The sequence below is a fragment of the Silurus aristotelis genome, assembly GCF_946808225.1.
Source record: "Silurus aristotelis genome assembly, chromosome: 16".
In the NCBI taxonomy this organism is placed as follows: Eukaryota; Metazoa; Chordata; class Actinopteri; order Siluriformes; family Siluridae; genus Silurus; species Silurus aristotelis.
The window spans coordinates 23642908-23714747 of NC_139589.1; the positions used below are offsets into that span (position 1 = coordinate 23642908).

Consider the following 71840-nt stretch of genomic DNA (forward strand, 5'->3'; position numbering starts at 1 on the left):
AAACAGGAGATTTCATAGTTTTGAAACTGGAGTTCTGAAAAGCATTGGCTTTCACTTGTAGATGATATTTGATACTTGTGGTGGCGAGCAACAAGACCTTTAATAGCAAGATCACCAGGAAGTTACAGCTGATGATATTTGAAATTGAATGGGTCTAAGAGATTCACTTGTTGAGTGGAGATCTAAGAGTTTGAAAGACCTGATCTATCACGGCACATCTAATGTAGAAAACGCCTTCGTTCTTTGTGTTATGGTGCCGCACTAACATACATTACCAAAATTATTCTAGGGTGAATTATGAGCATGTTTAATGAAGGCAAATTAATGCAAAGAAATTATTTTAATAATTTGATTGCACTTTATTGCACAACCACATTTACTGTCTTATTATCGTGTTGTGTGCAAATATTTGCATCTTGGTCCTCGAAGGAATGTCATTTTGTTATACGGTACACTTTTCCAAGCGTAAAGAGTGAAAATGACAATAAAATCCACTTGACTTCATGAGGCCAACATTGATGCAGCCAATATAGCGATCTAAACCACTGAAGGTTTACTGATACAAAATGTTGGACAAATTTTGACATTTTGTATTACAGCAAATCTCAAGTGGTTTAGATTATTATATTGGCTGCATAAATAAATGTGTGATGCAAGTGATATTTTTTGATACCACCTCGTAAAACATGGAAGACGATGCACGTGCAAAGTCTCCCGAAAGCAGATAATGTGTTATCCATGTTGGTCTTTGTACTGTAAAGTGCTGTGTGTGTGTGTGTGTGTGTGTGTGTGTGTGTGTGTGTGTGTGTGTGTGTGTGTGTGTGTGTGTTTGTGTGTGTAGTTTCCAGAAGCAGCTAGATGAGGGGTCACCAACCTTTTTGAAACTGACAGCTACTTCTTGGGTAGTGATTAATGTGAAGGGCTACCAGTTTGACACACACAGTTTTCAGTTTGATCTGAAATAACAAATTTGCTCAATTTACCTTTTATTATGTTATTATTAATAATTAATGATATTCATCCATGTGAAGACACTGATCATGTTAATGATTTCTCATAATAATTAATCAACAATGATTTAACAAAGTAGGAAACATTAGAAAAAAGAAAACTTCTATTTTAGAAAAGGCTTGCGGGCTACTCGTGTGGTCCTTGCGGGCTCCATGTTGGTGACCCGTGAGCTAGATGGTTAAGTGGTAGCTCTGTGGATAGGATGCTGACCTTCAATTGCACAGTGGAACGATGATAATAGTTATAATTGTAAGTTGCTCTGAATAATGGTGTCTGCCAATGGAAATGTAAGGTAGCTTGTGTGGTCTAGTTGCATTGTGTGTGTGTGTGTGTGTGTGTGTGTGTGTGTGTGTGAAGTATGGGGTAGTAGATGACACCTCTCACGACCAGAGAATATATTTCAATACTTTGGTGACATATTTCTGTGCTTCGTATCGTTTCTGTCCCGTTATTATATAATAGAGATGAAGTGTAACCTGTCAATCAATCAATCAATCAATAAATCAATCAATCAATCACGCCTTTAAGACGAGCTACGTCACAACTAAAATGGCGGCGTCTGTTTAGCTCCGTGCGCTTCGTCTTCTTCTGCAGACAGGACTGGATTCGGGAAAAAACGATCTGCGTGGTTTATTTTCGGAGCGTCTGAGCAAACAGTAGATTATCGATTCCCAAACAATTAGAGAAACGTGTTGACGGCTCTTTAAAAAAAAATACATAACATACATATAAAAAGAGAACTGGGCGTGGTTTGTGCTCAGGCTCCTCCTTCCCTTAACGCTTCCTACTTCGAGCTGCACCGCAGCAAACCTCCCATCATTTGGTCTGAAGCTCCACTGAAAGGCTGGCCAGGTACGCTAGCGCTCTCTCCGGCTCCACTCTCATGAAATCAACACGGGTGGTCTCCGGGTGGATTTTTAGATGCGAAGCCGAACGTCTCCGAACGCAGCCGAACGCCTCCGAACGCCTCTTCGGACTCTTCTGGGCTGATCCCTCCGCCGTCCGACCATGAGCTCCAGCCCGCTCTCCAACGGCAAGCAGATGTCGGACAACCAGAGCTGGAACTCGTCGGGCTCTGACGAGGACTTGGAGACGGACCCCGGGCCTCACGGCGGCGGGGTGGCCGAGTTCAGCGGCGTGCTCAGCAAGGTACCGCCAAGTCGGGGGTGGAGGGGGGGGGGTCTCATGTTTACTACACCTGGTCTGGAGGAGGGGCCGCATCTCAAATCTAATCCTAGTTTACTAAATAGGATCTCAAAATAGCTCACAACATCCCTTACGTAGGCGCCCTACTTAGTACCGTTGTACCCGTTGAGGACGTTACCCACTCAACCAAATACCCAACACAACACTGCTCTTCGGATCTAAACACGCTGACAGCGCAGACTTCTACGTGGATTTCTCGGAAAAATAAATCAAATCTACACGTTATATCAGTTAAATCAGCTTGGCATCATTGTAATGTCCATAAAACTTGCTTTATAACGCGGTGACAGCCGAATAATATGGATTTTCTTTGCTGACACTATTTGTTTACCCATTCATTGTTGTTTGTCAGATATATAACAGTAGTATTTGGGGGGGTTGTAATGTCTAGATCGAGTATAAATCGTGTTTTTTGGATTTTAATGGACACGCATTTACATACCGGGGTTACTAGAGGTCACTGCGACGCGGCTAAGCTTGAACAGCTAACAACAACCGCGATGAGCGGCTCGGGTTGATGACGTCACGCGGCGATCGATGGTAATGTTTTTTTTTTTCGCTCCCCCCCCCCCCATAAAATACGTTTTCCGAATGTCTCATGTTTTTCCATTACCACCACTAAAATTACATTTCTATTGATTTATTTTTATATCACTAATAAATAGTTCATAAATAATAATTACATTCTATTAAAACCCTATAAACGTTCCTTTTCTCAGCACTGTGTTTAATTTTCAGAAAAATAAAATACACAAACGTCTCCTGTCCTGTGATAGAAAAAAGCAGACAAAAACCCCCGAAACTGGAGACTCATTCCACTGCAGAAACCTGACCCACCTTCCGACCAATCAGAATCGAGCATTCAAATGCTGATTATTCACCATTATAGGATAAAATTGATCAATAATCTGGAGTAGAGAACGTTAATACTAAATCTGGTGCTTAATATTCTGGGATGAGATTTAAATTTGCACGTATTCAGCGTTGTGGTGTTTTTAGTTGATGATAATTTTCGCGGTTGTCGCATGAACTCGAGCGCATTGTGTGTAACAAGACATTTATTCATGTGTTATAACATGCAGTGGATTATTAGGACGTATGTGAGAGAGAGGTGGTTGCTCAGTGGTTGAGGCATTGGACTCTGGATTAGACGGTCGCAAGTTTAAATTACAGCACTATCAAGCTTCACTGCGGGGCCCTTGAGCAAGGGCCTTAACCCTTAACTGCTCGGCGTCTGCCAAATGCTGTAAATGTAAAACTTCTCAAATAAGAGTAAACAAAAGGATTGCATGAAAAACCAGACCTTTTATGGTAAGTTTGACCTTCAAAAAGTACAGAGAGTAGTACCGCTAAAAATAGTCTTTAAAAATGTATATACAATTTTAGAACTCCCACAAATAAAAATAGTCAAATCTCAGCATTGCAGTGAAAGCAGAAAAACTCCCAGGGTGTACAGCTGTGACCTTTGCCCTCTTGGCTGGCCTGATGTGAAAAATGCAACGGTAGCATCTGATTCCGCAAAATATATATATAATCTGTGAAGATGTCGCTTTGAGTCTGATGTTAACGCCGTCCCACTGTCTGATTGCATCCACAGTGGACGAATTACATCCACGGCTGGCAGGATCGCTGGGTCGTGCTGAAGAACAACACTTTGAGTTATTACAAGTCTCAAGATGAGAGGGAGTACGGCTGCAGGGGCTCGCTCTGCCTCAGCAAGGCCGTCATCACGGTAAGAACACGGACACTTGAGGTCTTGCTCATATAAGGATGTAACGTTGGTGCCGTTTCGGTTGTAAATTTCTTGCTGTAAAACTTTTTTCAACGTTGTTTCCATGGTAACCTGTAGCTATGTTGCTAGTCCGTTACAATACCAGATGTTGCATTAACCAGGTTAAGTAACTAACACGACTGATTGTCTTCTCGTCCTTGTGGTTGGACTTAAATTAAATCCCCCCACCCCCAATAACTATTCGGTGTAGTTCGCATGACCCCATGACCCCATGTCTCGTATAGATTCTCTTTCTGCGGTTTTATGCTCTTCCATTCTGTAAAAAAAAAATAACGACAACAACTCGATTTGTGAAGTAGAATTCAAATCCCAGATGTTCTCCAGTGAAATGATTGCATCCGTGCACCGCCTGGAAAAAACAAAACAACTAATCCTGTCTGAATAGGGTTTTCAGCATAACATGAGTGAGAGCTGGTTATGTTTTGACTAGAGCCACAGACGCTGAATAGATGATTCGAAGCTGAAAGCAGAGAACAAATACACACATCTGGTTCTGTTTATTCTTTTTTTTTTTTTTTTGTGACACGGTCTAGCCAAAAGTAATAGGACATCCGATTTTTTCACCAGTAAGCAGTTCCTCTCCAAGCTGTTTCTTTTGATGTGGTGGCATGACATTTTTCCTTCACCTGAACTAGGAGACCAAAACCTGTTCCAGCATGACGATACCCCTGTGCACAAAGCCAGAAACATGAAGATCTGCATTACATGGGTTGGAAGATGTAGAGCTCCTAATATTGAGCTCCAACCCTTTTGAACACCCAATGATAACATCACCCCAAGCTTCCTCGCCTGCATAAATACTGGACTTTACTAACACCCCTATGGCTGAATGGGAACAGTTCTCCACAAAATCTAGTGAAACATCTCAGAACAGTGGAGGTATTATGATCACAGGAAACAGAGACTAAATGTAGAAGCAAAGAACAATCTTGTGGTCAGGTGTCCACAAACTTTTGTTCATATATTTTGTCCATATATTCGAAAGAAAATTCTGGCTCCGACTTTGTTTTGATGGTTGGCAGTGAATTCTTGATGTAATAATGTGTTTATTATTATTATAAATATTAAATTCACCAGAGAACTTGCTCCAAAAGCTAATAAAGAACAGCAGGATGATGTTATGAGGGTCGAACCACAGCAGGACGATTGTTTATGATGCTGTGTGCCGTATTAAGATCCTTGGCTCAAGTCTTTACTCGGGTGTTTAATGTGTTGTTTTTCTTTTCTTTTTTTATACAAAAAAATCTATTTGATTTGTCAATTCAAAACAGAAAAATGAATTAGTTTATGGAAATAATCTGGGAATATACAAAATTGCAGGATCATTTTGGTTAAAATATTCAGATTTAATGCAATTTCAGTTGAGCTTCTACTCTGCACATCCATCAATCACACCGCACACTCACTGCAGGGTTACTGAGGCCACGCCCCCTACATGCACTTAGCATTCCTCAATCACGTAACGCACACCATTTCTCGAATCCTGCGCGCAAAATAACGTCAAAATAATTGTTTGAATAATTGGAATAATTTGTTCCACTTTCTTTATAAAATGTTCTCCTTTTGCTTTTTAAATTTTAAAGAAGAGATGTTTCATTGTTTGCTTTGGCCCCTCTTATGATCCTGGATCACACGCAGCCACCTCACGTGTAACTACAGTCGCTGCGGCCGGCGTGAAGTTCTCATTATACGGCGGTTTAAGTTACGAGCTGTTTAGTGCGCGAGACAGTGTAGCGGGGACGCTGTCATCAGCACTGGGCATCCTGCCAGAACAAGACAGAGTGTTGCTTATTTCCTCCCGTTTGTTCTCGAGCACACACACACACACACACACTTTGCTAGCGAGGAGCCTCCGTGACCCTCGCGTTATCACACGTACTTGGCGCTCGGCTTCTTATCGCTGCCGACAAATATTGATGGAGCCGTGTGGTGGCCAAACACACGTGCTTCTGCGATTAAAAAAGGACGAGAAGTTGTCGAAAAGAGCCTCTCGTCGAAGACCGAAGTCCGGACACTCCCAGGTCATGCAGGCCGCACTTCTCAGTTCCACAAAAACAAAAGAAGGAAGGTGAAAGTAGGACCAAAGGCTCCGTCACCATAGAAACCGACTGAGCGAAAGGTACAAGCCTGCAGCCTTTCGCTCCACCTTTTTAATGATTAAACCCCGAATCGTAAACCGCAGCAGCGATTTCTCAACCCCGAGAGCACGCGGGCGCTGAAACGGGACACCAGATACAAGTAAGACATGATCGATTTAAAAAAAAAAATACAAGCACCTGAGCTTTTAGAGTGAGACGACATGACTCTTACACTGGGAACAGCACGCCATGGCCACGGGTGCTTATCTTTTCTAAAATTGCGCCTGCTTGCTGCTTTTCTCCTCCTCACGATCCAAAGAACGAATCAAGGACGAACGTATTCACCAAACAAGGTTAAACCTGTACTCGTTTAACCGCCCGAGTGTGTTTAACCCCCACCGGTCTCAAACGTGTGGACGTTGAATCTGTTTGGTAAAATTTTTTTCTTCTCATTGCGCCGTTTTTAGCCCATCAACCTGTTTCTTGTCATTTCGCGGCTTTTTCAATCTACCGCTGGTGTATCGTTTCCCGTCTCTCACAAACCACAGACGTAGACTAGGTTTACGAGCTCGCAATGAGCACGGCGAAATGGTAACATGAAGTCTGAGGGTTAACGTGGATGAGACAGAGGGAGTCAGTGATGCAAACATGAATGAGAACAGACACATTCCTGATCATCATCATCTTTTCTCTGCTTGTGTTCGAATACATTCATTAGGCAAGATAGCCGAATCTGATCAGCGGTTCACGTCGCGGACGTGTCAGACGAGTCGGTAAAGTTTTTTTCTGTCACGGTGAGGTGGAGGTGTGGTACATTTCCACCTCTCATGCTGTTTCTGTGAAGAACAAGAACGAGTAGAAGAGGGCCTGAGGAGAACGATGAGCCATATTTGGAGGCTCTGTTTACTTTCCCATTGTGTAAAAAAAAAAAAATTGAACACACACACACACAGTGTGCGGCTGCTACTCTTGGCTTCTTTTCCCGTTGTTTGTTCTCTGTCCCATTTTTCCGAGGTCGTGTTTTGCATTTCGGAGTATGAAAATGGAGTCTGTTCGTCTCGGGGCCTGTTCGCTCTTTCACAGCTGTTAAGCGACGTAGCAGGGAGGCATTCCTGACTGAACCCGGCTCTCTCCTGGCATGCACGGGGCAAATTCAGGCTTTTCAGGTTAACGCTTTGCCCAACACACGCCTGGATGTGAGTGGGCGATTCAGAATGTCCGTACATGCCTGCGTGTATTACTTTATTAATTCCGGCTGTACCGGTTTCTCGTCTGGGAACAAATCCACATGCATGTCATCATCTACAACACACACACACCAAGTCCGGCTTTATTGGGACACCTGACTTTTCCACCCATCACCCATACGTGGTTCTTTTTCAAACCGTTACCGCAAAGTCAGAATTGCACAATTGTATCAGCCGTCTTTGGATGTGTAGCATGAAATCTTCCTGTAACTCGATCTACGAGACCCAAATCTGTTCCAGCATGACGATGCCTCTCTTCTCAAAGATGTGATTTCCACAGGTTTAAGTGGAAGATCTTCTACTGTAAAGCTTCAAGCCTATTGAAGATATAAATATGACCGTTGACTGCACTCCAGACCTCCTCAACTCACCTACATCACTACCTGACTTTACTAACACCATTGAAACTCAATGAATCTCCACAAAATCTAGTGGAACATCTTCCAAGAAGAGTGGAGGTTATCATCAGTGCAAATGGAGACTAAATGTGGAGTTTAAATGGAAGCAATATTATGGTCAGGTGTCAACAAACACTATTTCTCAAACATGCAGTGGTGCATGATGTCCTGGAAAACAGGATTCCTGTCAGCAGATTGGTATTTATTTTTGTGGGCGTGGCTCTGGAGAACATTATATTCGCCCTAGCTTTTCCAAAATGGAAGCCTGACTCCATATTAAGTCTACATATCTAGTTAACATTCCTAGCAAGGCATCTTTAGCATGGAATCGATGCTAAGTGAGTGTATGTTTTTCTGTCCAACCAAATAATTCATTTTTTTCCATATCAATGTGCAGAACTATTAAAAACTCCCAGCGGTCGTGCATGTGGGCTTTTTGTTGCAAAACAACACTTGTTTGTCATTTATTTGTTGTAAACTAGCCAGGCGTGATGCGCTACAGTGGTGCAGTGTAGCTCAGACTGAACGTCTCTACATAAACCTCTCAGACCGTCTGCTTCTCGTTAATGAGGCGAGCGGCAGAAGCGCTGGCGCTGATCATCATTACAACGATGCGGCGGAGGAACTGAGCGGGACGTGATTGCATTTCGTGTCATTGATGTCCATCTTCGGAGGACACGTAGACGAACCTGCTGGGGGAAAAAAGGTCGCCCCGGTTGATGTGTCCTGACGATGATTCGAAATAATTTAACAAGTAAAATGGCTGATTTTTGGGGACTGCAGGTTGTTTTTCAGAGTTGGACAAGTCACAGGTTTGTTAGGTGGACATCCAGGCATGGCAGGTCTCCAGCGTTTTGTGTTTTGGTTGCTTAGAGATGAGTGTGTGTTCTTAAAAAATATTGTTCATGTAATTAGCATCTTTATATTCTCTCACCTTGTGCTGGATTTATTTATTTATTTTTTCATGTTCTTGAAGATCACGTGTAGGAATGTTAATACACCTCAATCTCAGCACGGATGATGCTTGTAGTGCTTTGGGTGGGCAAATTGTGTAGCTTGTTGAAATCTGCTTCTCATGAGACCCAGGTGTTGTAATGACTGTTCACACAAACTTGCTTATTATAAATGTTACGAGCGTTTTTTCACGTTCTTGCAAGATCTAATGAGAGTTTTATTCTTCACCAACTTATCGTTCGAGTCGCTGCCGGGAGAGAAAAGTCTCAAAGTTCAGCGAATCCAAAGTACACAGGTGAAGCATTTGTTACGAGCAGGAGAGACCTTCTGCTGCGTGATTTGTTAAACTCGAGTTATCAGCTTGGCGGTGATCGAGGCGTTTCCTATAACGTGATAAAGACACTAATCGGACGAAAATGTTTAACTTTGGGTTTCAGTGCACTCCATCGTAAACGGCGAGAAAAATCGAGCTCAGTAGGAAGTAACGGAAAATTTCGATAATTGTAAATGCGAGAACGTAGCGGTGTCCTAGCAACCGAGTGTGAGTCCCTGCCCCTTTTGTCCTGAATGAATATTGAAAGGACGTTCAAACAAAACTATAATGTGTTTAGAGCTTGAATCGGACGGATGGATGGGGTAGAGGGCTGTGGGGGGAAAAATATTGCTTTCCCAATCGCGAGCTTGCTCCACTTTTGTCTCAACAGCGTTGTGGCGTATGTGGAAAGCCCTCAAGGCTCACGTGACACGGCTTTACGGAAAAAAGGCCTTCGAAGTCAAAGGTGTTTTTCCCCTCAACATATCGGTATGTGACGGGAATCTTTTCTGTGCTTTTTGAGCATCGGACGCATCTTGGACAGACACGGACGTCTTTAGGATACCCTTACTTAACACACACACACACACACACAGGGGCACATAGCGGTAGGTAGAGATTGCTCCGAGATCAGGCAGGGCAACATAAACACTCCGGCGCTGTTTAAAGCTGTCGCTTATCACGTGTTTGGACAGGAGGGGTGTGTGTGTGTGTGTGTGAGTTTTTTTTGGAGGAAAAAATGAGAGGAAGGGTCAAGGGGAGGGAAAGAAGTCTGAGGCAGGATGAGGAAAAAGAAGGTTACAAAGAGGTTAGATAAAAAAAACCCCCAAAAAACAGCGAAACATGAAAAGGAAACGTTCATCTTTAAACATCAAGTATCAAATCACACACACGCACGCACACACACTGAGTTCTCAAAGTGAAGTGAATCACGACACAGCAGACACCCATGAATCCCTGCTGTGTGGGTGTGTGTAGGTGTGTTTGCATTTCGAAAGCCCAGGGGTGTGTGTGTGTATATGGAATGCTGCAGTAGCTCTGTTCCATGGCTAATCCCTCGCTCCGAACTCGTTCGTGCCGCTCCGGCGCTCTACTTCCTGCACTGTTAGCAGTGGTGAACAATAACGAAGTTACTGTAATTAATTTGCTTTTTCACGTGTCTGTACTTTACTGAAGTGTTTCTATTCGGGGAGATTTTTACTGTAACTTCACTCATTTCAAAGTCAAATATTTACTCAACTACATTTAATGAAATCAGTCGTTCCCATTTTTATTTACGAGGATAAAAACGTAACTGGTAAAACACGCAGCGAGTCACCAATCAGGATCGAGCGCACGCTCTGTTTTACACGTGTTCTGATCGGCGCTCGGTGTATCTACTGATCACCAACATACAGTTCAGCATCAGTTTAACATCAAGCAGAACATTTAGAGAAGAATAAATGATGAAGAAACTCCAGACTCGAACTCACCACCACACACGTGACCTCATTTACACGTTTTTTTTTTTTTTTAAGTAGTTGAAAATAAGGTTTTGGGCTCATGATCATTGTAGTAGGAATCAATTAGTGTTTGAGTCATTAATATCATTCTAATAATAGATCAGTGTGCTGAGAGTCACATTCGAGTCTTTACACAGAAACTGAGGTGATTAAGTAAAGAATCTTGTGATAAAAATGATTATAGGAGCATTATAGTTATAATAAATCACTACTTTGGATACTGAAGTACATTTGAAGGCAAAAACGTTTTGTATTTTTACTCAAGTGAAAGTTTAAAAGGACACTTTTATGTGGAGTCATATTTTAATGTGGAGCTCTACTTTGACTCTACATGCTTTGCGTCCACCACTGGCTGTTTAAGATGCAGTGGGTTGTTTTTGAAGAACATCTCTACAGTATCTAATTAGCTTTTCATCCCACAGCTTTTTTATTTCCATCACCTACAAGGGTGTTGGTAAAGTCAGGTACTGATTGTAGGTGAGATGAAGAGGCCCTGGGGTGCAGTCAGCAGTCACATCCATTCCAAAAGTGCTGAATATGGTTGGAGCTCTATATCAGGAGAACTTCCACACACTTCCAATCCGTGGAAAGCATATGTTAATGAGCTGGCTTTGTGCACAGGAGCATTGTCATGATGGAACAGGTTTGTATCCTATAATGCTCATTGAAACGCTTCTGCTGCATTTCAGGATGGTTTTGTTTGTTAGTTTCTGTGGTGTTTTTTTTTTATTTACTAGTTCAAATATAATTCTCTGTGTTACAATTACAAATGAAACCCACATGCAATCAGCCAATCAGCTTTCTGCTATTGGTGTGTATTTCGATCGGATTGTACCACAGACGTAAAAACGGATTGTATTGTTCGGCTATGAGGAAGTGCGAGTTTAGGGAAACTCGACTTAAAAAAAAAAAAGATTTCAGGGCTCAGTTAGGGCCAGTCGCTAGCAAGGTATTTGTGTGTGTGTTTTTGTTGTTGTTATATAGGTGTTAAATATCATTCGGTTTTAAATTTGACTTGGTGAAACCTGTAGAAACCCCGTACAAGCATTTCACTGCGTCGTACCGAATACCGTATGAATGTGTATGTGACCAATTCATTTTGAAACATTAACCAAAACTCCAACTCTGATGAACGTGTGTGTGTGTGTGTGTGTGTGTGTGTGTGTGTGTGTGTGTGTGTGTGTGTGTGTGTGTGTGTGTGTGTGTGTGTGTGTGTGTGTGTGTGTGTGTGTGTGTGTGTGTGTTTTAAACCACGGTCCAGTCCACTGTTTTGTGTATTGTTTGGCTTATACTGATGCGAACCTGCGATAAGATGAAACACCGCTCAATTCAGCAACCTGAGATTGTATTCACAGATTAGCAAACTATGTTCCTCTGGAACAGGAAGTAGCGCGAGGATGCGAACCGCTTTGTATTTTCAAACTCGTATCGCACATTAAATGCTCGCCGAGATGTTTACCGCCCGGTCCGGAGACTCCTTGGGGATCGTTTTCTTAACATCTACATGACATCACTGACGTAAACCATATGCTGACCTGGGAACTTAATGGGAGGGGCTTCAAGAACATTTTAGTGTTGTTTTTTTTTTTCCGGGATAAACAATCGGGCATGGGAGAAAAACAGCCTGCTATAAGCTGGGGTTGATTATGAGCAGATGAGGTCGTACGTCCAAATTTATTTTGGTCACGTTCATGTTATATAACAAGTTTCCCAGAAGTGGTGTAAAGATTTCTGGGGGGGAGGGGGCGTGGCCTATGCATGTCAGTTTCAGTGAGGGTTTGTTTCTTTTTTGTACATGTCTGTACATGTAACCTTTATGTGTGTTTCTGAGAGGAAGGCGTAGCTTCTGTACTTGTTAGTTACAGTAAAGGAGGTTTGGTGTTGGTTCTCAATTCCAGTGAAGGTGGTATGGCTTTGGTTTTTGTCTGGACCAAATGATGGTGGTGTGGCTTCCAGTGGGTTCCATTGAAGGAGGTGTGGCCTCAGTTGCACTGCTGCATCTCAAATTGCAACATTTCACTTCAAAAGGCTGCATTTTATTTCGAACACACCCCAAACATCTCTGTGCTTTTTAATCCACTGGCCCTGACATGCATCTGCTGCCTCGTTGCAGAGCTTTTATCTTGTTAATGCTCCGTCTTCCAATTACCAAGCAGCTACGAGTTCCTCATTTCCCATTCCAATCTCATCTGAGTGAAATCCTGCTTTTTTTTCGGCACCAGTCCCGGTCCTGGCTAACCTCGAGCTTCTGCAGCTGCACCGCTCTTATCGCCGAGGTTCCACTCGTTTATTTAGCGCAGAGATAATAAGGGTGTGAGAGTCTACAGCTGGCTGCTTGAAAGTGAGGTGTAGGAGTAGAACCACAGCCAGGGGGAGAAACAGCTTTAGGAGGGTAGGTAGGGGTGGGAGTTTTGGGGAGAAGATAAAGTGTCTCCAAAATCGAGAGGCCATTTCTTTGATGCCTTGCTGTCTTAAGTACTTTGGTGTACTGAATTCTTCTCTAATTTATCCAGAGCGATGCTCCTGTGCACACATTCAGCTCCATGAAGATCTACTTTACATGGGTTGAAGTGGAAGATCTGATTTATAGAGCTCTTGATCTCGTAGAATTTACTTTTAGTTGGATTTGATGTTTTTTTTTCTTTTTTATGTATTTTTTTCACTTCAGCTCACTGAGCTGGAGGAAATCCGAGTGTTTAAGTGCAGCATGGTCGAGTTCAACTCAGGAGGGAAGCGGAAGCCAGGAACACACATTGTCCGTATTGACGCCCTAAATATTTAATAAAGGCACGGCTGTTTGTAGGCAGGGCTGCTTAACTACGAGTTTGAGGGTCAGGAGCATTTTAAAGTGTGTGTGTGTGTGTGTGTGTGTGTGTGTGTGTGTGTGTGTGTGTGTGTGTGTGTGTGTGTGTGTGTGTGTGTGTGTGTGTGTGTTTGTGTGTGTGTGTGTGTGTGTGGTGTCGTGTGTGTGTGTGTGTGTGTGTGTGTGTGTGGTGTCGCGTGTTAAATCCTGGGCCTGCTCCAGAACTGAGCTCGCTGTTGCCATTCGTTTAGGGCTTTTGGCTTCACTCCAGCACAGACATACACATCTCAGCTCACATCTGCACACCAGCACACACTCTCGCGCGCACACACTCACGCGCGCACACACACGCGCCCTGCCTCTGAGCGACCTTTATCCTATTTACACGTCGCACTTGTAGCTTACTAACTGATTACAAAGCGCTCGATCAGCTGATCTGCGTGAGTCAGAGCGAGTTCCTGTACTTGTGACCTTTTTTTGGGAGTATACACTTAAGTATGAATTATTTACATTTTGTCTACACACGTGCGCAACATGGAGCTGTGATTTCGGCAACAATGGATTCCTGGCCAATTGCGTGGTCCGACTTCTCTTTAATTTCCCACTCGTAGCGTGTACGTTGCAAGTAAAGCTAGCTTGCCTCGCCTAACGATAACAGATTTTCACAACGTTACTCTGTTATTAAATTAAGTTGGATTTATATATATATATATATATATAGCTACTAGTGGTGCAATTGATCACAAAACTCACGCTTTGGATCACATTACGTTTTTTGAGGAAATTTTCCGGATCAACAAAAAAAAGGGGAATAGAGTATAATTTGCTCTCCATTTATTACAAGAAAAGTTAGAGCAAGGAAATCTTAAAATATTAATTATTTCGCAAGTTTAAAAAAAAAATGCAGGTTGCGCGTGTCAACTGCGATTTGTTGACACCCCCCTGGAAGAACAGGCCACGCCCAAAAGACAAATTTAAAAGTTGTGACTGTAGTTTGTGTCAATATACTAAGCAACCTTTTTATATACAGTACATATTTTTTCTAGTTTCACGTAATTGTCAGGACGCTGAATCAGTGGACTTGTTAAGTTTTTGTCATATCGATGTAGCCGTAGATGAGTGTTGTTTTCTTGGCAATCGGTAATTAGAACGCTTGTGAACTTTATCGACCCGTTTAAAATGGTTGGACCAGGCGTGTCCCATGTTGTGGAAAAATTGTGTGTGTGAGATTGAGAGCATGTGTGCGCACAGCTGTGGTTATCTAGTAAACCCAGAGTTCTCAAGCAGATCCGTGCGAAACCTTTGCGGATGCTCTTCGAATTGCTCAAAACCGGGAAACCGGAAAATGCTCGCAACATGTGAAAGTTCTGGTCAAACGCGACGTCGTGATGAAACGAATTGCTCAACGATTTGAAGCTGGTGATGAAATTCAGGACTCTCTTTAGTATATAAAGCAGGAAATGTCTCTCCTTTTCCTGTGTTGCACTTTCCTGTGTGTCCTGATGTGTTTGAGGTCACATCCTGCACTTCTCAGCCAGCAGGTCCGGTTCTCTTCGCTTCGGCTCCCTCGAGATGCATTTTATTAATATCTCAAAAGATTTAAATATCAATGAGAGAAATTAGTTAAAACTACATTGAGAGACTTCTGACGTTTTCAGAAAACTGTGACCCCAAATTTGGAGGCAAAGTGAACGATATCCTTTTCTTTCTAAAGTCTTTTCTGTCCTTCGGACTTTGTTACTCCTTACACACGTGCTCTCTGAGAGGAGAAAAAATATATATACACAGTGGAACCTTGATACTAACGACCTTGACACTCGCGACCTCGATAGTTGGCGACTCTTCATTTGGAGCCGGACTGAGAGTAACGTGAAAAACCTGATCGTTCACAAGAAGTCGCTCGCGGCTCGAAATAGGAATAAAATGAAGGGGGAAGAAGAATTTAGGGGGAAAAACAGATATTGGGAAGGCAAGAGAAAGAATTGAGAAGAAGAAGAGAGAGAGAGAGAGAGAGAATTCCCCCCCCCTTTTCACAGCCTTTCTTCCTTTTTTCAGTCGTCCTTTTATTTTCGCTTTCCATTTCTTCTCTGCGTCATCCCTCACTCTCCCCTCCCTCAGAGCTACATCTGTTTTCCGGAAATGCAAATCCTTACGTTTGTTTTCTCATCGGGTTCCTCGAGTGGATCAGCATGTGTACTTCTAGCTGGTTTTAATTCATCAGCTGCTTTACACACACACACACACACACACACACACACACACACACACATTACCGATCCAGCGAGCTTTGAGTCATCAGTTTTCCCGGAAGCTGACTGGTTACTACTGACCGACATGTTACACTGAACTCTCCTCATCTCCTCGTTTCTCAGACTCCAGATATGTTCGAGTTTTGTCACACCTCTACTTTTAATAGCTATAAACAAAACCAGTGAGCGCTTCAACTGCTGACTCGTGGACTTTTGTGATGAGTGCACATTTCACTAGCTGCAAAGACGATCTCTAGTTTATTTTTATTCTCGCTCAGAAATCCAATCAATTTTTCCTGTGGCGTATTTAATACATTTACAGTTTACTGGTTCGATGCTGATGATGAAAGCTCCTGCATCACTGAGTAGCAGGCGTGTAACGGTACACAAATTTCACGGTTCGGTACATACCTCGTTTTTTTTTTATGTATCGGGAACGTTGGGGTGGGGGGAGAAATGCAAAACCAAAAAAAACCCAAGCAATTTTATCATTTAAATTTGTGACCATCAAACAGTTTTTGGAAAAAAATTTTTTATAAAATGCTTGCTTGGTTAAATAATATATATAAAAGAATATTTGATAATATTCAACGCTGACTCCACCCCAGGCCTCCTCACATCCACTAACACCCTTGTGTCTGATTATACACAAATCTCTACAAAATCTAGTGAAGCATCTTCCCAGAAGAGTGGAGACTAGATGTAGACACGTTTGAGTTTTATGGTCTGGTCGACAAACTTGGTTGAAAATATGAAATTCAAATCAACAAAATAAAAAAATAAAAGTGTTTATGCTGCTGAGGTAGAAGCTCCAGCTCAACTCAAACCCGCTCTGTAGTGATGATGGACGATGCATTAGCTGCGTTCAGCTCGTCCCCACCGATCGCGGAAGCTTCTAGAGTGGCGTCCGGGCTGAAAATAACCCCCCGCCAAGGTATAAAAATAATTTAAAAGGGAACTCAAGCGTCCAGCTGTGCTTTACAGGGTTTTCTCCTCTCGCTGATGGAACCAGTGAGGCTCCTCTCTCTCTATCTCTCTCGTCTTCTCACGTCTCATTGTTCGAAATTGATCCGTTCTCTGGAGAACGATGCGCTGAAAGTGTTACACACGGGTTTTACATGCAAGTCACACTGATGGGTTTTCTGATGTTCATAATGTGCTCACAACAGAAGAGCGTCCTATACCATTAGTGCTCTGTGAAATCGACCACCAGATCACCCACAGACTCGGGCATTAAGTGGCATGGAATCATGGGAGTGCGCTTAGCTCAGCACTTTCTTTGTATACTTACACTGCTAGGCCTTCGATTGAGACCATAACCGTCAGACGCGGGTAGGGGCGTGGCCTAAAGTTTAACGGTGGAAATGTATGGGAAGTATAATGTAGTTTAAATAATTAATAATAATAGTTGTAGACGTAGAATTAGTAATAATACACATTTTAATAATATTTTAAAGTACGTTTGTAAGACACACGCGCACACACGTGAACAGTTTGACTTTTTTACTTAAAATATTACAACTTTATTCTTGTATTGCTACAATCTCAAGATTTGTCAATTTTTTTTAATGCGACACAAACGCCGTTATAAAATCCAACTGTATTTTTGCCTTTGAATCATTTAAATTATTGGACTATTTTGTTTGGGATTCACATTTTCTTTACTTATTATTAAAATTCTACATTTGTGTGTCTCTCTGACTTTACAGCCTCACGAGTTCGATGAGTGCAGGTTGGATATCAGTGTTAACGACAGCGTGTGGTACCTGAGGGCTCTGGACCCGGAGCACCGTCACCAGTGGATCGACTCCATTGAGCAGCACAGGGTGAGTCTGACATCACTACATCCACACTTCCCATAACCTCTTACCGTGCAACATCGAAGGACTTTAGTGCTAGCTTATACGTGTACAGAAATCTCCAAAAGTACACAGAAACCTCTTCTGCATTTTGTACCATCCTGATTTCAGCATGTGCTTTGACACAATGCAGTCTAATGGGTCACTACTTAATGGTGCAACCCTTCTCCTTTTGCCTCAAGAAATTCTTACCCGCGTTCCCTTTTGCAACTTTTTGATTAGATTTTTTATGCTGCTTCATGTCATGACAAAAGTTGTGCTCACATTTTGTAAAAAAAACAAAAAACAAACATATAATAAGTAATAAGATTTGGGGTAATAAGATTAGATTTCCGAAATGTTCCTAAATATACATATATATTATTTATATTATTTAAAATTGTACCTAGTGTATCTGCAGCGTTTTTTCTTCTTTCTTCCGATACCTAGCTAGACTGGATCGTACTTGACTATAACCATTGAATCAACCGTTTAAAATGGATATTGGATTAAAAAAAAAAAAAACATAAAAGTCCATGTAAAATAGTACTGAACTTTATTACAAAAATACAAAAACAGTACTGAATCATAAATGTTTTACATAAAATAAATTTGAATATATGCATTATATTATTAAATATTGAGGTAATTACAAAAACATGCATTCAAACTGAAACGAAAAGTACCACCAAAAAATTATAAAATAACTCCACATCCAAAATGAATAGAAAAAGACGATTCAGATAAACAGCACGTTACATCTGTGATTCACCTCTAGAGGCTGCTCTCGTTCTATAACGCAACCTGGAAAAACTATCTATAGATTTTTGCAGATTTTTCCAACAATCAACTATCGGTGACGATTAATCGGCAAAACCGATGAATCGGTCGACCTCCAGTATACATAGTGAACATGCAACACATTTGGGTTTCATTAGGGAGATGCTGTTTTCCCACAGTAAACTTTTTGAATCGTGAATCTCTGGAAACTTGGGCAGATGCCAAAGATGCAGAGCGCTGAAGGCTGTAAATGACAAATCAGACGCCATTGTAGGAATTCTGCATGTTGGTTAAATACAAGTAACGGGAATTAAATCATCATATTGTATTTTTAGTCCACGACTTTTTTTTTTTTTGGCTTAAAATGGGGTAAGATGTTGGATTTATAATCAGAAGGTCTTGAGTTCAAATTCCAGCACCATCACTGCAGGGCCTCTGATCAAGACCCTGAACCCACAATGTCTAAGTTGTATAATTGGAAGTCGCTCTGGATAAAGGTGTCTGGTTTCTCTCGAGGTTTTTTCCTCGTGCTATCTTATGGGTTTTTTCATGCCACAGTCACCACTGGCTCACTCATTAGGGGTAAACTTGGGAAAAACGTAGGCCATGTCCACACTAATACGTTTTTATTAGAAAACGCATATTTATCTCTCCGTTCTGGCCTTCTGTCCACATCGAGATGGCGTATTCAGTCAATGGAAACGCGTCGCAGTGTGGACTGTGTAAATGAAAGCTTTAGAAAACGATGTCGCATTTTTAGCGATTGCCGCGACATTTCAAATAGCCGGAAAAAGCGGCAGGCGTCTTATATTTTGCTGTGAGCAGTTTTTAGACGTGAGCAGTTTTTAGACGTTTTAGTGTGGATCAGCAACTTTTTAGGAATGATGAATTGATTAGTTAATTAACATTAAAGTCAGTCTTTTTAATCAGAAAAAATGAGCTGACAGGAACCACAATAGAAAGAATTTTCCAAATTCATGGATGTGATTGACAGTAAACAGGGCGTGACACCGTGTCGTTAAAAAGGTGTCAAGTGCAGTTGACCAGAACTGAGTTGCAGTGGGCGTGGCCTGCTATTGAAATCAGCTGTCTCTGTGCTCGAGTCTCAGCAGTGCAGCCGATGTAATTTATTATTTTACACACAGAGTGGTGTGTGTGTGTGTGTGTGTGTGTGTGTGTGTGTGTGTGTGTGAGAGAGAATGGGTGTGTGACCAAGGCTGGGAGGAGACTGAACTGTAGCCATAGGGGTACCATGGCTTTTAACACGTATATACACACACACACACCACATCCTGCAATGTGACTCACTCATACAGAAACATGTACCCCAAATATTTCCATTTCTAAGTAAAAGTCTCACACACACACACACACACACACACACACACACACACACACACACTCACACATTGAAGGAGACTCTTGTTCAAAATACACAAACACTTTACCAACACAATAGGTGTGTCATTTGGAGGAAAACGAAAGTGTATGTGTGTATATATATATATGTGTGTAGGGTTTCCTCTAAAGTCAGCTGCCAAAAAGAGACGTGTGTGTGTGTGTTGAGGTGCGGCCACATTACTGCACAATAACACACTTTTGGATGGACACACACTCCTCTGTTGTATTTTTGTGCATCATTTTCTAACTTGTGTTTTTCTTCCATATTTTCTTTCTTTTTCACTTTCACATTTATTTGTATTTTTTTCATGTCTGTACTTGGAGTGAGTCAGATTTGTGTTGTGTGTGTGTGTGTGTGTGTGTGGAGGGGGGGTATAGAGCAGTCATGCTAAAGATCACATGGAAAAATAAAAACATGAGATTTCCAGTGGCACACACACACACACACACACACACACACACACACACACACACACGCGCACGCACGCACGCACGCAGAGATGTGATTTAATCTGAAATGTGTGTGTGTGTGTGTGAGAGAGATTTACAGAGAAGACTCAATTCAATTCAATTCATTTTTATTTGTATAGCGCTTTTTACAATGAACATTGTCTCAAAGCAGCTTTACACAGATAATGCGGTGATTAAAAATGAATATGTTCTTTATGAGTAAGTTTGTCCCTGATGAGCAAGCCGGTGGCGACTGGCGACTGTGGCAAGGAAAAACTCCCCGAGATGGCATAAGGAAGAAACCTTGAGAGGAACCAGACTCAAGAGGGAACCCATCCTCATCTGGGTTACACCGAATGTCCATTTGTGGCGGGTATACAATGTTGCGGGGTGCAGTGATGATGATCAAAAGCGAAGTGTATTTCTGAGTCAGTGTAGGAGACTGTTGACATCAACTACAGTCCAATCCAGGCAGGCCTGGATGAAGTGGGAAGAGCCACGGGGGGGAGAGGGGCAGGAACAGTGGTCACTGGAGCCTCAGGAGCATGTTTAACGAGAGAGAGAGGAGAGAGAGGAGAGAGAGAGAGAGAGAGAGAGAGAGAGAGAGAGAGAGAGAGAGAGAGAGAGAGAGAGGAGAGAGAGAGAGAGAGAGAGAGAGAGAGAGAGAGAGAGAGAGAGAGAGAGAGAGAGAGAGAGAGAGAGAGAGAGAGAGAGAGAGAGAGAGAGAGAGAGAGAGAGAGAGAGAGAAGGATATGGATTATTAAGACCCGACCCAAGTAAACACATTTCATCTTTTATTTACTTTATCTCTGATATAAAGTTCCCGAGCTTTACACTGTAGACCACACACACACACACAAACGCTCTCGCTCTCTCTCTCTCTCTCTCTCTCTCTCTCTCTCTCTCTCTCTCTCTCTCTCTCTCACACACACACACTAAATCTTTTGCTTTATCCCATTAAACTTTATTGGATCGGATGCTGACTCTGCGCTATTAGATTTAGTCAGTAATCGATCAGATAAACGCGGGCTCTACCCGGCCTGTGATTGGATGGTACTAATGTCTCGGTGTCAGCACGAGACGAGCCGATTGGCTGGAACGGCCATAAGAGCGACTCAGTGTTTATTAAGAGGATCGTGTTTGAACTATAGTTACCTCTGGAGGTGATCAGGCCGAAGGCTGACTGATTGCTGACTTTTGACGTCGCTGCCCTCTAGTGGTGAACCAGCTACTGATTTTTATGTCTTTCCAGAGCCACAAATGACACCTGTTTTTCAACCCAATAAAATTCCTAATTTAATACTGAGGGTCACTTAATTAATAATTTTATGTAAAAATCACTCCACAATCTGTAAAACATTATTTATTTCCAATAGCCTTATTATTGTTACTATTATTTAGAAATCGAATTTTGCTTATTTTTATTGGATTTAAGTTTTTTTTAAACTAAGAATTAAGGTTGTAATAAACTGAATATTTCATGCAATATATTGTGCGATAAAAAAAAAAAAACAGTCTTGTCTTCAAATAAAAGGAAATTGGTGATTTTATAGTGACCAGTTAATATTTTTTTCCAAATGCTCAAATGTTGATTAATTTTTTTTTTTTAAACAAATGGATTTATTTAACACTATAAATATACATACTTATTATAACGTCGAGGAACGTTCTTGCGGCAAATTGGCTCCTGTTCAGACTTGCACAATAGCAGCTATAAATCGCATTCGAATCCTCTGTGTCGACACAGTCGGGGATGCACACAAGTGTTCTTGGACCCTGTTCTGTTTGCTCGTCTCGTCTCGCTCAGACACCCTGTCTCTCGTCTCGTCTCGTCTCAGGGGTATTGTGCATGTGTTTTATGTGCTCTTGTTCTGAGCTGTTCCTCAAGATAAGTCTCAAGAGAGTTTCTGGTGTGTTTCTTCTATACTAGAACATGATTACTTTTCTTTTATTTAATTATTTATTTATATTTTGAAGGTTATAAATAAAGAAAAAAATTAAAGAATCAAGGATATAAAAGAATCAAGCGTGGCTGCATTTGTGTTTATGGTTTTTGATAAAATCTCTCTCTCTCTCTCTCTCTCTCTCTCTCTCTCTCTCTCTCACACCCAGGCCGAGTCCGGTTATGGATCTGAGTCCAGTTTGAGGAGACATGGCTCCATGCTCTCCCTCACCTCCGCTACCAGCGGCTACTCCGCCACCTCCACCTCCTCGTTCAAGGTGAGAAAAAACTCCCACTCTGTCTGTGTTACTCGATCTCTCACAGTGTACACACACACACACACACACACACACACACTTCTCTTACGTACTCTTGATTTCCCAGAAAAAGAAATGAGAGCTTTACAGTCCGAGCCCAAGGGGTGGGTGATGTGACCGAAATATCGTATCACAATACACACACTTGCAGTACACTGTGCATCAACAGCTGTGATATTTTTCAGTATATAAATATAAAAAATGAGCCATTTTGCGTATCACAGTTATAGGGATGCAAATACGGACGTAGTGTGGAATGAGATGTACGGAAAGAAGGACATACCAATCTTATGGTCAGGTGTCCACAAACTTTTGACCATGCAGTGTAACAGAAAAGTGTGGTATTGTGACATCACAAAATCGATATCGTATCACTCGGCCCTGGTCTAATCTGTGACACGCCAGAACCCTGTGGTTAATCCTTTCTTACTGTGTGTGTGTGTGCGTGTGTGTGTGTGTGTGTGTGTGTGTGTGTGTTTCGCAGAAGGGCCACAGTCTCCGAGAGAAGCTTGCCGAGATGGAGACGTTTAGAGACATCCTGTGCAGGCAGGTGGACACGCTCCAGAAATATTTCGACGCCTGCTCAGACGCCGTGTCCAAAGACGAGCTGCAGAGGGATAAGAGTGAGTTTTACACACACACACACACACACACACACGCACACGCACACGCACATGCTCATTGTGACAGTGTATAATAGCACCTCAAATCTGATTGGTCAGGTAGGTGTTGATTCGTGTGTCTCATCTGATACGTTGAGGTTTCCATGGTGACGAGTTCACAGGGACTCCACATAATCAGGGTGTAGTTGTTGATTTGGTGAGGGTTTTTTTTTCCCGCTGTGATATTTATGGTATACTTCAAATGGAGTCTTCAGTGTCTGATCGCTTCGCAAATTAAATTGGAGGTCAGCCAATAGTTGATTTTACTGATACCGGTTAGGTAGGTTTATATTTACTGATAACCGATCAATCAATCAATAGTTTTTAAAATAGAAACTTGATAGAAAAACTAACTTAACTCTCTGTGTAAAATAGTACTGAACTTTATTACAAAAAAAATACAGTACTGAAACATGAAAATGTGCTAAAAGCAATAAGACATGCGTTCAAACTGAAACAAAAAGGACAGCACAAAAAAATGAGAGCACTTGCATTCAAAATGAGAAAAAAAAGAAACTTCACAAAAACATCATGTGGCATCAGTGATTTGCCTCTAGAGGCCACATTCATGCTGTATAATGCAACCCGGAAAAACTATCAGTATCAATATTTCCATAAATCAACTATTGGTGAAAATAATACAGAGCCGAACCTGATTCCAGTAAACGACCTCTTTTTCACGCCGCAAGTTCCGCCTTCTCTCATTCCCTTCTTTTTCTCCACTTTTGCCTTTTTATATACACCTCCTCTTACTTTCTCTATCTCTCTTTCTCTCTTCATACAAGCATAATCAGTAACTTCTTTTGTCCATTCACAGTCCTCCCCCTCGTCATTTCTCACTTTGTCTCTTTCATTGTTTTCTTCACTCTTTCGATCTTCTCGTCTCTCTCTCTCTCTCTCTCTCTCTCTCTCTCTCTCTCTCTCTCTCTCTCTGTCTCTCTCTGTCTCTCTCTGTGTGTGTGTGTTTGAAGAATGAGTGTTGTGTGGTAAACTGGGTTTCTACACTTGCTGTTTTACTGTGCAGCCTGATGTACTGGCAGCTCTAGGCAGTGCCTTCCACTTTCTCTCGGGTCTCTGAGTTCATACTGATCGTGTGTGTGTGTGTGTGTGTGTGTGTGTGTGTGTGCGTGCGCAGTTGTGGAGGATGATGAAGACGACTTCCCAACGACCCGCACCGATGGCGAATTCCTGCACAACCACAACGGCAGCAAAGAAAAGCGTAAGTTCCATAAGAATCCCGGTTGATTTTTTATAATTTTTTTGGCTGTATGATGTTTTCTATGTGTATGGTTTAGCTTTAAAGGGAAGGTTTGTAACTTTTTAAATAGGTTTTTATAGCTCTGTGATCATGATCTATATTGAAATCTTATCTTTAAAAAAAAACAGTGAAAAAGACAAACCGCCTCTTTAACGTCTCATTTTGAGGAATAAATGCAGTGTTTGTTGTTTTTGTGTGTTTCCGTAGTGTTTCAGTCTTTGAGCACTAAAGGCCTCAACGGGATCGATTTTAAAGGCGAGGCCATCACATTTAAAGCCACTACAGCGGGGATCTTAGCCACGCTTTCACACTGCATCGACCTGATGGTGAAGAGAGAGGACAGCTGGCAGAGGAGACTGGATAAGGTACGGGACACAAAAAGCGTTACCGACGTACACCTGGACAAAGTCGCGTAACCGATAGCAAACAAAATCTCATCCGGTTTCCAGCCATTGTTTATTTTACATTGCTTTTTTTTTTGTCACATTGAAATTCTTTCTTCACATATCCATGCTTGTTTAGGAGGCTGGGGTCAGAGCATAGGCTCAGCCATGACACAGCACCCCAGGAGCAGAAAGGGTTAAGGGCCTTGCTCAAGGGCCCAACAGTGGCTGCTTGGACGTGCTGGGACTCGAACAACCGACCAGTTATTATTAAGCTTTGAAACCTCAGAATGTAGAACACAGACCGTCAGGATATGGCTGGTGTATCAGCAGGACATCTTTTTTAAAAACGTTTCATTATTTTGGTTGTTTAAATTTTTTTATTTTTTTTTTTATTTTTTTTTGGAGACGCTAAAATAAACTATTTGTGATATAAATAAGTAATGGGATGTAACCAGGGTGACTTCAGCCCTTTAAATAAGGGGCTTCCAAACTATGCCACATTTGCAACGGCCCTCTGAACAATGCAAGAATCATATTACACTTTATTTAGCTATATTTTTTTTATTTCAGTATATGTTTTGCTAGTATCATATCTGTATTTGATCATAAAGGATGGCTTTTAAACTCGAAATTTCTTTAGTTATTATCTTAGCGTAATTATTTGTTTGTTTCGCCAACCAACCAGCAGAATGGTACATTCAACATACTGTTTCATCGCGATCAAGCAGACGCTACTGCACGCGAGTCAGCGAGAGAATTCAAAGAGACAACAAAATGGCAAAGAGAAAAGCAGATTCAGAATGCAGGGAATTTCACGTTTTATCCGTCACGAAACGACACGTGCGTTCAAAGAATACACCGATTAATATGCGTAAGTAAATAAATGTTTTGATTTCAATAGCAGGGTTTCAAACCGCGAGGTCCAAAAAAAGCTATTAAAAAAAGTCACATTTCAAAATCTAAATTTTAGGGCGTTAAAATAATTTTAAACACGTCTTAATTTTCCAATGTCCTTCGGGATGTTTTTTTGTTGTCTTACATCTTTCTCACATCTCAAATCTAATTCGCTGTACTATAAACGAGACCAGGATGTGACAGCCAATCAGATTTCTGTTATTAGAGTGAATTTCTCTCGGATTGTACCACAGACGTGAAAATGATTTGATTTTTCAGCTATGGAAAGTTTAGTTGAGTCATGACGTAGGTCTTAGATTTCATTCCTAATGATATTAAAAAGTCTTAAATTTGACTTGGTGAAACCTGCACAAACCCTGAAAGCAGTGAAGAACAAAATAATAAACGAATCCAGCTTTAGGCGGTTTAAAAAATTTATTTTTAAATCATAAAATCTCCACAATATTTCTCGTCACTTCGCCCCTTGTCATTTTCTGTTATAGGAAAGAGAAGGGAACAATTACGTGGCCTTCACAGAAAAAAGGTTCAGGAACCCTTTGCTCTAAACAATCACATACTGTATGTTAATTCACCCCTAACGTGAGGTTTGATAAACGTTCGGCCGCTGAGTCTCTGGGCAGTTCTCTGTGACTCACGTCTACACAAAGCTATCGTTCTGTTCAAAATGACTTTTCGTGCCACGCTGCTGATCTGAATAATCCGCTTGGGAACATGAAAATGCGGTTTCCTGTTATGCAAACAATAAGGCAAGTGTCTATGGAGACAAGACAACAGGACATTAGGTGGTGAGTAGGTGGTGGTGTGTCGCAGTGTTGTGCTGAAAGAGATGCGCTACAGTGCCTCAATTCTATAAATACACAAGTTTCTGTAGGTCCAATACAGTGACTTGTTGTGTATTTGTGTGTGTGTGTGTGTGTGTGTGTGTGTGTGTGTTAAGGGCATCAAATATTCAGTGTTGGATGAAGTACTCTGTTCCTTCCCCATACCTGGATAAAAACTACTAATCCCCTGCTTAAATAACTCCCTTTTACATTCCAGTCACAGTATAAAAATACTCAAAAGTTTGTGGACACTTGACCATAAGATTTTTTTTTTTTTTAACTTTCCATTCAACATTTAGTCTCGATTTGCTCTCATAATAACCTCCACTCTCCTGAGAAGATCTTTCAGTAAATGTTTTGAAAATTTGAGCTCATTCAGCTATAAGGGTGTTAATAAAAATAGGTAATGATGCGTAAGAGAGGAGGCCTGGGGTGCTGTTCACATTCACCATGTCCAATAGGGTTTAGAGCTCTAAAGCAGATCTTCATGGTTTCGGCTTTGTGCACAGAGGTAAATTGTCATGCTGGAACGGGTTCGGGTCTCCTCAATCAAGTCAATGGAAAATCTTATGCTCCTGCATCCAAAGAAGGTGTCCCAATACTTTTGGTGATATATCGTGTAAAACTTGTATCTGGATTTAAATCCAAAGTGGGCGTGGCCTAAATCGTTTCTTTTTGGTCACGTGTGCAAAACTGTATAATCCTGCTCACATGGGTAAAGGCCTTTGAAGACGCGACTATCACCAAGGTGTCACTCTTGGGCCCTTGAGCAAGGCCCTTAACTCTGGATGCTTTAGGGGCACTGTATCATGATGCTCTGACAACAGATTCCCATCTTTGGGTTACAAGGATTTCACTATGCTGTGATGTACACATGATGAGTAAAAATCCCTTCTTTATCTAACCTGACAATCACCTCAACATGTGGGTCTGATCATCTCGTGTCCGTATACTTTTGCCAGTGTGGTGTATGTTTAGATTCCTTTTTTTCCCTAAAAATGACTGTGAATCAGTCAACCACTTGAAGGTACAACTGGCGATTTGCGGATCTGATTTGGCAACCTTTTGATCAAATGATCTGATCAGTACCTGAATCATGTCTTTAACTACTGATCTGCCAATGGCAGGCGAATTACCCTCACCCTGATCAGGCAGCTACTAAAGATGTTTTTCAGATGTATTTGTGTTGATTTATTTCTTATCTTGACCTACGCAAGCCGCTCAGGTACCATCTTAACAGCGGACGGATTTGAATCGCTTCGTCTCGCTTCTTAATTATCGTATAATTCAGTAATCGGTGATAACCGAGAGATAAAGTTGTATCGTGGCAAAACATCCTTTGTGACTTTTTTGCTCTGTGTATCGCCTTCAATCTTTCTCACCCTCCTACATACCCTTTCCCGTTCTCTCATTCATTACTGTCGTTCTCAATCGCTCTGCCTGTCTGTCTGTAGGAGACGGAGAAAAGGAGGAGAGTGGAGGAGGCCTATAAAACCGCATTGACCGAGCTTAAGAAGAAATCTCATTTCGGAGGCCCGGATTACGAGGTGAGATTTGTTTTTGTTGTTGTTTTTAATTTTCTTCACTTATTCGTGATCGGGATGAGTTACGGTTTTATTTACGAGCACGTTGGATTGTTAGTGTTGAAATTATTGTAATGCTTTTGTTTATGTAAAATAATTTAACAAAAAACAATATAGATGACAAATATTTAATAGTGTTATAAAACAATATTTAGACAAATTTTGTGGAAACCTGATTATAAGATGAGAATCGCCAATTGCTGTTATAAGAACCTTCACTCTTCTGAGATGTTCCACTAGATTTTGAGGAGATTTGTTGCGGTTCATTCAGCCACAAGGGTGTTAGTAGAGTTAGGTACTGATGTAGGTGAGATGTGGTAAGGAGGCCTGGGGTGCAGTCAGCGTTCACATTCATCATGTCCAGTAGAGTCAGAGCTCTATAGCGGAAGATCTTCCATGAAAAACAGATCTTTGTGGAGCATTGTCATTCTGCAACTGGTTTGGGTCTCCTAGTTTAAATGAGGGAAAAATTTCATGCTTCATCCAAAGACAATTGTTTGTCTCCAAGAAAAAATTGGGTGTCCCAATATTTCTGGCCATAAATCTAGATATGAGAGAAAGTATTTTTTTTTTTTAGTTTAATAAGGTATTTTCAATTAAGGTAGTCATGTGACCTAAATCTAATAATAAAAAAAAGTGTCACAAATAATACTTAAAAAATTCAAATCCAATTATTGCACTGGATTATTATAATATTTATTTATTATTGTTATTATTTAACGTTATTTGACCCTCTGACATCACCTTCAGATGCTTTTTTTTTTCTTCAAAATACTGTACATGGACTACCGAGAACATGCAATAGCTTCAAGAAGGAACAGAGAGCCTTTTTTGGATTTTTTATCACCTTGTAAAGCTTAATTTCATGCCTCTATTTCATGTAGGCATTTATTACACGAGCAGCTGATAAGAAGGTGCTGGTTTCGATTTTTTCGAAATGTGGTCAGATTGTAAATGTTCTCCCTGGAGACACTCCACCCCCTTACCAAATGTTTCACTGAATCGCAATTTAATCCAGAAGCTTTTTTCTTTAATGTCTTCTAGATAATGAATTACACCGAAAGCTGAGAACTTGTTCTGAAGTAATATGTCCTGAAGTAATATTTCCACGTTTCATCATTTATTCATGTCTTGTGTTGGATATCGCCGTTCTGAAGAACTTGTTTATTCTATTTCCTCCTCACCGATAAGAACGATTTTGTTTATTTCCCCACTTTTATCTCTCTCTCCATCTCCTGATGTGGTTAATGCATTACTGAAAGTCATGACTTACTTTCTTTTTCTCTCTGGTCTCAGGAGGGCCCGAACAGTCTCATCAACGAGGATGAGTTCTTCGATGCTGTGGAAGCTGCTCTGGACCGACAAGACAAAATAGAGGAGCAGGTTTGCACCAGTTACATCATTTTCATCACCGTTTACTTCTAATCAATAATTAGCTATACACACATTTCACTAGTACAGAACGAGTCCTGATCGGAAATGGATTGTGAACTTTATTACAAAAATGTGATAAACAAAATAAATATGAATATATTCATTAATAAATAAAATAATAGTGCTCTAATAGTGCGCAGTCTGATGTAAAAACATACAGCATGCAGTGTCAGTGAATCGCCTCTAGAGGCCGCTATCTATCGTTATGGATTTTTGCCGATAGTTCCAGCAATCATCTGTGCCGATTAATCAGTCAACCTCTAGAGCTTTTCTTAAGCTATACATCAACACCCCAGTGATTAATTATAAATCACCACTCTTATAAAAGGCTTTACAGCGAACATGTATATTAACATATTAAATATATAAACGTTATATTAAAATATATAAAGAAATATCTATAATTGTACTACTTAAAATTCATTTTAAGTGGAAAATGTAAAAAAAAAAAAAACGATGCATTGCGATACAAATGGCAACTTGCTGCAAATCCAATCTTTTATGCCGATGCACTGATGCGAATCTGTATGTAACTGTACGGAGTTACGGAGGGCAAGCAGACGCTTCATCGTTTGTTCATGTGTTTCGCAGACCCAGACGGAAAAGTGTCGGATACAGAGGCCGAGCCCCATGCCTTCCGGAGACGTCTACTCCACGATGGGCACCCACCGATTCGCTGAGAAGGTGAGATCGCTTGACCTGCCCACGAAAGAAATGACTTCCTTACGCGTCACACAAGAACTGTCTTTCCTGTTTCTGAACCTTTAGAACCGTCACTTGTCTCAGTCCAGCTTTCATTCCACAATCATTCATCATAAAACTTCTCACTTTCTCTCCATCCTGTCTCTGTGCTCCAGCCCCCCACTCCGCCCTCTTCCCCTCTGTCCCGTGACGTAGTGCTCAGTCCTGCACGGCATCACAAGCACAGGTTCAATATTGAGGTAACGGCGCCCCCTAGCCACTCCCACAGCATGTTTAACTCATTTTTATAGCACGACACGTGTTTTTTGTTTTGTTTTGTTTTTATTTATATTTATACAGTAATCCCCTGTTTATCGCAGTGATTTTACAAAACCGCCCGCCAAGAACGCACTTTTTTATCGCAGGCATTTAATAATGAATTATTATATCATCATCAATCAATTTTATTATTTCAACGTAAAACTCCATAAAATTCCACGATAAATCAGAAGGGTGAGTTTGGAACCGCGGTAAAGCGGGGATTACTGTATTCCTTATTCATTTATATTATTTATTTGCTTGTTAGGTTCTTTCTTTCTTTATTTCCTTTTCCCACTAGAGCAATACATTTGGTCATGTGTGGTTAGAACATTACACAAGTCTGTCTTGGACAGAATTTCCCAACTCTTCCTGTATTTGCTCCAATTATAAGTTTTCCCTCTTTCCTGCTGCCACACTTTTCTTGATTCTGATTGGTCCGTATTGTAGACACGTCTGCTCATAAAGTGTCTGACTCTCAGACTGCCTGTTCCTCGCTGTGTCTCTGATAGGTGGAGGAGATGGTACAGAATCACATGACCTACTCCTTGCAGGATGTGGGCGGAGATGCGAACTGGCAGCTGGTGGTCGAGGAGGGAGAGATGAAGGTGAGGAGATCAGGGAGAAGGTTCCTAATTTAAATTTGAGAAATTAGGATTTTGAGTTCAGTTAAAACGTGTGTGTGTGTGTGTGTGTGTGTGTGTGTGTGTGTGTGTGTGTGTGTGTGTGTGTGTGTGTGTGTGTGTGTAGGTGTACAGGAGAGAGGTGGAAGAAAACGGCATCGTGTTGGATCCTCTGAAAGCCACACATGCAGTCAAAGGGGTCACAGGGCATGAAGTGTGCCATTACTTCTGGGATACGGAAGTTCGCAATGACTGGGAGAGTAAGTACACACACACACACACACACACACACACACACACACACACACACACACACACAGAGATGATCTCAGATTTCAGGCTCGTTATCAATCCCTTCGTTTCGTAATGCACTTTACTCTGACATAAGTTTGATCAACATTCAGTGGTTTCAGTTAAAGTTCATTACTGCAGAGCTGCACGAGTCCAGCATGGCCTTCTGGGTAATTTACATAATCCTGTAATGCAGCTCTCACAGGCCACTCAATTCCCATCATTCAGCTGGGCTCCATGAAGCCAGCGAGACAGTATCACCACGCTCCTGAGACCGACACGAGCAGCTACATGAGATTTAGGAGAGCGCACACACGCGCACACACACACGTTTATTTGTTTGTTTAGTTCTGGCTTAAATACATTAATGAGTCTATAGTAACAACCTTCACACAGGGACTTCTTTCTTTCTTTTTTTTTTTTATATATGTATGTATACATATGTGTGTGTGTTTGTGTGTGTGTGTGTGTGTGTGTGTGTGTGTGTGTGTTTTGGAGTGTTTTTTCTTTCTTTTCAGTTTTATTGTTGTAAATGTTTTAATCTTTTGTATTAATTATTTATCCTGTTTTTCTTTATATCTCCAGCTACCATTGAGAACTTTAACATTGTGGAGAGTCTGTCTGATAACGCTGTGATCATCTACCAGACCCACAAGGTGAGGCGGTTCTGCTCGGCACGGCGCTGTGTTAATGATGGGGCTGGTTTCTGATTGCTGATTGGTTTATCTCTTGCAGAGGGTGTGGCCTGCGTCACAGAGAGACGTGCTGTATTTATCTGCCATCCGTAAAATCATGGCCAGCAATGAGAACGACCCCGACACCTGGATAGTGTGCAACTTCTCCGTCGATCACGATAACGCCCAGGTAAACAACACACAGGTGCACACAGCTGCACACATCTGTACAGGGCCTGGGGATGTGCAGTATGGACAGATGTTGTGAGACTCTTGATGAGATGGACTAAGACCAGTGTGTATAAACTCCCGCTCTCTTTGGTTTTAGCCGAGCAGCAGGTGCGTTCGTGCCAAAATCAACATCGCCATGATCTGCCAGACGCTGGTCAGTCCACCGGAGGGCAACAAGGAGATCAGCCGAGACAACGTCCTGTGTAAAATCACATACGTGGCCAACGGTGAGACACTTCATCTTTTCATCACGTGCTTTTGTTTGGCAGGGTGTTAATGTAATGTTCCACTAAACATCTAGCGTGTGATATTTTCTGTTGAAACGTCACGCCGATGTTGTGAATATTGTGGTAATGTGTCGTGTTGCAGTGAACCCCGGAGGCTGGGCCCCTGCGTCTGTCCTGAGAGCAGTAGCAAAGAGAGAATACCCCAAATTCCTAAAGCGCTTCACCTCCTACGTGCAGGAGAAAACTGCCGGCAAACCCATCCTCTTCTGAGCTCAGGTGAATATTCTATTGTTTTAACCTGACAGATGAGAGAGAGAGAGAGAGAGAGAGAGAGAGAGAGAGAGAGAGAGAGAGAGAGAGAGAGAGAGAGAGAGAGAGAGAGAGAGAGAGAGAGAGAGAGAGAGAGAGAGAGAGAGAGAGAGAGAGAGAGAGAGAGAGAGAGAGAGAGAGAGAGAGAGAGAGAGGATGTGGAGTGATTGACTGATTGATTAATTAATTGATGGATGGATGAATGGAGGGATTTGGGGGATGGATGGATGGATGAATGGAGGGGTGTGGGAGATGGATGGATGGAGGGATTTGGGGGATGGATGGATGGATCAATGGAGGGATGGATAGATGGATGGATGGAGGGATGTGGGGGATGGAGGGATGTGGGGGATGGATGGATGGAGGGATGTGGGGGATGGATGGATGGAGGGATGTGGGGGATGGATGGATGGATGAATGGAGGGATGTGGGGGATGGAGGGATGTGGGGGATGGAGGGATGTGGGGGATGGATGGATGGATGGTTAAATGGAGGGATCAAGGAATTGATCTTAGGTGGATGTTTAAAAGCTTAATAAACTAGATGTATATGCTGTTACAGTACGTGGATGGATGGATGGATGAATGGATGAGTCGTTGTCTAGATATCTAGATTTAATGAAGGATGGGTGGATGGATGGATGAGTGGTTGTCTAGATATCTAGATTTAATGAAGGATGGGTGGATGCCTGTGTGACTGAATGAATGGATGATTGATGGATAAGGAGATGCCTGGGTAAAAAGATAGATTGGTGTATGACAGTATAGAAGAGTGGATAGAAGGATGAATAGATACCTGGACAAAAGGATAGATGGATAAACAGATGCCAATATGAAAGAATAGATGGGTGGATAGATGCCAAGGTGAAAGGATAGATCGCTAAGATGAATGGATATGTTTGGAGGCTTGATGGATGAGATGTACAGGTAGATTTTCTATGTGGACCCCGATGGAAGATAATTGGATGTTTAGGCAGATAAAAGATTGACAGATAGAAGGCTGTAAACCGTTTTTCTTGTTGTGTGCAGATGGTCAGTGTACAGCGCCCCCTCTCTACACTCCCAGCTACAGCGGCCCTGAGGAGCATCCTCTCACTGAAGCCCGTCTTCCTCCTTATCTTTCTCCTGATCGTTCAGACCCTCAGCAGCCACCAGAAACAACTCGCACATTACCCACGATTCCCTGCTGCTCTCCTCAGTCTAGACGCCTCGTAGGCTTTAAGCAGACCCCAAGGCTTTTTACGTCCTTCACGGCTCTGAGAAGACACGTTGCCAAATCTCATCATGCGTCCTGTATTTTCAGCAGAGATATTCTATTGTTATTCAGATGTATTTACGTGTTGACTGATGAGAGGTTTGATGAAAAGGTTTACGCAACCGAAACATGCAGAAGAACAGACCTGGTTTGGTTTAAAAAAAACAATTTTTTGTCTTTTTTTTCTTTTTTTTCCCCCACAGCATTCAATAGATTGATCGCAGAATTCATTTCTATTTTTAATCCATGCTGCTAATCTAAAACAGAAATGCCGAACACGCTCAGACTTTCCATTGTCCGGACTACTTTTCTGCATGAACTCTGAGAGGGCTGTCATTGACCTATGACCTTCAACATGACTTTGCCTTTTTTTTTTTTCTTCTTTTTGGTCTCGATCTCTTAGATGAAGCCTGGACACTGGCGCTGAAGAGGAGATCGTTTTTTTTGTTTCCGTTTGTCGTTCTGTCATTGATTAATGATATTTTCTTCTCTGTGGAAATCTGAATCGTGCTATTTGTTTTCCGTTGTTGTTGTTGTTGTTGTTGTGTTCGTCGGAGACACGCCGGCGTACTGTAGCACGATTACAAGAATCAGTAGTGATAGAACAACAAAAAAATGGGATCTTTTTAATACAAGGAATTCGCTTTCCATCTCGATGACTCGTACGTAGTTTTGGGATTATTGCTTCAAGTGCGTGCGATTCGTTGTCAGCCAATGCTTTTTGTTTGATTCATCCAAATCCATATTGGGGGGGGGTGGAGGGATAGGGGGGAGACAAGGGCGTTTACGAGTGTGTGTGCGCGTCTGCAGGCGAGCATAACGAGGCGGATGAAGTTCAGCGGGGATCTCGTTTGAAGAAAATCTGCACGGGATGATTTGAGGGGCGTATAAAAGAATAGCGAAGTGCCTACATATCGCCAAACAAATGGGGAAAAAAAGATACTCAAAACAAAGACGGGATTTAAAACATAAAAAGAAAGAATTTCGGTAACTATACTGTAACGATGACCTGATTCTGATTATATAATTGTATTATTTAATTCTCCGAATTGGTTTAAACATTGTGCCTCATGTGTCTGCGTTTTCGTTTTTCCCACGGCCAAATGGAAATAAAATTTCCCATCATTTTAATATTAGAAACGATTTATTTATTTATTTTGTCAGGCTGTAAATGCCAAGCGGTACGTTTGGAAATAAAAACGTTCGCCCCGAGAAATCTCGCAGCACAATCTTTTCCAACTTCCTGTTTTCCAGTAATGCAGCTCAGCCACTGCAGAGCATCAGCTACCATCAAGATACACGGCAGCGGGTTTTTTTTTTTTCTTTTCTTTTTTTTTTTTTTACGGGTGCAATTACTTTTGTCCAAATCCAACCAGTCGTATTTGTAATGTTTTTGTCATCGCTTTCTTATATTAGTGACGTTAATATTTTATTAGCGTAATTACACTACAAGGCAAAAGTTTGTGGACACCTGACCCTCAGCTTCTTTTTGGACACCTCGATTTTCCATTCGATTTTGGACTGTCGGCAGTACTCGACTTAGTAAAGTCGAGTACTGATGTAGGTGAGGTGACGAGACCTGGAGTCAGCGTTTCCATTCACCCCCACAGAGGTGTTTAATAGGATTTATAGCTTTTCCGATCTTCCACTCCAAGGAAGGAAAGCAGATCTTCATGAAGCTGGCTTTGTGCACAGCTGCATTGTGATGCTGGAACAGGTTTGGATCTCCAAGGTCAAGTCGAGCTAAAATTGAATGCTCCAGCTTCCAAAGACGTCTGATACAATTGTTTGTCTACAACGTTGTGGAAATTGGAAAGGTCGGTTGTCCCATTACTTTTGCCATATAGTGTATCGTATGGTATATTACACTAACAAAAGAAATGTACGTTGTTTTTTTTTATTATTTTATTTCCAGATTTTCATAAATCCCTGTATGTGTGGTACATGAGGCTCATTGTTTTTTTGATGTTTTAAAAAAATCCCAGGTGTTTTTTCCCGTCCCACAGAAAGGCAAAAATCGATGTAACCGATTGGTAAAACTTGGCGGTTTGTGTTTTTCACGCATCTCTCGCTGTTCGCGTGTGAAGTTTACAGAGACGAACGCCACCGATACGGGCAGCACCCGGGTCACGACCACGTCGTTGGGCTCCGGAGCGTTTGCTCTTGAAGAGGCTGGAGGACTGTTAATGATGGATGTTGAAGAAAACATTGGCGTCTTTAGAAGCTCGACTCCACACACGGCTGCTCAACTCCATCCCCGATTCGGCTGTTTCCTTTCTTCTTTTCTTCTTTCTTCAAATCTGTTCAATCGAATCGATAATGATGTCAGATCCAATTCACCACGCTTGTATAGGCTTTTAATAATCAGCAGCTGATTAGAGGGAGGGTTGGTGATGCTGGGACAGGAAACAGCCAATCAGGAGTGGAGTTTTGCACCCAAACGAAGTGTGCATGAGCAGACGTCCTTCTAATCTTAGTCCAGTTTATTTGTTGCGTTTGCACTGAATGTAATGTTGAAATAAAACAAATGTTTCTGTAAATAAAATCGCTCCATAAACCACCATGTCTGGATGGACTAAATACGGTGTGTGTGTGTGTGTGTGCGCTAATTCCATAATGCAATGAGATAAAAAAAAAAAAAAGGAACAAATTCTATTAAGGTCACCATATTTAGAAGAACCCCATAGACCATGTTAACGCCATTCCTCAGCCCTCATTTGCATACTGGGTTCTGATAGGCTCTGAGACTGTGATGCAAAAGATGCCCATTTTTGCATTTACATAATATAATTCTCAAAGCTGTGTTTTTTAATAATTTCTTATGTTCTACCAAAATTATTGGCACCCCAGGGATGGGTAGAATGTGGGGTAGAAATGGAAGGTGGCACACTTTCTAAAGTATTTTGCAAACGTGAAATCCTTTATCCTCCATTACATTGGAGAAAAAATATGGTTCTCTTGTTGCACATCAAGTAATAGACTAAATATATAATTGTATAGTATTTCACTGCTTTTTTTTTATTCCTTAAAAAAAGAATTGTATGGAAACGTGGTTTGCAGCAGATCCGAATGACTGCGCCGTTATTTATTTTATTGCAATTTTTTAAACAAACACAAAATACAGTCATGTCGAATTTTGTATTAATTATTAAACATAAGATTTAACGAAACAATACGGTTCATGAAGTTGAGAGTCATATGGCTTTAATGTTATTTTGTTTTGCAGGATCGGGGCTGAGTGTGTGTGTGTGTGTGTGTGTGTGCGTGTGTGTGTGTGTTAGTCCAAAAAAAGTTACTCGACGAGAAGCGTAACTATAAACGGAAAAAAAAGAACTGTGTGAACAGTGACTTACATTTGACACTGAGCTTCAACACACCAGAACAGAAAGCAGACATCTGGAAAAAATCCAGAATTTAGTGTACCACAGAATGAGCTTTTAGTAGTGATGTCACTGTTATGCCTGAAACTCGTCTCGTCTCTTTTTTTTTTTTTTTTTTAAATACGTGTGATCTCGGCCTCGACGCAGCGCGGCTTTATACAGTTTATACAGTGCTTCACCAAGTCACAATACTTCATCGTTAGCGCATACATTCATCACTGTCCAAACACTAGTGCAAAGCTGCTCCAGAAGCACAAACATGGATCTGAGAATTCTGCTTCTGCTGAGTTTTTCCTTGGAAAGAAAAAAAAAAAAACAAGTCCTGAGAGTCGGTAATTCTGTAGCAAGCGTAGACTCTCGTTTTCCCAGAATGCACCATCAGGAAGGATCCTTCAGCGTCGAGGTGGAGATTTCCTGAAGGTTAACTGTTGATCTGGTGAAAGAAAGTAAAAATGAATACAGACACACCAGGGTGAGGGTTATGTCTAAAAACAGCAGGGTGTCTGTGTACCTGTTCATAGTCATGTGACTCTTGACGAGATGTCCAGCAGCGAGAGCGGCCATGAGCGAGAGTTCTCCTGCCGTCACCGCCGCACATACCACCTGCGCCAAAGTGCGTGAGTTTTCCCCAGGGTGGTCTGCACTCGCACCTTGTACGCCCAACATCTACACACACACACACAGTTTGACCTGGAACTTAGAGCTAGCTGTTTTGCATATGCCAAGAAATTCCCAACTGCGTTCGTGGAATTACATCAGGCCACACCCACAAAACTACAAATGGCAAAAAAAGGGGATTAACCTGCAGACAGGCTTGCTGTGGGGGTAAGTTTGTGCCCCCGCCGACGGTGCCCAACTCTATAGACGGCATGGTGCAGGATATACACAGATCCTCTCCCTGTGGCCCGACGGCCTCCATTAGAGTGATACAGTTACTGCTGCCTACTGTCTGACCTGGGTCCTACACACACACACACACACACACACACACACACACACAATTAGCAGGGTTGCAAAATTCCAGGAAACTTTCCATGGGAATTAATGGGAACAAAAAACTGGGAATGTAAAAAATTGCAGGATTAGAGGCCACGCCCCCTACATGCACTGTGCATTTACCTATCCCATAACTTGGAATATTTCCAAAATTCCCCACATGAATTTTTTTGCCCGTTTGTGATTCTACGAGGGGGTCGTTTCCACAGCTCACCTGTCCACACGCGATGTAAATGGCTGCTACGATGTTAGCGGCCTGTGCGTTGAAGCCGCCCACACTGCCAGCCATGGCGGAACCCACCAGGTTCTTGCTGATATTCAGCTCTACCAGAGCTGCAGTGCTCGTCTTCAGCACCTAGAGGGAGCAAGAGAGAGATCTTTTTTTACAGAAAAATATCACTACTGTCGTTTCCAGCTGCGTTTAACTCCGTGATTTACCTCTCGCACCACTCGCGCCGGGATCGTGGCTTCGCACACTGTGGATTTCCCTCGACCGTGGATCCAGTTGATGGCCGCAGGTTTTTTGTCGGTGCAGTAGTTTCCGCTCACCGCCAACACGCGTACCTCAGGGAACTGTTCCTGCAGTCTGCGTAACGCATGCTCTGAACCCTACACACACACACACACACACACACACACACACACACGGGTGTTATTACTGTGTAAGTGTTATTACTGGAGTTATTACACAGACAGATATATAGGTGTGCACACACACACCTTAGAGAGCATATTCATGCCCATGGCGTCACCGGTCTGAGACTGGAAGCGGATGTAGAGGTTCCTGCCAGCCAGACAGACCTGCAGACGGTCCAGCCGAGCGAACCTGCAACACACACAACCACAACGCTAACGTTAACGACCTCTGTTTTCAGGCTTCAGGGCGCTGATAACATCAACAGGTGCAAAATGGTTTGGCACTAGAAGAGATGCTGAAGGTTACAGTAGAAGATACTGTAAAAAAAAAAAAAATAAATACTGGAAGGAATATGGTAGGAGATAATGAAGATAGTAGGAGATATTAAAGAAGATACAGTAGGATTTACATGAAGTTGCAGCTGGAGAGACTGATAAAAGTTGCTGGAGATACAGGAGGAGATACATGAAGACATTCTGATGGAATTACAGGAGGTAAAACTAATGGAGATACTCCTGGAAGTACAGTAAAAGGTACTGATAGAGACGAAGTAGGAGATATTGTTAGAGATACTGGAGGAAAAACAGTAGAAGATACAGCTGGAGATATTAGGAGATACTGGAGAAGATGCAGTTGGAGACAGTAGAAAATACAGTTGGAGATACTGAAGGAGATACAGGATACAGTAAGTGTTCTCTCTGACCTGCTGGTGTTGTCGAAGGCCTGTTTAAGTGAACTGAAGCCGTCAGAACTTTCTAGCCAGGATTTTACTTCTGCAGCTTTACACGCTGATGGCAGCTGGACCACCGGACCCCGAGTCATACCATCAGCCAGGACACGTGCACTCGCTCCACCTGAGAGCTGCAGAGAGAGAGAGAACATAATAGAAGGTTACATTTAAATACAGCAATGAAGTTTTAAAAGAAAAAGAACAAACAAGAAAAAGAACAAATAGAAAAGACAGAAAAGAAAGAAAGAATGAAAGATGCTCACAGTGATAGCCCTGCAGCCTCGGTTAGTGCTGGCTACCAAACAGCCCTCCGTCGTCGCCATGGGAACGTAAAACTCCTTTCCATCTAATAGCAGTGGTCCAGCCACGCCCACTGGCACAGGCACATAACCAATCACGTTTTCACAGTTTGTGCCCATTACCTGAACACAAAAAAAAACCCCAAGATAAATCTTGTATCCTCCACTCACAACTTTAATCAATATTCATCTAATAAACACATTAAAGAGTAAAGGGTGTACCTTGGAGTAGTCGTAGCCTGTGTAGGGGAGGTGCTCCAGGGCTGAGGGCCGGGGCAACTTACACACCAACATTTCCCTCCGTATGGCCACGCCCCTTTCAGGAGTCTCAAGCTCTGACTCCAGGCGGTATCCCAGAATGCTCTTGTTCTCCACCAGTGCTATCACTTCAGCGTCACTTAGACAACGTGGGCCTTGCTGCAGTACCACACACACACATTTTTTTTAGGAGGGGGGTCAATAGTAAACTTAATTTAAACTGAAACTGTTTGTTATATACGAGTGTGTTTGGTGTCTGGCACAAGAGTGCTTGGCTTATGACGTGAATGTGATTGTCATTTGGTGTTTTGTGCAAGTGTGCTTGCCGTTTGGTGTAAGGGTACTTGGTGTTTGGAACGAGCATGCTTATTGTTTAATGTAGAGGTCGACCGATTCGTTGTTATTTACCGATTAATCAGCACAGATAGTTTGTAATTGCTGGAACTATGCGCAAAAATCTATACCGATAGTTTTTCCAGGTAGCGTTATACAGTACGAGAGCGGCCTCTAGAGGCTAATCGTTGATGCCACGTGCTGTTTGTTGAAGGATCTTTTTTTTTTATTAATTTTGGATGTAAAATATTTTTTTGTTTCAATTTAAATGCATGTATTTTCCTTAATATTTTAATATATTCATATTTATTTATATATAAATATATATATAGCGCATTCATAATTCAGTACGGCTTTATTCTTATTATTTGTAATAAAGTTCAGTACTATTTTGTACTACATTATGGTTTTTAAAAAAATTTTATCCAGTATCCATTTTTTTATTATTATTATTCGATTAATTAATCGGTTATTGACAAGTGCGATACGAACTATATATCGGTATCGACCTCTAATTGGTGTGAGGGTACTTGGTGTTTGGCAGAAATGTGATTGGATAATGGTATCATACCTGTGGGTCTCTGAGGACCCTCATGCACTCGTTAAGAGGACGAGGTTGGACTGAAGTTGCAGGGATTTGTGTTTCTCTCTCCTCCCACTCTTCCTCTGCTGCAGGTCTCTGAGCAGAAAGACACGACACTGCCTGCTGCCGAGTCTCTTTATCTAACAAGAACAAAATAAATTACATCATCACTCAGTAAACACACACCCATACACCCTTCCGAGTGCCTCTGACTGAACGTTCTCTCTCTCTCTTACACACACACAGACACACACACAGGAAAAGGGATGTTGTGGCTACGTTACCTCTCATGTCCGGGATGAAAAGTGGCGCTGGATTCAGGTCTGTGTTCGTTGTGTGGGGAATTCTGGGTAAAGCTATGTCCCTCCTACAGCACTCCTCTTCTGCTCTCTTATTGGTCAGGAAGGTCTGTGGGATTTTAATTGACAAGGAGGACTCGTTTTCCACCTGCTCGAAGAAGACGTACTTCACAGCCAGCAGGAGAGCCAGAGCCAGAGTGATGACCTGCTCCATGTCCAAACTACAGCGTGAAAGAGAGAGAGAAAGAAAGAGAAGAAGAGAGAGAGATTTCACTCTTTCCTTCTTTCATTTGTTCTATGTTCAGGTTTTATCCCTCGCTAATAATAACGGTTTGGCAAAACACTGAATAATTTCTCATGTAAATTAATATTATTTTTGATTTAATTTTGAGCGAAAGAGACAAAAAGAGACAGAGAGAGACGAATACAAAAAGAGACCCAAACAGAGAGACAGCTAGAAAAACAGGGAGGAAATCAAAAAGAGACTGCGATAAATATGGAGAGAGAGGCAGGAAGAAAAAAGAAACTAGGAGCAATAGAAAGAAAGAGACAGAGAGAGAGAGATGGAGATATATAAAGAGTAAGACAATGAGCAAGTAAGAGACAGACAGGCAGACAGCAAATGAGAGAAAGAGACAGAGAGGTCACTGATCCTGATTGAATTCCAAAGTATGAATAATATTTCATATAAAAACAATCAGGTAAAATAAAGTAAAAGTGGAGCTCGACCTGGTCATGGTTGTGTGTGTGTCGATGTTGGGGTCGTGCAGATCCACAGCAGAGCCCGAGGAGTTGTTGGAAGGAGACTCAGCCAGCAAGCGTGTGTGTGCATGAACCAACGCCAGCACCAGAGACTACACACACACACACACACACACACACACACACAGCATCACAATGATTTCTACTACAGCTTATACTCATACTTGTGATTGTATTTATTGATTTCCTGTGCGACGTCCTGCTGCTCACCATAATAATCTTGACGCGCTGTGTGACAGGGTTGGGTTTGTTGTCCTCTTCTTCCTTCAGTACGTGAGCAAAGTGACTCAGCTGCCAGATCGGCCGCCCCTCTCTGCTCTCTCTCGAAAGCTGCGAGAGAGAAAACAAGTGGAACACTAATAGAAACCCGGTAACGTCTGCTCAAGTTCACATGACGGTTCACGATTCTCACCTCCAGCACCAGAGAGACGCAGGCAGGGAAGAAGGTCATGAAGACGAAGTAGTTCGCCAGAACGGAAATGCAGCCGAAACAACACACCAGCTCCAGCTGTCGCACTCCTGGAAGTCGTGACGTTGAGGCGTGAGATTATTGTGTCATTTTACCCGACATTTTGGATACCATCACAGACTATATTAGACCTTACCAGACATGGTTCCTACTCCGATTACCAGGCACTCCACCACTGCATCCAGAGTGAAGGTTGGGCCCAGGATGGCCATTCCCTGAGCAATGTTCTCCCTCACCTCCTCCTGTGGGTGCAACAACATTTATAATAAATCTGCAGTTCATTTAGGAAGAAATCTGACCAATCAGAGTCCAGAATTCAGAAATCGTCTGACCAATCAAAGTCCAGAATTTAACACTAACAGACCAATTAGACTCCATCAAATCAACACCCACTGCCCAATCGAAGTCCAGAAATTGATGCTGTCTGACCAATCAGAGTCCAAAATTTTGAAACCGTCTGACCAATAAATGTTGATTGCTGGACTCTGATTGGCCAGAAGGTTTCTGAATTCTGGACACCAATTGTTCAGAGTACAGAATTTAACAACATCTGACCAATCAGTAGACAGAAATCAACACAATCTAAAAAATAAGAGCCCAGATTTCAACACCATCTGACCAATCAGAGTCCAGAATTCAGAAAAATCTGGTTGTCCTGGTTACGAGGTGTACCTGAGAGTTGGAGCTGAGCGCGAACTTGGCCAGCGTGCAGGCTTTCGACAGGTCGATCAGCAACAGGAAGAAAGGCAGCGCTTCACTGCACAGGGAAAACAGTGTGATTAATTAGCGCATTTTCAAGTTAAACACGATTAAAAAATAAAACACGAGACTCACTTGAGGCCTGTGAGCTCTTTGCCAAGGAAATGAATGACCACGATGCTGAAGACGAGGCTGGAGAACACGGTGAAGAGTCCGGCGATGCCTGAAAACACAAACATCGGAGCAGGTTACCGAGATGTGCATGTGTTCGAACCGTGTGATGGAAAGATGAAGTGGAGAGACCGGGACATGTACCGAGCATGTACTTGGAGCCGAGCTGCCTTAGGTTTTTGAACTGCACGTAGATGTAGATGATGGCCGTGCACCTGGTGAGCGTTAGAATGAGGATGTCGCTGCTCAGGATTTTCTGGGAAAGGAAGGCGAATCACAGCTGTGTATTAATGCGCTCATATCTTTGTGAATGTTTATAAACTAGGCGATACAAATTTGCTGTTATTTAATAACGTATCAATTGTTTAACAATTACAGAAGAAGTCTCCAGTGCCAGTCTCCGCCCTCTCGTTCATTCACAAATCTTGACTGACCAATCACAAAATTCCTTAACAATATGTCACCTTCAGGTGGCCGTACCTCTTGCGCTTTAGGACACTGGTACTTCCAGTCACAGATCTGGTCTCCACTTGCGATGGCATTCATGGACATGAGACAGATGGTCACAGCGATCGTTCCCACAATCACCTCCAAGGGGTGAGAGGCCACAAACAGGCCATGAAGCCTGAAAAGGCGGGTCAGCATCGTCACTGTAACTGGGCTCAGCGGGTCACCTGGTGACAAAGCAACCCAAAGTGATGATCAGCGAGATATTGAAGATAACGAAGGTGACAACCGAGGACAACCAGTGTCAAAGATTTAACTGAAACCACACTATAGATCTATACTATATTATATATCTATACGGATCATCAGATTTTAATTATGTGTCACTGATGTGTCACTGTTTATTGTACATTTATAATCTATGTTACTGGATGAGATTTCAGAATGGAGTTTTAATGTGTGTGATGTTTATATTGCACTTAAATGGAGTTCGTTCTATACATAATAACCTAAAAAAAAAAGTGGTATTCGGTATAAAAGGCTTCATAAATGTTTAACTATTTAAAATTAAAGTTAAAACTAAATCGCGCCTGAAATAATCATTCTATCTAAATGTCATATATATATCAACCCAAGACAGCTAGGTTTTCCTCACCCGTAATCCGACAAACCCCGCCTTCTTAAACGCGATTGGATAAACCCTCCACATTCGATGCAACTGATTAGTCAATGAAATGTCACTCAATAACAGGAGCCAATCAGATTACAGAGTTCTGAATACGGGTAGGAAAAAAGAAAGTTGTGAGCCATGTACGACACAGTGTTTGTACATTTCCGGAATCCAAATTTAGCCAAGGTCAAAATAATTAAACGGTAAAATAAAGATAAGAGCGGCCCAGAATGTTTGATATTGAGGAGCAGTGTGTAGTTAAATCAGCCTACCTTCATGAGTTAAACCGCTGTACGGAACGCGTCCATGCACCGCGAAGCTGACTGATGTAATCCGCCCTCAATAATGGCGTCAATGAGTCAACGAGAGCGGAGAGACACGCCCATACGTGTGACGTAACACAGAATGCACTTGCCACGTGATTGAAGTCGTGGTTAACCAAACGGAGCCGTTATATTTACGAGAATGATTTAATACATAGGTCTTTAAACGGGAATCGGCGACACCTATGTGGTCCGCGGCGGTACTGCAAGGGGTAATAAATGTTGAATTACAAAATATATATATTTTTAAAAACATCAAAGATAAAATATTTAAAAATATTGTAATTATTACATTAAAGTTCTATTAAACTTAAAGCTGATGTTCATGTACATTTATAATTGTTCACGGAAAATGTATGAAACTTTGAATCTAATAAAATAAAAGACTGAACAACAAAAAATGTTTGTAATGATGCATAAATCTTTTTGAAAAATTATATATAAAAATATACAGACAATGATGCATGTACAACAACAACACAGTTCTAATCTCAACGTAATATAACTTGCATTATGATTAGTTTCTATTAATATCAGTGGCGGCAATTGACACAGTTTGTATCAGGGGTCCATGTCTTGGGTCCATGACTTGAAAACCGTTGAAAACCCCTGATTTAATAGAATGATACATTTTCTCTGGCATTAAACTGAATTTAGAAATTATTTTTAAGTCTAAATTCTAAGTCCTAAGTGGCCATGTATTATAATATTTATTTCTTCCTTGTTTTCTCATAATCACGACTTAATTTTCTCGTGATCTCGACATAACAAACATTGTTTCTTGTTTTGATCAGTACTTAATTTTTCTGTGTATTCGGCATAAGAGCGTTTTCTAGACGCAGCATCATGGATAATAACCATAACCATTTGTGGCAGCAGACATGCAAGTACACAATCTCAAGACCACAAGAAAATGTTATTATAATAACGAGAAAGCAACTTTTGCTATGACGAGGTCATAAAAAAAATTATATATATATATATATATATATATATATATATATATATATATATATATATATATATATATATATATATATATATATAATGTGAACTGATTGTCTGGTTGTCCGGGAAGAGGATCGTCTCACCAGTATTGTGTACTAAAATACCCACTCTGTGTATGAACGAAGTAGCAGTTGCTTTGCATATTTGAGTCTCGACCGGAAATGTTACCACTTCCCTTCCTCAGTAAAAGTAAAACTGAAAATGTTCATCTTACTGACACTTGTTCGGATCTAAAATGTTGGAGGGAAGTTAACAATAAACTACATTATTTCCAGATTTGTGAAGCTGTACATATAACATTTTGTTAAAAGAAACAATGGACCAGACACCGCAAAAAAAAGGTAAACACACACACACACACACACACACACACACACACACACACACATATCCCATATTGCCCTAATGTCAATTGGTTCCATTAAATTGTTTAAAAAAGTAAAAAAAAATTTAATGTTATCAATATTCCCTATTTTTTACTTGTATATCTTGTTATGGGAACCAGTATACACACACACAGACGTTACATGATTGACATTTTTAATATCGGCACCCGTTTGTGACAATGCACGACACCGAATTCAATTTTATGAAGTCAGAAATTCATTCAACCTCTGAATTAGCCAGAGATTTTATCATTATAACATGAAACTTTATATAGATTGTGTTATAGACAGTGTTAACTAGAGAGATTTGTGTGTGATCACAATTGCATACTAGTTTACTTTAAGTTACTTTTAATAGTAATATGTGAGTTAGTACACAATCTGTGTTCGAATTGTGCCTTATGCTAGTTAGCTGCTGCTGCTTTATATGAGAACTTCTTCTACTGACAAATTACAGTTCCTCAAATTAACAATGTTGACGTGTGTATTTTGATAGTATATCCACTTAGAAGCCACAGTTTCTAAAAAAAAAAAAAGAAAAACTATGCAGAATTCTTTAAAAAATAATATTGAAATTAAATAAGGAAACTTCAGTCTTAATGATAAAAAATATTAGTAAAAAATGTATTATAAATTTTTTTTATAAAAATTATTACTAAGGCGAGGATGGGTTCCCTTCTGAGTCTGGTTCCTCAAAAGTTTTCTTCGTCATATAAACTCAGTGAGTTTTTGCTTGTCCACTTCACCACTGGCTTCCTCATTAACATGTAGGGAATCATTTATAATGCTAAGATTTATGTTCATAATCTATTTATTTTGGTTGCTTCTGATATTTAATACAAAATGTCCACTGGTAATTCAAATAAAACTAAAGTAAATTTAATTGAATGAACGCAATTGAATTAAAAAATTGAACAAAAAGGCCTCGTTAACTGTGTAATGTTCAAATGATTTTACATAGTGTTGGACATTTGATGTAATTTCTTGCATCTGTTTATTTCAGTAAAATATTAAAAATTGTTTAGCTAAAGTTAAATTTTTATGTGGAAAACGTTTGACCCAAAAAATAAACCTGTAGTCGGCTAGTCACAGAACACAAAGGTTTCAAGCGAACTTTATTTAACAGTGATTTGTGTGTATACACATTTTGCAGTAACAAAATATATCGCTTTTTTATTTACAGAGCAAATGGATGAAGCCCAATCCTGTAAGTAAAACATTTCATGTGTCTCAGATCACTGTATCGTGTGTCACGTGTTAATGCTAATTAAAGTACTTGCTGATGAGTTCCATTGTCACTGCTTAGTTAAATATTAAAACATTATTGATAAAAAAATCACTTGGTCCCCTGGTGGTCTAGTGGTTAGGATGCGACCGCCGCAGCCCGGGTTCGATTCCCGGTCAGGGAACCAAACCCAGCCACTTTCAGTGCCGGTCCCAAGCCCGGATAAATGGGGAGGGTTGAGTTAGGAACGGCATCCAGCGTAAAAACATGCGCCAAATCAAACATGCGGATGATCCGCTGTGGCGCCCTCTAACGGGAGAAGCCGAAAGAAAGTTCATTGATAAAAAATGAATTAAATGAAAAGTGATAAAAGGACTTAATTTCAGCAAATTAGTGATTGATGAACATCGAACAAGGAATGTATAAACTGCAAGCTACAAACCCTCTCCAGAGACAATACAGCTACTTCCAAGCCCTCTCAAGCTGTTACTTCCAAATGCCTATAAACACGTGTACAAAGAGCTCATATAGAGTTATAAAAAAGGATTTATAAATACTAAAGCATTTCTTAATTGTCTTTATTGCCTTCTTTCACAGCACAAGATGAGGAAGTTGAGCCGAGTAAGTCTCGCTTTTAAACTGTTTTATATCATTAATAATAAACGGCTGCATAAATGACAGAATTTTACGGACCCTTTCCAAAGTTGGTTTATGGGGTTCTAAAGAAAATGTGATAAGGGTGGCATGGATAGTGTAGTTTTGTCACATCCCCAGGTTACCTGGTTGACTTTCAGGTTCTCAGGTTCTCAGGTGCTCAGGTTACTCTCTATCTAACATTTGGAATGTTATCACTTAATCTTTCTTCACCCTGGCTCTCTGGTTTTCTCCCTCCTCCCAAAAACATTCCAGCAAATAGAGTGGCTATGCTAAAATTACTTCTGAGTGTAAATAAGTGCAGACATGATGCTCTGTGATTGGCTGGTGTGCCATTCGGGGCGTATTACCATCTCATGCACACAACAGACACCTGACCATGACCAGGATGAAGCAACTACTGAAGATGATCGAATGACTGCATGGTGTTTTGCAATTGTAAAAACATTTGCAAAGTATATACTCTATACTAAAAACAATATATGGTTCCATATATCATTATCATGTAGTTGTTGTTTTTTTTGTCTTCTGTCCATACACACTGGGATTCGTCCATTGTTTTTCTTTTTAACAGGTGAAACTTTGCACAATTTGAAGATTTCTACAAACCCCAAAGAAGAGTGCAGACTTATACTGTTGGGAGGTGATGAACTTGCAAAGAGTGAAGCATGTCGCTTCATTCTTAGGACTGCACATGTCCAAATGGCTAATCTTGGAAGTTGTGAGATGAAAGAAAACTATATTCAACAAAGACATGTCTGTGTGGTAAAAAGTCCCTTTTTTTGGATGGATCGTTTAGAGTCGTCTACGATTTTTTCAAGGACACTCAAAGGAATCAAAAACCAAATGCAGAACTGTGTATCGCTGGTGTTCCCCGGGCCTCATGCTTTTCTTCTGGTCATAGGTGCAGCCACTGGTACAGAGCATTACCTTTTAAAAGCCATTTCTTCTGTGTTTGGGAAAGAGGCCATAGACTACAGTATGGTGGTGTTCATTGCAGGGTCTGACATAAATTCTAGACGATCACAGAAGTCTCTTTTAATGTGTAAAGATCGGTATCACCTCCTAGAGAACACGGACGACAGCGTTCAAGAACTGTTCCGAAAAGTCGAAGAGATGCTGAGTAATAAGAAGAGCAAGTTTTTTATTCCGTCCGAATACGAAACATTTACAGAAGTTAATTTCGAATCTTGGGAAAAGAAAAGGATCGACTTATTGGATCACCACAAGGATAAGGGAGACAGGCTCAGTCAAGAAGTAGAGGATCTGAAAATAAGAAATCTAAAGCTAGAGAAGGAAACTGAAAATGTAAAGATGGAACTGGATGTGGTCACACAAAGAGAGGGCGAATTAAGGATGAAACTAAATATTTCCCAGCAAAGAGAGAGTGATTTATTGGAGAAATTAGAGGCTTCTTTGCAAACAGTGAGCAAACTAAGGATGGATCTGGATGCTTCACGACAAAGAGAGCGTGAACAAATGATGGAGTCCCAACAGAGAGAGAGTGAATTATGGAAGGAGTTAAATGCTTCCCAAAGAAGAGAAAGTGAATTATGGAAGGAGGTAAATGCTTCCCGGGAAAGAGAGAGTGAACTGAGGAAGGAGGGTAAAATTAGAGAAGTCGAGAGCACACAGCAAGAGCGACAAACCACTGGAACACAACTGGAACGCAGGGGCAGCAAACAACAAGTACATACAAACTGTAAGTACATGAGCTCTTAACTGGTGCACAGTTTTCAGCATTATTATTGATAATAATACATTAACACTGCACAGCCCAGTCTCACGTTATTTTATGATATCGTCAATAATAATCTATTGATTCATGTTCATAGACACAAATTTCACAAAGTGTCACTGAGGACGACTTTCTATGTAATGTATTTCAATAGGAAGTATTTTTTGGTGCCTCCTTCTTTCTGCTCTGGAGACCAAAGACGATATATATATATATATATATATTTTTTTTTAGTTTGGTATTGATTTTTTAATCTTCAAGCTCTCAAAATTTACACAGGAGATTTAATCCTTGTTTTTAATGCTTTAAATTCTCTAAGATGCTCACTATTACAAACCATCACAAGTGATTCCTTCCAGTCAAAATACAGTAAATATATAATTAAGGAGAATTAAGTGTTAATTAGAGACACACACATTTATTACAGTATAATCCCAAACCCTTACCCTAACCCCAAGGGACATGTATCAGCCTGCATTTTTCCCCTAAAATAATAATCCGCACTTGGGTATCGAACGATAGCTTTATAGCTCTGGATCACAATAACCTTGAGGATACAAACAACATGCTGTGTAATATGTAAAAAATGATTAAATGCATTAAAATGCTTAAAGTGTATATTTAAAGGAAGAATCAATGACTTCATTCTTCTGAATATGAAGACTGCATATATGAATATATGAGAATGAATAAGAATGATGCTAAGATCAGAATAAATATATGAGAATACATTTTTAATGTTTTAATGATCTTTCTTCAGTTTCCTCTGGAAAAAATGAATATTTGGAGTGAGAATAAATGGATACATAGGAGAAGGAGAAGGTGAGTATATGATAAGATTAGATATGCGAAATGGCTTAAAATAAAACATTATTATTGCTCAAGTTAATTTGGTTTACCTTCTTATAAATAACCAACTGGCCACATAACATTTTTAGATCTTTCCTGAACACCAGGTGGAAGTCAATGTCAATTTTCATCAATCATACGAGGTGGTATCAAAAGGTTTTGAGACTCGGTCTTTTTAAAGGAAATACATTATTTATCTATGTTTGCACACTATTGCCTGCAAAATAGTCCCCATGCACAGCACTACTCCTGGAATGTGTTCTGGAGGTCTTCTTTTTCAAAGCGTCAAGCACCTTCTTCACCTTTGAGATGGATCTTCATCTTCAGTTAGAGGGCGAAGTCCCATATCTGGCGAGTTGGGTGGGTGCGGAAGTGAGATCATGTGGATTGTTCACCGACGATCATCATGCACAAGTTGCTGAATGGTTTCGCCATTTTTGGGGGTTGAACTCGTCGAAGGTCTTCCTGATCTCTATTCTTCCGGTGATGTTCTTCCGCTCTTGAAGCGCTCGTCATTTAAAACACCTTGAAAGACTCGTTACATCATCGCCGTATGTCAAAAGTATTTCATGTCAAATGTCTCTGTGGCAGATTTGCCCAGTTTAATGCAGTTCTTTGTTCAACCTTGATGTCTATGATGAAATCACGTATGGTAATGCAGGAAATGGTAACGCACACGGCCAGAATAGTACCATGAGAAACTTTTTGATACCACCTCGTAAAAGATCATTTCTAATCACACTGTTATATATGGATCTGATAAATTTAGGTCATGGATTAATGATACATACTATATATTAATGTCATTTTGATTGGCTAGTAAGTAGACAGAGGTCATAGAATTTCTAAAGCTTGCAAGACCGTCTAGCCGTTAAACCTCTCTCACAGTACAACATACAATAAGACCATGACAAAGAAACTGCCACGATTGCCAAATTGTATAAAGTGTACCAGGCATTAATGTTGAGCTAAATCATTAATATATTCACTAAAGTCAAGAGAAGTGCATGTCACAATTTGGTTACCTACAGGAATGAAATGATTTTTTTCTTTGTGATTGTTTAGAAATCCCTGGACACGATCTCCTGAAACACTACAGATAAAATCGCACAAGAACACAAATGAAAGCAAAGAGAAGAAGAACACAAATACAGGATACAAGACGAGATGTGTTTAATTAATGCTGTAAATGTAATTACATGAAAATAGATGGTATCCATCAATGAAAATTCTACAATAATGCCTCTGCATTTTATTTGGGGTCCTGCATATTTCTTTTAAATTAAGGCACTAATCAGTGATGAACTGACATTAGTCATCGGTCATGATTTTTCTTTCAGAGACAGAATTTGAGCTCAGATGAAGAGTAGGTGAACCCAAAAGCAGAGATGGTTTCTCTTGTTCTCTTGTTTCCTGCCATTTATCTCAAATTAATTTTCTAATTATTAATATTATAATAAGCATTTTATTGAAGCAGACCTTCAGATTTGTATTCATTTGTTCAGATTGTGTTTGTTAATTTATAAATAGTTATTAAAAAAGACACAAATAACTGCTGTCCTGCTCGGTGCTGCACTGTCATAGTGTCCTAGTTAGTTTTGTTTTTTGCACCATGTTGTGTTAATGTATGTTGTTTCATGTAGCACACTGGCTCTGAAGAAATGCTGTTTCATTTCACTCTGTATTGTATATGACTGAAAGGAAAATAAAAGCCGATTGACTTGAGTACATTTAAATAAAGTGTAAATCGTAAGTCGACGCATACGTCTCAGAAACATGCAGCGATTCTATTTCCTGGGTAAAAGTCTGCAAGTTAGACATGTTATTATATGAAACCAAACAATACACAGGTTACTTCATGTTCCGGAAAGCTCATCAGAAGTGAAAGTGATGACTGTGGCACTTCGATAAATCTTAAATTTCCTGGAAAAGATTTGAAACAGTATATTTTTGTGTAGAAATGGAGTGAATGAACAGAGTGGAATATTTTGGGTAAACAAGGTAAAAAATTTTAATAACTACATAACTATTATAAAGTGAGATCCTGCTGTTGCCATTGTGAGATATTTTCTATATATATATATATATATATATATATATATATATATATATATATATATATATATATATATATATATATATATATATATATATATATATATACAGTGGTGTAAAAAAGTGTGAGAAAGAAAATTACTTTCTTTCTCATTTGTTTCTGAATAAGTAATTGAGATCTATCAGTCTGGAAAAGGTTATAAAGCCATTTCTAAAGCTTTGGGACTCTGGCGAACCAAAGTGAGAGCTATCGTTCACAAATGGCAAAAACATGGAACAGTGGAGAACCTTCCCAGGACCCCAAGAGCACAGCGATGACTCACAAAAGACCCCACAACAACATCCAAAGAACTGCAGGCCTCACTTGCCTCAGTTAAGGTCATTGTTCGTGACTCCACCATAAGAAAGAGACGGAGCCAAAATGATCTGCATGGCAGAGTTCCAAGACGAAAACCACTGCTGATAAAAATGAACATAAAAGCTTGTCTCAGTTTTGCCAGAAAACATCTTGATGATCCCCAAGACTTTTGGGAAAATACTCTGTGGACTGACAAGTCAAGTCAAGTCAAGTCAAGTTTATTTGTATAGCGCTTTTCACAACAGACATTGTCTCAAAGCAGCTTTACAGAAAACAACAGTGAAGGTGAATGGTGTGCGTTTGTCCCTGATGAGCAGCCGTGGCGACAGTGGCAAGGAAAAACTCCCTTAGATGATATGAGGAAGAAACCTTGAGAGGAACCAGACTCAAAGGGGAACCCATCCTCATATGGGTGACATCAAAAGTTTGGTCATAAATCTTTCAACAATACAGAACAATTTGTGATCATCATAGATCCAGCATCAGCTTCTCCATGCCAGGGCCTTTAAACACTCGGCATCTACTTCTCCATGATCATCCATAGGGCCATAATCTTCACGAGGTGGGACGTGACTGGAGCTGGCCAAACCTCAGGAAGCCTCGGGATGGGGAGAGAAAGAGAAGCAGTGGAGAGGAATTAGCGTAGCTGCTGTTCATGATATTAACAGCACAAGTTGATAATGTGCATGTGATCAGATGTTCTGGAGCACAAGGTTGTGATGTGATGTGCGTGATGTGTGTTATGTGTAGGCTTTGCTAAAAAGATATGTTTTTAATCTACACTTAAACTGGGAGAGTGTATCTGAACCCCGAACACTGTCAGGAAGACTATTCCAGAGTTTAGGAGCTAAATGTGAAAATGCTCTACCGCCTTTAGTGGACTTTGCTATTCTAGGAACTACTAGAAGCCCAGAGTTTTGAGATCTCAGGGAGCGTGACGGATTGTAGCGTGTTAAGAGACTGGATAGATACATGGGAGCCAAACCATTTAGTGCTTTATAAGTGAGTAGCAGTAGTTTGTAGTCTATTCGAAACTTAATAGGAAGCCAATGTAGGGACGATAAGATTGGGGTTATATGATCGTATTTTCTTGACCTAGTAAGAACTCTTGCTGCGGCATTCTGAACTAACTGAAGCTTGTTTATTAATGATGCAGGACATCCACCTAGTAATGCATTACAGTAGTCTATTCTAGAGGTCATAAACGCATGGACGAGCTTCTCTGCATCAGATATAGATAACATATTTCTTAGCTTAGAAATATTTCTAAGGTGAAAGAAGGCTGTTTTTGTAACTTGATTGATGTGATTTTTAAAAGATAAGTTGCTGTCTAAAATAACTCCCAGGTCTTTTACCGTTGAACTAGTAGTTACAGAACAACCGTCTAAATGCAGGCTGAGATGCTGGAGCTTCTGTGTACTATTTTTTGGGCCGATGAGCAAAATCTCCGTTTTATCAGGATTTAATAGCAGAAAGTTATGGGTCATCCAATCTCTTATTTCTTCAACACACTCAGTTATGCGAGCTAATTGAGCTGTATCGCCTGGTTTGGATGAAATATATAGCTGGGTATCATCAGCATAACAATGGAAGCTAATTCCATGCCTTCTAATAATATTTCCTAATGGAAGCATGTATATTGTAAAAAGCAGGGGTCCCAGAACTGACCCTTGTGGCACGCCATAATTTACTAGCATTATCCTGGATAGCTCTCCATTTAAATCTACGAAATGGTAACGATTGGACAGGTAGGATTTAAACCAGCTTAATGCCTGTCCCTGAATACCGATGTAATTCTGTAAGCGATCGAGGAGAAGATCATGATCTATAGTGTCGAACGCAGCACTAAGATCTAGTAAAACTAATAGGGAGATGTAGCCTTGGTCTGAAGCTAAAAACAGGTCGTTAGTGATTTTAACTAGAGCAGTTTCTGTGCTATGATGGGGCCTAAAACCTGACTGAAACTCTTCAAAGATATTGTTCTCCTGCAAGTGGTTACATAACTGGGCAGCGACAATCTTTTCTAAAATCTTAGACATAAATGGGAGATTTGAAATTGGTCTGTAATTCGATAGCGTGTTTGGATCCAGATTAGGTTTTTTTTTGAGGGGCTTAATAACTGCTAACTTGAGGGATTTAGGGACATGACCTAACGATAGTGAGGAGTTAATAATATTTAAAAGAGGCTCACCAGCTGTATATAACACTTCCTTCAGTAGTTTAGTGGGAATTGGATCTAACTGACATGTTGTTGATTTAGCTTTCATAATAGCATCATACAGCTCTTCCTGTCCTATACATGTAAAACAGTGTAGTTGTGGGGTTGTAAGTACGATTGTGTCAGGAGATGCTGTCAGAGGTTGAACTGCCACAATTGTTTTTCGAATGTTATCTATTTTTTCAGTGAAGAAATTCATAAAGTCTTCACTACTAAACTGTGATGGAACACATTTTTCAGATCCCTGATTTGTTGTTAATTTAGCGACTGTACTGAAAAGGAACCTGGGATTGTTTTTGTTATTTTCTATGAGTTTGCTCAGGTGTTTAGCTCTAGCAGCTTTTAGCGCCTGTCTGTAGCTAAGCATACTGTCTTTATACGCAATTCTAAATACCTCCAATTTAGTTTTCCTCCATTTTCTCTCCAGATTACGTGTTGTTCTCTTTAGGGCATGCGTATGACTATTATACCAAGGTGCAGTTGCTTGTTCTCGAACCTTTTTTAACCGGATGGGGGCAACAGTGTCTAAAGTGCTAGTGAGGATAAGGTCTATGTTGTTCGCCATCTCATCAAGATGATCAGCATTTATGGGTTTAATGTGAAACTGAGATAAATCAGGCAGGTTATTTATGAATCTGTCCTTAGTGGTTGGAATAATAGTCCTACCAAGTCGATACCGTGGTGAAACACGGTTAATCTGCTCTACCGGTAGTGTGTACAGTAGGAGATAATGGTCTGTGATGTCATCATTCTGAGGTAAAATATTTATATCAGTGACGTCTGCTCCGTGGGATATTATTAAGTCTAGTGTGTGGTTAAAACGGTGGGTTGGTCTGGTGACGTTTTGTTTAACTCCAAAAGAGTTTAGTAAATCGACAAATGATAATCCTAGGGCATCGTTTTCATCATCTACATGAATATTAAAATCTCCTACAAGCAGCACTTTATCAAAGCTGATCAGGAGGTCTGAGAGAAAACAAGCAAACTCATGAAGAAAATCAGCGTAGGGTCCTGGGGGTCTGTACACGGTGAAATCAGGAGGGGGTTAAACACTTTTTTAAGACAAAAGACAAGACAAAAGTTGAACTTTTTGGAAGGTGTGTGCCCCATTACATCTGGTGTAAAAGTAACACCGCATTTCAGAAAAAGAACATATACCAACAGTAGAATATGTTCGTGGTAGTGTGATGGTCTGGGGCTGTTTTGCTGCTTCAGGACCTGGAAGACTTGCTGTGATTAATGGAACCATGAATTCTACTATTTACCAAAAAATCCTGAAGGAGAATATCTGGCCATCTGTTTGTAACCTCAAGCTGAATCGAACTTGGTTTCTGCAGCAAAACAATGATCCAAAACACATCAGCAAGTCCACCTCTGAATGGCTAAAGAAAAACAAAATGAAGACTTTGGAGTGGCCTAGTCAAAGTCCTGACCTGAATCCTATTGAGATGCTGTGGCATGACATGGCGGTTCATGCTCAAAAACCCTCCAATGTGGCTGAATTACAGCAATTCTGCATAGACGAGTGGAGCAAAATTCCTCCACAGCGCCGTAACAGACTGCGAGTTATCACAAACGCTTGATTGCAGTTGTTGCTGCTAAGGGTGGCGCAAAGAGTTATTAGGTTTAGGGGGGCAAACACTTTTTCACACAGGGCCATGTAGTTTTGAATTCTTTATTTAAAATCTGCATGTTGTGTTCACTTGTGTTCTCTTTTACTAATGTTGAAATTAGTGTGATAATCTGTAACAAAGTGTGACAAACATGCATAAGATATCAGGAGGGGGTTAAACACTTTTTTACACCACTGTATGTATATATGTGTGTGTGTGTATGTATGTGTGTGTGTATGTATGTGTGTGTATATATATATATATATATATATATATATATATATATATATATATATATATATATATATATATATATATATATATATATATATATATATATATACACAGTACAGACCAAAAGTTTGGACACACCTTCTCATTCAAAGAGTTTTCTTTATTTTCATGACTATGAAAATTGTAGATTCACACTGAAGGCATCAAAACTATGAATGAACACATGTGGAATTATATATGGAATTATATACATAACAAAAAAGTGTAAAACAACTGAAAAATGTCATATTGTAGGTTCTTCAAAGTAGCCACCTTTTGCTTTGATTACTGCTTTGCACACTCTTGGCATTCTCTTGATGAGCTTCAAGAGGTAGTCACCTGAAATGGTCTTCCAACAGTCTTGAAGGAGTTCCCCGAGAGATGCTTGGCACTTGTTGGCCCTTTTGCCTTCACTCTGCGGTCCAGCTCACCCCTAAACCATCTCGATTGGGTTCAGGTCCGGTGACTGTGGAGGCCAGGTCATCTGGCGCAGCACGCCATCACTCTCCTTCTTGGTCAAATAGCCCTTGATGCCTTCAGTGTGAATCTACAATTTTCATAGTCATGAAAATAAAGAAAACTCTTTGAATGAGAAGGTGTGTCCAAACTTTTGGTCTGTACTGTATATATAGGGGTAGCCTGGAGTAAAAACTAAAAAAAGTATTATATACACAAGAGTAATAAATACACACACAACAGGAAGTTATTTTATTTGCCTTTATTTAATTTAATTGTATTGCATTTTGATATTGCATTGGAGTTGTATCTTATGTGTACAAAGTTGGGTTGTGTAATAGAAATTGTAAATGTGAAACTGAAACAGATTGAAGAGGCAGGGTTGGTGTGATGGCCCTGGAGGGAGGGGCCAAGGTGTGGAGAAGGAAAAAAGGAAGAAGAGGAAAAGAGAAAAAAAAAAATGGTCGTGGTGAACTGAATATTTGGTGAACTTGATTAATTAAGCTATACAATTCTTGCATGTCTTCGGCGAGAAGATAGTAACATAATTGAAAGGACTGGAGGGGTGGTTTGAGGTAGGGAATAACTCATTTAGACTTCTGGTCATTTCACCCGTTAAAAAAAAAAGACGGAGGGAAAAAAAAAAAAAAAAAAAAGTTGGAGAGAAGTCCTGGGCTATCGGAATCTTTTGATCCATCGACGATGGATCAAAATCTCCGTGACTATTGGAACTAATCGGACGTTGGCGGATCAACAAAGAGAACCAGATAGCGAACCCATAGAGAACCCAGAGCTACCGGGAACGCTCTGTGGTTCCTTTGGCAACGTTGGAGTTCATCACAAAGCCGTGGTTTACCCTCTACTAATAGGAGGTGGAAGCGTGAAAACGTTCTTCACGGAGGTAACCAGCTTGGCCTTAACGACACAACAGCCTCACCTAGCATTGATTCAGCATATATTATATTAGTATTTGTAAGACACTTTGATTTGCTTAGAAACATTGAATACCTGTGACAATTATTAAGCTGTTTATTTATTGATTTGAAGGGTTGTTTATTAAGCCCCGCCCCAGTATATGCTATATTGCAGGGGGTCAAACTCAATTGCACAGGGGGCCAAAACTTAAAGCACACTTAAGGTCGCAAAATAAATCAACTAAAACTTTAAATAACTTAAAATATTTTGCTCTCTATAATAATATATAGTGTCAAAATTATAGAAGTTAGAAATACGAACATGCTGCAAAAAAAAACCCCTGAACAAATCAATAAAAATTGTGCTTTTAAGTAAACGTTAAAATAACAACAAATCAAAACAATCAGATTTCTTTGCTCTTATGCTATTTTTATAAAAAATAATCCTAATCTTTAAATAACTGAAAATATTTTGCTCTTCATTAAAAAAAAATCTGCTGTCAAACACCAGACGTCTCACAGCTTCATCATGCAGCTCTTCAGAAACTCTCCCTCAGTAAATAACCGGCTGATGTGACTCTGATTTCTCCTCTGTTTTCACACCAGCTTCACTTTGTGATTTTGCTGATGTTTTGTCTCGTAGTTCCGTTTTAGATTCAATTCCTTAATTACAGCCACATTCGCTCCACATATAAGACACGTGTTTACCGGCAGTGTCAGTAAACATCTACTCAGAATCCCATCGGTTTTCAAAGGCTCTGTTTTCAGAATCAACTTTTCTCTTCGCCATTGTGAGGGGCTTCACAATAACTAAAGTTAAATACATCAACAGAAGCTCTGCTTGATTGACGCTGGAATGTTCCCAGGTAGTCTAGCGTTCAGTAAGGCAGCTGAAGCGCTGCATTATGGGATCTGTAGTTTGTGTTATCAGTGCTTCATATCGTCCATTAATAACAATAGATCTTTATAAAATCATCTGAAAATCAGTAGGAGTAAGACAGAGTACATGTGTGTGAATAAGAGGGAGGGCAGTGGAGGGGTGCGGTTGCAGGGAGATAAAGTGGAGAAGGTGGAGGAGTTCAGGTACCTGGGGTCAACAGTGCAAAGTAATGGAGAGTGTGTTAGAGAAGTAAAGAAAAGAGTGCAGGCAGGGTGGAGTGGGTGGAGAAGAGTGATAGCAGGAGTGATTTGTGATAGAAGAGTATCTGTGAGAGTGAAAGGGAAAGTTTATAGGACTGTGGTGAGACCTGAGATGTTGTATGGATTAGAGACAGTGGCATTGAGTAAAAGACAGGAGGTGGAGCTGGAGGTAGCAGAGCTGAAGATGTTGAGATGTTCATAGGGAGTGATGACGATGGACAGGATTAGAAATGAGTTTATTAGAGGGACAGTGCATGTAGGACGTTTTGGAGACAAGGTGAGGGAGGCGAGATTGAGATGGTTTGGACATGTGCAGAGGAGGGACATGGGGTATATCAGTAGGAGAATGCTGAGGATGGAGACACCAGGAAGGAGGAAAAGAGGAAGACCAAGGATGAGGTTTATGAATGTGGTGAGGGAAGACTAAAGGTAGTTGGGTTGAAAGAGGCAGATGTAGAGGACAGGGGGGTACGGAGACAGATGATCCGCTGTGGCGCCCCCTAATGGGAAACGCTGAAAGAAGAAGTCGTCGTCTTTTTTTTCCCCCTTTTCTGTTGTATTGCAATTATTGTGCTATAAATCTATATATAAATTCATACTGTGTAAATAGCAAATGGAAATTTCAAAGTAAACCAATAATTGAAAGACCTCAACACCTTTTAATGACTGACACATAGACAAATATATGCAGTGTATAACACGTGCTGTAATGTAAAAGGATACTTGTATTATTGCGCAGGTTGTAAACATATTAATCTCTATTTCATGTTCTTTTTTTTTTCCAGTGTTTACACAAAGGCCAATGATACCAATGATTTCTGTTCTTTAAATAAAGTAAGTTATTTTTTAAATGGTTCATTGTTATTGGTAACATTTAATCAGTCAACCGGTTCAGTCAGATAACTAATTAATTATATAATTAATTAATAATGAAATCAATGGACAATAAGTACATGCATTATGAAAATAATAATAGATTATAGTAGATTTTCATTTTGTTTAGTAATATTAAAGTTTGTCATTGAACATAGTAAATGTACGTGTTTTGTCTATTAGTAGGTTTATTGTGTGATCGACTGAAACAATGCAGAGAAGACACAGGAAAGGTAAAAAATGGACACACAACATGTATATGTAACTGAGAAGTGGGATGTATTAAAATGCATTTGTGGTCCAAGCATATACAATGTGGAAATGAGACTGGAGAGTTAGTTGCTCTGCAGACCAGCTTCGACTTTTGTTGATTGATAAAAGTCGTTATCTTCTAAAAGCAAAACCTGTTACTTTAAATCGTTTCTACAACATTTGGTGCCCTACGTTGGGGATTTATTATCAATCAAAAGAGCAACTAAATTTGCTTTACTGTAACATGAAAGTTTTTGTTTAAAAAATGTTTAGGATCAGTAGATTTATTTAAAATATAGACACAAAAATTATATAATTGTATGTAAAGAATAAATAAAGAATGGTAAGCAAATATGTCCCTGATGTTCACAGGTAATGAATTGGAATTACGTAAGTTACTGTTTATTTCATTTCACTTTTACACTTTTTAGAGTCTGAGACCAAAACTCACAAAAGCTCTTCTGCATTCTGCAGCTTTGGAAAATGCAATTAAATATAATAATTATATTTAATAACAAAATTATTTCTTTATACAGTTAATTTTAACAGCATAAAAAATATTAAATGCATTTATTAATGATAACATTATTTAGATTAAAATTTCGGTTTTACATATATAAATTTAAGACAGAAAATTTAAGTCATATGTGAAATTTTTTATTTTAATTTAATAATGCTTGTATTTCTCACATTCTTATTCATTTGAACAGAACTACTACTTGAGCATGGTAAGTATGCTTATTTATACATTATATTTGTTACTATAAGACCTTGCGTTCAGAGGTGTTTCACCTGAATCAATCCACCTCTTAATACCATCATTATAGACCATCATAGACTATAGAAACCATCAATATTAGAGAGAAATGCAGTAGAACTGAGAGCTGCATCACGCAGGAATCTCACCCAGTAAAAATGAATGTCATTACTAAAGCAAGAAACCCATTGAACACAATACATCAAGTCTTTCACTGGAGCCACAGCTGTACCTCCACATACATAATTTTTAACAGAAGCTCAATATTAACCATAGTCAAAAAATCCGAAAAGGTCCAGGGAACCTACAGGAAACATAACACAAGACTACAAAAAAAAAGAACTGGTCAGTATTAAAAGAAAGTCACAATATAGGCAGGCATGGTATGATCAGGGCTACATAAACACGACAGTGGGGTAATTAATGACTATACATGACAACGAAGTCATTATATAGTATCAGTGTGGGTGTGTCTAATTGATAAATTGCAATTCATGCAGCCATGTTAGATGGATGCATGCTGGGAATTAGTGTCAGTAGATTGTTGTGACTTTACACAAATAACAAATAAATTGACAGATATAGATGTGCATCCAAAGAAAAATTCATGGGTGTTTTTTGTTTATTATTTTTAACATAGACAAATAAAAAATAACCAATTTTTTGGGGGGAGTTCCTCAAAGTGAAGCCATATTCAGAAAGTAAATTCTGTAGCGTTTGTATCAGATCATTGGTGTCAGGCACCGACTTGTTGGACCCAAATGCGAGATGGAGTTAGGAGTGTAGTAAAACAGTCTTTAATAAGTGCAGCATGCAGGAGAGAAAGTAAACAGTTCCAAACTGTTCAAAATCCAAAGACCCAACAAAGCTAAAGGGTGAGAGTAAAACACAGTGGAGAACAGTACACAGTCCCTGATTCCAATACACCGGCAAACAGGGTAATGCAGAAGAGAACAAAACTCATTAAACTCAAAACATTTTTTGCCGCTCATCATACATTCTGCAAGATGAAGATATCATCCAAATGGACAAAATTGAAAAGATTGAGCATATCGCTTTTGACATCTTCGACAAGTGCTTGGAACACCGTCGGCGCATTGTTGAGGCCGAACAGCATTAGCAGGTACTCCAAATAGCCTGAGGGAGTGTTCAAATCCGTCTTCCACTCATTCCCATCCTGGAACCACACAAGGTGGTGGGCATTGCACAGATCCAACTTAGAGAAGATGGTGGCTTCCTTGAGGAGTTCGAATGCAGACACCGTGAGAGGCAGAGGGTACTGGTTCTTGCTTTTTTGGGGAAAAGGCAGTGTCTCTGACAGAAAACTCCCCAATCCAACACCTTATACCTATATTATACACCGTTATAATATATGTATACATACAAAGGGATTATATAAATGAATAAGTAGTTCTTATGTAAAGGATCAATAATGAATAGTTACCAAATATGTCTTTATTTACTTTTCTTTTTACAGCAGATGATCAAATGGAATCAAGTAAGTTACCAGTCATTATTACTACACTGTTACACATTTTGCTCAGTCTGACAGCGAAATTCACAAAAGGTCCTCCAACTTTTGTCAATGAAATTAAAAAAAGATTTCCTTGAGCAAAACTTAAATTAATAATTTGGAATAAAAAAATTTGGAAAATAATAATAATTGTATCATGTATTAATTGCTTTTATGAATGTTAATATTATATTATATATTATAATACTATCATTATCATTTTATTATTATTCTTATCCTTATATTCAAAAGAAAATAAAATTAAGAAAAAAGAGAAATGAGAAAAGTTTTCATCTAGGACTATTTAAAAAAATCCGAGAAACATTTGTTTTTCTTACATTCTTATTTATTTGAACAGGACCACTACTTCAGCATGGTAAGTTATTTGTTTATATATGCATTTAATTTTACATTTACGGCATTTAGCAGGCGCCCTTATAAAGAGGGACATACAAAAGTGCTCAATCAATGTTAAAATCAACACTGGTTCATGGTTTACAAATGTAAGATCCCATCAGACAAAACTTGAGAGGATTTGAGAGGAATTATAGCAACAGGGGAAACAAAAAAGTTGCAGGTCTTTACCTTTTGTTAGAAGATAGGTAGTGACTCAACTGTTTGGACATCTAGGGGAAGTTCATTTTACGACCTAGGTGCCAGAACAGAAAAGAGTCTAGATGTATACTTACCTCTTACCCTGAAAGAAGGTGGTACCATTAGAGCAGTGCTGGAGGATCTCAGACAGCGTGGTGCAGTTCGAGGTCTCTGATGAGGTCTCTGAGGTAAGAAGGTGCTGGTCCATTTTTGGCCTTGTAGAAAATCATCAGTGTTTTGAATCTGATGCTTGCAGCTATCAAGAGTCAGTGGAGGAGCGAGGGTGGTGTGAAAGAACTTGGGCAGGTTGAACACAAGCCGTGCAGCTGCATTTTGGATCATTTGAAGTGGACGAATTGTGTTCAGAGGTCGAACTGCCAGCAGAGAGTTGCAGTAGTCCAGAAATGAATTTATGAGAGTCAGAACAAGCACCTGAGCAGCCTGTGTGGATGGAAATGATCGAATCCTTCTGATGTTGTAGATAAGAAATCATTAGCAACATGTGAGGAAAAGGACAGTTGATTGGCCATGGTTACCCCAAGTATTCAAGAAGTTGCTGAAGGGGAGTTTAAAGAGTTGTTTAGAAATAGCCTAAGATCCTGACCTGGATGAACTGGGATGACAAGAAGTTCAGTTTAGCTGGAATTGAGTTTCAGCACTCATTCATGATGATATGTCTGCCAGACATGCTGAGATCTGAGCAGAAGCTGTTCTATCTGAGGGTGGGAAGAAGATGAGTTGAGTGTCATCAGCAAATGAGGTGTAAGAAAACCCATGTGAGGATTTAATTTCACCAAAAGAGTGAGTATAGAGGGATTAAAGAAGAGGATTAAGTACTGAGCACACATCCAGCATTACTCAGACTTAAGAATATTAAAAAAAAAGTGCTGATCATATTTTTAAACATTGTGTTTATAACTTAACATTGTATTTTGACCAGTGTGGTTTTCTTTAACAGATAAAGCAACTTCTTACAATCTGACACATTCAGCCAACCTTGCAGATAAGAGTAGATTTGTACTTCTGGGCGGTGATGACTTAGCAAAGCAAGAAGTATGCAGGTTCTTATGCAGAAACGGACAGACCCAACAAACATCTGATCTGGAATGGAAGATAAATGAGAGCTATGTCCATAGAAGACATGTCACTGTGGCTATTAGTCCTTCTTCTTGGTTGGAATGCTTGAGATCATCTTTCTTTTTGTACATGGGAATCAAAAGAATCAAAAATGACATAAGGAAGTGTGTATCAGTGGTGTTTCCAGGACCTCATGCATTTCTTGTTGTAATTAGAGATGGACGTGACACTGGTAAAGAGCACTACCTTATAAATGCAGTTGCTTCAGTGTTTGGGGAAGAGGCCTTAGACTACAGTATGGTTTTGATCGTTAGAGGAGCTGGAGCACAGCGGTCAGAGCCTGCCTCAATGAAGTGTGTTAAGAAATGTGGGAAAAGGCATCACTTTTTAGAGGACACTGATAGAAGTGTTCAGGAACTTTTCAGGAAAGTTGAGAATATGGTAGCTAACAAAAAGATCCAGTTCTTTATTCCATCAGACTTCAAACATTTTATGGAAACTGATTTTAAAAAATGGGAAATGCAACTAAAGTCATACACGAATAAACTACTGAATCAATGCAATAATGAGAAAGAAGAAATAAAAATGAAGTGGGATGCCTCACAACTCGAAGTGAGCGAATTAAATAGAAAGTTGAATTTAATAGAAGATAAGTTGAAAAAGGAGTTGGATGCCTCTCGTTTAAGAGAACTTGAGCAAAAAAAGGAGTTGGATGCCTCTCGTTTAAGAGAACTTGAGCAAAAAATGGAGTTGGATTTATATAGTGATTTATAAAGACATATTACCTCTTGTAATGTCTTTGGCTCCATGTTCTGTTTGCTGTGTTTTCCTTACATCAGTACTGAAAAATGTTAAAAGAATGAAAGATTTTTCATGATCGTGTAAATAATATAATATATAAATATATGTATAATATATATAAATTATAAGTGGAATAATCTCTCTACAGTTTCTACTGACCAAAACCAATATTTGGACACACTTTAAACGAACAATAAGGACAGACATGAAGTGAGTATGAATCTATATTACATGTTACAGGTATATTGCTTGAAAAGGAAGCTGGGGATTATTTCAAGCAAACCTACTTTGATTAGATTTAATTATTTGTGTATTTTGTTTTGTTTTTTTGTAGGCAAAATTCATTGCATGAGGAGGCTGATACCTTACTGACTGGTGCACCAAATGAACAGAAACAGCTTTTCTAAAGAGGCACAAAGATGAATGAGAGTGTGACAAGAGCAAGTACAGGTGTTCAGTGTGAGTCTATAACAAGGGTCAGGTTATGAACACTAACATGAAATAACATGAACATTTTGTTCGAATGAATGCTTCAACTGCTGCTCAACCACCCATTTTTACATGTACACTATTTAATATTGTATATTTGCTGTAATGCTCGGTGCTGCACTGTCACTCTGTTGTTGTTTGCACACCTTTACACACTGTATGTAGTGTCCTAGTTAGTTTTGTGTTTTGTACCAAGTATTGTTAATGTATGTTGTTTTATGTAGACCCTTGGTCCAGGGGGTATGCTGTGACATGCCCTGATCAGTTACAAAAACAAACACACACACACACACTTATACAAAGACAGCAGTGGATGAAGAACACAAAGCATGTACTTCAGTAAAAGTAGATCCACTGGGTAAAATGTGACTCCAGTAAAAGTAAAAGTGTCCCTTTAAACTTTCACTTGAGTAAAAGTACAAAAGTTTTTGCCTTCAAATGTACTTAAATATTCAAAGTAGTGATTAATTATAACTCTAATGTTCCTATTATAATTTTTATCACAAGATTGTTTACTTATTCACCTCAGTTTATGTGTAAAGACTCGAATGTGACTCTCAGCACACTGATCTATTATTAGAATGATATTAACGACTCAAACACTGATTGATTTCTATTATAATCATCATTAACACAAAACCCTCTTTTCTACTACTTTAAAAAAAAAATGGCTAAAATGTGGTCAAGTGTGTTTTGGCGAATTCGAGTCTGGAGTTTCTTCATCATTTATTTCTTCTCTAAATGTTCTGCTTGATGTTGAACTGATGCTGAACTGTATGTTAATGCTAAGTAAATACCACCAAGTGTCAGTCAATCAATCACTGTGTGACCAGTTAAATTTTTATCCACTCCGAAATAAAAAATGACTGATTAACAAAAAAATTTAGTAGAGTAAAAAGTAAAATATTTGACTTTAAAATGTAGTGAAGTTTTCATTTTTTGATGAAAAATCAAACAAATTCCAACTTTAATGCTCTCAGTACCTAAATTCACAAATGAACTAAAAATAAAGCTGGATGCCTCTCAACAAAGAAAGTGAACTAAAATCAAGTTAGGTGAAAAAAAACAGCAACTTGCACTTGGCCACGTAAGAAATAGGCAGGGAACTCGAGAAAGAAACAAACTCGGGAAAACAGACCTCACAACAAACAAGCAAACGAAAGGAAAGAAAAAAAATCCTAACAAAAAAAATTTGTTTTCGTTTACCTTTATATGTTTGATGTACATTATGCATTAGATACAGAGGCACTGAGCGTGAAATTGTATATCGTGGAAGCGTTAACTTGCAAAAATTCACCATTATGTATTAAGCCTCATGCATTAATTAGATAAATGCAAAAAGCTTTGGATAGAAGTGTCTGCAAAGTTTTGAAAATCTGTTTATAAACATGTTATTTACTTACAACAAACCGTATTATTGTTGTTGTTGTTGTTGTTGTTGTTTATTTGTTACATAGGCAGTTCATTTCACCTCTCTTTCTCTGACCACTACAACCACACCAAATATATTTAGATTGTTGAAGGAAGCATTACCTTGTGTTCACTGAAGAGACGAACCATTTGCCTTTAAAACATGGCTCCTGCTTTTTTACACTTAGAAACTAGAATCAGAATCGCAATCAGAAATAGCTTTATTACCAAGTATGTTTCCACGTGAAAGGAATTTGACTTGGTGACAGGAGCTTCCAGTGCAGGAGAAAGTACAGACATAATGCAAAATATGAAAGTGCAGACATGCATAGGAATTACACAGTAGAAATAAAATATAACAAAATATAAGAAAAACAGATAATTAAATAATGCACTATATACACAAGTAGAAATATTGTTTAAATTAATGTACAGATTTTATTTATAAATGTACCATTCGGACTCTCTGTATAAATGTGTCAGTTATGATGGACAGTGTGTAGTTATGAATATTTTAATTGTTCAGACTGAGTAGATCCTGTGGTGGAAAACTGTTTTTGTGCCTGGCTGTTCTGGTGGTCACTGATTTTCTTATCCCTTTTCCTCACTCTGGAGGTGTGAAGATCTTGGAGGTTGGGCAGTGGGGCACCAGTAATCCTCTCAGCAGTCCTGAACGTCCGTCTCTTGATGTCTGATTTGTAGCTGAATCAAACCAGACAGTTATAGAACAGGTTTATCCAATCAAATGAATTTGCCACTTGTGAATCTGATTAAAGTGTCGAAACAGAAGCTCCAGGGAAGATCTAAATTTGAAGATCTAAATCTTTTCTGCATTTTCAGGTAGAGTGATTGATGTGAAAAAAAAAAAACATCAGGATAAATAATGTCTGAAATAAAGTGTCAGGAGAAACACAGATCTCAGGACAAAAACTGAATCATTTCCTCATCCTGGCCTCGTGCCCGACTGTAAATCTCACATGTGAACCACAATCAAATCAAATCCCTCCAAACCTACTGAAAGTAAAACTGATAAAAGTGGAAGTCCTTGTTGTCGCTGCTGAACTTTTCACTGGGCGTTGGCTTTATATTTTTATTCATAGTTTTTTTGTGTATATTTTTATTCATCGAAACAATGAATGCTGAAACAGTGTGGCGGAGACAGCAATGGAAAGGTGAGCAAGATAGACAAAGTTTAATGTTATAATGCCAAGATTCACTTTATTACTATACATCAGAAGTAATTATGATTTAATTTATGGAGATTAGAACATTGGAACATTGTCTATCTTCAAGATTATTTGTCATATGCACAACAAATCAATGAGAAGAGATGAGATACTTTACAGCTGTGCATTATATGTGTATATATTTCTAGTATGTGGTATATAGAAGTTATTAAGGAAATATAGTGTTTATGCAAAATATGCAGAATATTTCACTATAGGCTCAATGGTGTGTATGCATAGGTAATATCTGTGATGTCATAAATTAATAAAACAGAGTGTGTAGTGTTGAATAAATATGATCAGTTTATTAATAATTTTACACATACCACCTCTTAATACCATCATTATGACGCCACGTCTTTAGAAATCCTCAATATTAGAAAGAAACGTAGTAGAACAGAGCGCTGCATCATAGGCAGGAATCTCATCCAGAGAAAATGAAGAGCATCACTAAAGCAAGATGACCACAATTGAATATTTCTCCTTTCACTGTAGCCACAGCTGCACCGCCCGCATACATCATCTCCAGCAGAAGCGTCGATATTCACCCTGTAAAATGAACCGCAGGCTTTTCCTGCTTTTTGGTGCATTTTGGTGTGTTTTTTCTGCGCATTAATGTTTTACTGGGGATTTGAAGTGAAGGCAAATTGTGTAAAATTTACAAGAAAGTAGACACAAAAGTATTAAAGGTTCAATAAAAAAATACAGTTTTGAACTGTTTTGGCCGACTTTCCTATAGTATGTTAAAATGCCAGACATTTTCCTCACTGTGATGATTAATGTGAATATTATATCAAGCTCTTGTCATGTGCCTGTGTGATATCAATCGCTCTGCTGCTACATATTTATATTTACATGGATCTCATTCATACAACTGAGTAGCTATGGGGTTAGGGGCCTTACTCAGGGGCCCTAAATGTGGCAGCTTTAGTGTGGCTGGGATTTTGAACTCATGACCTTCTGATCCAAAGTCTGGGGTTTTTAACCACTAAGCTGCCACTTTCCTTACGTCAATATTTAAATCATTGCAAAAATGAACATGTGTAAAGGTGTTTCTATTAAAGTGGACAGTGAATATTATTATTATAAGTACAGATAAATACAGATAATAATTCTAGATGTTTTGATGTAGAATGAACGAACGTGTTTTATGGGACACTGTTACTGTTCTTGTTAATTCTTTTTTTTTATTTTTTTTATTAATTACACATAAACTAATCATGTAAACAATAACGATGCTTGTATTGATAAAATATTTTGCATTTCTGTTTATTGTACAGCACAAACGGATGATGCAAAATTACGTAAGTTAGTTTGAAGTATTGTTACATTTTCTTGTCGCTCAGTTTGACATCCATGTTTGCAAGATGTGTTTTTATGATTTTTGCTGTTTATATTGTGGATCTAAATTAAATTAAATTAAAAGTTGTACAGGGTATAAAGAGAAAGTTGTCATATATTTCTTACTTGTAATTTATTCACATTAATTGTTAAAATACTTATAGGGTGTTATTTAAAAAAAGTTATGTGTATGTATAATAAACTGAGGCAGGAGTAATTATAAAACACTGCATAGTAACACTTTGTATTCTTTTTTTAAACAGTATCATCACTTTGGCCTGGAAAGAAAGAGATGCAATACACAGTATAATTTAATATGATCAATTTCACACATTCATCTTGTTTTTGTGCTTCTTGTAAACTTCATTCCAGATGTGAGGGTGAGTTATGGAAGGCTTTGGAAACAGCTAGGTGTAGTGAGAAGCAATTAAGAGCCGAGATGGATGCGTATAAACGCAGCGAAGCAGGACAGTGGAAATGTACACGAAGCGACAGTATCAATGATCTGCCACCTCTCAGTGAGTGCCTTCAGGATCGATCTTCATGAGAGATTTAAGGAATAAATAGCAATATTGCAAAGTTCACTGATTTGTTTTTGTAATTTGTTTCACTGTATGTAGTGACAGAAACCCAGAACAACAAGCCTTCAAATGACCTTTAGATGATGTTGAAGAAATCTGGTGAGTATGAGGATTTTCACATAAACCATATATTGAGAAATCTGGATAATATATAATTTAGACTTGAGTAAAATGATATTATTTAACAGTAATGTAGATTAATTGAGTCTAGTAAAAGACAAATATATCATTGATTTGAACCAGTGTTTCCAAACCTTCGATTCAGGATCAACAAATTAAATGGGTGTGAAATGTATGGCCCACCACTGACAGTGATATTATACCGTTTTTATATTGTTTTACACGTTATTGAGAAGAACCATACTCAAAAAGAACAAGAAATCGGAAAGAGCTGCTCTTCTTTAAACGTTTTTAAAACCCTACCTAATTTGAACACTAGAGGGCAGCAAAAACCTAAATCTTATTTGTAAAAGTAAAGCAAACCTGTGAAGTGAAATCTGTGCTCAGATGCATAAATAAATCCAAAGATTAATCTTAGTCATAATGCTTATTACCCTCTGACACCAGGTCTCAAGTGCCTCTCTAATCAAACTTTGAGGTGTGATGTTAATTAGAGACATGTGCTTATCTTTAAAAGCCTGCAACAATGAAATGATTTTTGTTGTTTCTTGTCTGATTAGAAACCCCTGGAGATGATCTCCTGAGACACTACAGGACAAATAACACACCAGAAAAAAGGAATAAAGAAAACAAATACGGGGTCAATTCGGACATAGAGATGTTGCTTCTGTCTTTCACTTCTAGGGCTGGCCTTTGAGTAATTTGTAATATGCAAATAATAATAATTATAATAATTATAATAATAATTATAATAATTATAATAACAATGATTTAATTATTAATAATAACAAAATTAATAGCAATAAATAAATCAGTAACAATAATCAATAAATTATTAATAATAATAATACAATAAATGCATAACATGTAGAGTTTTGGCTTTCAGAGGTTTATAAGACAAGTGAATTTTGTATG

At 39.6% G+C, this 71840-nt stretch overlaps 3 protein-coding genes and 1 long non-coding RNA gene across 8 annotated transcripts; 3 read left to right on the plus strand and 1 right to left on the minus strand.

Annotated features, from left to right (window-relative positions):
- Positions 1–1344: 1344 nt before the first annotated feature.
- cert1b (ceramide transporter 1b) lies at positions 1345–36508 on the plus strand. 2 transcript variants are annotated; one of them, XM_083563725.1, is made up of 18 exons: positions 1345–2160; positions 3815–3949; positions 17263–17379; positions 22135–22242; positions 22766–22904; positions 24079–24162; positions 24409–24566; positions 27778–27870; positions 29203–29289; positions 29932–30024; positions 30198–30281; positions 30852–30947; positions 31090–31222; positions 31839–31909; positions 31989–32117; positions 32256–32385; positions 32528–32661; positions 33723–36508. In XM_083563725.1, the coding sequence occupies exons 1-17, from the start codon at positions 2020–2022 to the stop codon at positions 32653–32655; spliced, it is 1926 nt and encodes a 641-aa protein (XP_083419851.1). In that variant the 5' UTR covers positions 1345–2019; the 3' UTR covers positions 32656–32661; positions 33723–36508. The 2 variants fall into 2 exon arrangements, with proteins under 2 accessions (XP_083419851.1, XP_083419852.1); XM_083563726.1 differs by lacking the exon at positions 30198–30281 and having other exon boundaries at positions 1405–2160.
- Positions 36509–37001: 493 nt separating this feature from the next.
- Positions 37002–45091, minus strand: hmgcrb (3-hydroxy-3-methylglutaryl-CoA reductase b). Of its 2 annotated transcripts, none has more exons than XR_014537117.1 (20): positions 44954–45091; positions 44045–44238; positions 43709–43820; positions 43529–43616; positions 43367–43451; positions 42831–42936; positions 42638–42744; positions 42436–42555; positions 42193–42317; positions 41449–41684; positions 41153–41304; positions 40213–40407; positions 39955–40113; positions 39639–39822; positions 39045–39579; positions 38763–38933; positions 38539–38679; positions 38131–38289; positions 37840–37994; positions 37002–37761 (listed from the first exon to the last, which is right to left on the minus strand). XR_014537117.1 is itself a non-coding variant. In XM_083563714.1 (20 exons), the coding sequence occupies exons 2-20, from the start codon at positions 44207–44209 to the stop codon at positions 37707–37709; spliced, it is 2595 nt and encodes an 864-aa protein (XP_083419840.1). In that variant the 5' UTR covers positions 44210–44238; positions 44954–45091; the 3' UTR covers positions 37002–37706. The 2 variants fall into 2 exon arrangements, 1 of the variants encoding a protein (XP_083419840.1); XM_083563714.1 differs by having other exon boundaries at positions 39045–39150; positions 39665–39822.
- A 1067-nt stretch (positions 45092–46158) lies between these two features.
- On the plus strand, positions 46159–52604 carry LOC310738607 (GTPase IMAP family member 4-like). Of its 3 annotated transcripts, none has more exons than XM_083563737.1 (6): positions 46159–46353; positions 47582–47605; positions 48221–48244; positions 48852–49979; positions 50776–50837; positions 51930–52604. In XM_083563737.1, exons 1-5 carry the CDS (start codon positions 46329–46331, stop codon positions 50805–50807), a joined length of 1233 nt encoding a protein of 410 aa, XP_083419863.1. In that variant the 5' UTR covers positions 46159–46328; the 3' UTR covers positions 50808–50837; positions 51930–52604. The 3 variants fall into 3 exon arrangements, with proteins under 3 accessions (XP_083419863.1, XP_083419864.1, XP_083419865.1); XM_083563738.1 differs by lacking the exon at positions 51930–52604 and adding an exon at positions 50954–51909; XM_083563739.1 differs by lacking the exon at positions 48221–48244.
- Positions 52605–61779: 9175 nt separating this feature from the next.
- On the plus strand, positions 61780–65682 carry LOC310738623. The gene is made up of 4 exons (XR_014537122.1): positions 61780–62681; positions 62894–63271; positions 63645–63662; positions 64839–65682. It is a non-coding gene; the product is annotated as an uncharacterized lncRNA (long non-coding RNA).
- Positions 65683–71840: the final 6158 nt, after the last annotated feature.

Coding starts and splice junctions, on each gene's coding strand:
- cert1b (XM_083563725.1), top strand. CDS start 2,020: ATGAGCTCCAGCCCGCTCTCCAACGGCAAGCAGATGTCGGACAACCAG. Junction 17,380..22,134: donor ACTCCATTGAGCAGCACAGG/GTGAGTCTGACA, acceptor TCTCACACCCAG/GCCGAGTCCGGTTATGGATC. Junction 31,910..31,988: donor TCATCTACCAGACCCACAAG/GTGAGGCGGTTC, acceptor TATCTCTTGCAG/AGGGTGTGGCCTGCGTCACA.
- hmgcrb (XM_083563714.1), bottom strand. CDS start 44,209: ATGCTGACCCGCCTTTTCAGGCTTCATGGCCTGTTTGTGGCCTCTCAC. Junction 41,685..42,192: donor ACACACACAACCATGACCAG/GTCGAGCTCCAC, acceptor TTCACGCTGTAG/TTTGGACATGGAGCAGGTCA. Junction 38,934..39,044: donor GCATGAATATGCTCTCTAAG/GTGTGTGTGTGC, acceptor GTGTGTGTGTAG/GGTTCAGAGCATGCGTTACG.
- LOC310738607 (XM_083563737.1), top strand. CDS start 46,329: ATGGACCAGACACCGCAAAAAAAAG. Junction 46,354..47,581: donor CCAGACACCGCAAAAAAAAG/GTAAACACACAC, acceptor TTTTATTTACAG/AGCAAATGGATGAAGCCCAA. Junction 49,980..50,775: donor ACAACAAGTACATACAAACT/GTAAGTACATGA, acceptor ATCTTTCTTCAG/TTTCCTCTGGAAAAAATGAA.